Source organism: Oncorhynchus masou, chromosome 13 (genome assembly GCF_036934945.1).
Source record: "Oncorhynchus masou masou isolate Uvic2021 chromosome 13, UVic_Omas_1.1, whole genome shotgun sequence".
In the NCBI taxonomy this organism is placed as follows: Eukaryota; Metazoa; Chordata; class Actinopteri; order Salmoniformes; family Salmonidae; genus Oncorhynchus; species Oncorhynchus masou.
The window spans coordinates 55,601,494-55,657,727 of NC_088224.1; the positions used below are offsets into that span (position 1 = coordinate 55,601,494).

Sequence of the window (56,234 nt, forward strand, 5' to 3'; positions counted from 1 at the left end):
GAGGTGTGTTATCGATTACAACTCCCTTCCTATTATCGTATTAACCCCTCGTTTCATGTGTCTCTCCTCAGGCCGGTGGTAGCTGGTCCCCTACAGGACGGTGAGGTGCCGGAGGTCCCTCCTCCCTCTCTGGACATCGAGGGGTCCCCGGCGTATACGATACGGGCCATTCTGGACTCGAGATGCCGGGTGAGGGGCCTGCAGTACCTCGTGGACTGGGAGGGGTATGGTCCGGAGGAGAGGTGCTGGGTACCCACCAGTGATATTTTGGATCCGTCAATGTTGAGGGATTTCCATCGCCTCCATCCGGATTGCCCTGCGCCTCGTCCTCCGGGTCGATCTCGAGGCCGGTGTCGGCGCGCTGCGGGAGCCGCGCGTCAAGGGGGGGGTACTGTCACGACTCCAACCGAAGGACACTCCCCTTCCCGTTCGGGTGGCACTCGGCGGTCGTCGTCGCCGGCCTACTAGCTGCCATTTCTCTGTGCATTAAAATAGCACTCCCCTGAACTCTCTGCTTCCTGCGCCTGACTCCTCACCCACTACACTCAGACTGTTACACTCATAGAACACTTTTGGTACTGCAGTTTAGCTGAAGTTGAGCCCAAAAGTACAATTCCCATTGACGGCCCCATAGAGAAGTCAAATTAAAAATGTTTTTATAAAAAGGCTGGTTAGTCAAACAAAAACACTTTCAACTCACTATTTATATTTGAGGTTTGGTCAAACAGAATCGGTCATATGGACACCGAAACACATTGAGACATTATTTTACTGTTATGTGTTGTTGAATACTAGTTTCTGATTTGCTTGAAGGGCATTCTATGGCATGATATATCAGCATGATAGAATTCAATGGCTATAGTTCATTCTTACTGTATATGTTCAGTGTTTGAGCTGCTTTTGAAAGCAAAAGTCGAATTGAAAACATTATTGGCATTATTGAATTCAATGTTCATAATAGACAAGAACAATGTTTGTATACAAAGCCGATCTGGTAGTTCCAGGATTCGAGCATCGGAAAGCTGGACTCGAGAACACATAGGAAACCACATGCAGACCTCTGCCGGACTAGTTAGATTATCTAATGAATAAATCATATAAACCAGTTTTTCTAGCATTTATATACGATCATCAGCACTACTCTCTTGTTATCAAGCCTCCATTTTTCTAGGTTGTCAACTAGATAGCTAGTTTGCTTTGTTCATGGAGGAAATGCCAACTAGCTACAAAGCTACATTGCCTTGGTTGCAGCTGACCTGTATGCTAGCCAAAGCCATGTATTTGTATGTATTTTTATAGAAATACGTAGCCAGCCAGATAGCTCTAATTGCAATGTTGGATAGATTACCTAATCAGTTCCAATTATGAAAATAGCGACAATTAGCCAATCTCACAGTATTTTTTACTTATCCAAGCTTCACCCACCGGCACTGTGCAGCATGCATGTATGTAAAAACAGTAACTAGCTAATGTTAGCTAGCCCACCTGTAGGCCCCTACTACCTAGCTAACTTCCAATTATTGTTTAGTTATTTTCCAGCAATCTTGTTTGAACACCGAATTACCTCAAGCTTCCTGTGGGTGCAGTAGCTAGTTAGCTAGATATCCTTGCCTTCCCAATGCATTGGCTATTTGCCAGCATGCATGGATGAATGCAGATGTCAGTCATGTAGAGTTAGCAAGACAACACTCATTTTCAATTAATAATATGGCTTGGTAGCTACATCAGCACACAAAAATTTCCTTAACTAGTTGCTGAACTAGTAGCTAATGTTATACACAGAAAATATCAACTTCTGTTTAAAATACGATATTATTGCTTTACTGGGATATCATTCATCTATGAATGAATGAACGGGCACGGGCTCTCATTGCTTGTTGTTTATTGTGAACAAACAGTTTTTCAAATTGCAAGCTAACCTTACATAGCCAGCTAATAGAGGTAGTGGCTCACTGCCATCATCTGCTAGATAATTTTGAGATTACACCATTAAATAGCACTGCGACATTGACAAAGTTTCATGTTATTGGAAAGTTGATTTTGCCCTGCTCATTACCGTACTGTCAATTACATTATGTGATTACTGATGTGTAAATACAGAGCACAACCATGCAGAGAACCATGCACGGAATGCAACTTTCTCCACCCGGAACTAAATTTGCTTGCTATTGTGACATCATGGTGATCAAATCAAACCAAATATTATTTGTCACATGCGCAGAATACAACAGGTGTCAACATTACAGTGAAATACTTTCTTACAAGCCCTTAACCAACAGTTTTTAGAAAAATAAGTGTTAAGAAAGCATTTAATAAAATACTGAATATTTTTGTTAAATAAAAAATAATTAAAGAGCAACAATAAAATAGCAGTAGAGAGGCTATATACATGATCTCTCGTATAGCAAGCTAGGACTGGTGGTTTGGTTAACTAAACTAGCAAGTCGGTATGTTTGGTTACCAAGGCAACTACTGTAGTATCTACTAAACTTGCTAGCTACTTCAGTGGATGTTGAACACATTGCAATTGATGTTGAACACATTCCTTGTGGAAAATGTGTTCAATTATAGCCATGCTATAAAAGGGATAATCAACTATGCGTTCTCTGAAAAATATTGCAACTCCTTGGAAGGGGAGTTCCACTCTACTAGCATGTCGTGGAACACTCCTTCCACGTCCTTCATTATTTTCTATGGAACTCATAGCCCTTAATGTATGTAACAGAGGAGAACTTAACCTTTCTAACAATACCACGTTTATGTTTCAACTCCCAAAATGTATGGCGAGCAGACCCTACTAAAATGGGAGTATCAATGAACATTGTTTCTGGAAAATGAATGCTCAGTTTCTGTTGCACTCGGCATTGCGGTTGCACACTGCTATGTGCTAGCTGTCTAGTCTGGGTTTTGTAAATGTGCAATGAGCATAAAAATACCATTTATATAAGGAATTGGCAAGCATCTTCAAATCCAGGTAGGCCACTTGATTTCAACATCTAAACAAGTGGAAAGGCTACCATGCTGTTCCACTGTTCTACCTTGTTAGCTAACAAATAGATTCCAAGTTCAACTAAACTTGATATATAAAGGTTAGCTGGCAATTGACTAGCACGGGGGCTTGTGCTTGAGCAGTTGTTTACGAGATTCATTCCGACCTTTCTTGTTTGACATTTTGCTGCATTGTTAGGAGCTAATAATATAAACCTTTCTCTGCACCCGCTATAACATCTGCTAAACCGTGTATGTGACCAATAAACTTTGATTTGATGAGATCTGTGTTCATTTTCTAAAATGTCTGCTTCAAGAAGTAGGTCATTATTAGTGGGGATGTGTATTGTGCATGGTTCAGGTTGCAAAAAAAAGCAGGTTAAAACTATTTTGATAAAATCATTAAATTTGTTGGGATTCTTATGGTTGTGGAAGGCTTATATTTAGACTCTTTGAAATACAGTGTATTAGTGAGAATGGCTGCCGTTTTACGATACCGTAACCAATTGTGCATGTATTTTTTGGCGTTATTTGTAACTTATTTTGTGCATAATGTTTCTGCCACCGTGTCTTATGACCGAAAAGAGCTTCTGGATATCAGGACATAGACTACTTACCCCAAACTGGAGGAATACTTTTTCTTCAACCATTCGGACGGGAAGGATTTACTTTAGATGCCCGACAAGGCCCTCATCCCCATCATTTGCAGGAGAAAGAGACGGAGGTATCGAGGGCGAAGGTCCAGGTGCCTTGTAAGGATTCATCGCCGGGAGAGTAATCTACCTTTTTCATCGGTCCTATTAGCCAACGTGGTTCCTCCTTTAAAAGTTGTGTCACACTCCGGCACACCCTTCGTGCTACTGCATCTTTCTGTGGCACGTCATTGAATTCTCAGACATTTCTACAAGTTATTGCTAGTTTGAACACCAGAGGGCATCTTAGAGAAGCATTTGATAGTATTCCATATTGTGCAGAGGGTCCCTGGTTCAAGCCCAGGTAGGGGCGAGGAGAGGAAGCAAAACTGTTACACGGGCACCATTTTAATCAGGAGAAACTCCTCTTTGTAATCATATAAGTCTGAGCAGTGAGATTGTTTGTAATAGATTGCTAGACCAGAAATAGTCCGAAGTTGTTATTTTTTCCCTACTTTTTCATTACGCAGACAAAAGCACAGTTGACACCATCAAGGTGCGGATGTTTACTTTCTACACAACTTTCTACACAGATTGTAGTGGTGAAATAAAAAGTGATACCTTCTTAATAGAATTTTAAACGTCACTCCAGTCAAAACAGGCTCTGCGAACGTTCAATTCCATTCATTTGCTATGGGCTCGCGCTAGTGTTCCAGTTTAGCCATCGTTCTTGAGCCGTTTTGACTCGTTCTATTGTCCAGCCTATAGACAGCCAGAGCGAATTTACGAAAGCACCCGAATGTCCATTGAGAAAGCACAACGGCTATACCATTTAGCTAAGCTAAGAATGACAAGAACAATCAAGTCAATAAACGTTGGGTAGTTAGATAGCCTATAGTTAATATACTGGCAAGTTTGATGTATAACTACTAACGTTAGGTAGCTAGCTAACATACTGGTACATACTGCTGTAATGATATGCTATGTGGTTTGTAAGTACAGCGTAACTAACAAATTGTCGGCCAACAACGTGTAAGGTAGCTTATTTGAAAAGTCATTACTTCATTACATTGAGTAGCAAGCTACCCCTTGGTCGTTAAGGAAAATCTGGTCTGTGATAGGAGGGGGGGTTTTCACACCTAGCTCAGCTATTAGTCTATTCTTTAGTCAAGGTTGAATATTCTGTTGTTCAGCTATTAGCCCTCCTCCCAAACTTGCAACAAATTCCTGTTCCCATCTCATTCCATTCCCTCTGCCATGATTCATCATTCTGCTCCTGAGTGGCTCGCTTGTGGTCGTGCTGGCAGGATATGTCAGCATCTTCGGTTGTGCGTCAAGAATACTGCATACAGGAGCACGTTTGTATGAAGGTGTGGTTATTCACAGGCAAATTGTTATATGCTATGGAGGTACATTTGTGTCTTTTTGTCGAGAGCAAAACCTTTTTTTTCAATCAAAAATAACAAAATAACACTATGAAGATGGCATCTCAGGTAAGCAGCACTGGGCTATATTGACGTATCCTAAAAATGACATCTGCTGCTACAGATTGAACAATCTGTCATGAGAATGTTCAATTCCATTGATAATCACGAACAATCAATAGCTTTGACCAATCCTCGAGGTTTGTAAGACCATGGGTTTAATAATAAGAAGGTTAGTACAGTTTATTCAGAGAAAGTTCTGAAGTCCATTATACAAAGACATCCATTTTATAGCTGCGCACATACTTCCACGCAAACAGTAGGTATCCTACGCATATACATACACACAAACAGTAGGTGAGTTTTATCCTTTTCCATAGTTCTCACCACTGTGTATCACTACCCAGCCGACAGTTCCATTCCCCCGAGATTAGGGAAACCTTGAGAAGTACTCCCTGTCCTCATAAGTTTCTCAGAGTTCCAGCCAGGTCGGTTCAAACACAGTTTAATTGTTCTTTGGTATTTTCTTAGGCACACACACATTTCTCTCAGTCCAACCTAATTGGACTTTAATGCTTTAATTATTCCTTATACATGCTACATAAACTATATTCGCTAATGGTTACATTTCAGGGTAGAATTATTTAAACATTTCAGTTATTGTTTTCATATCTATAAAAAATAATCTGTTTTCTTTACTTTCAAAGAGCAAGCTGACCAAGGGGGCGGTTCTATATATATATATATATATATATACAGTTGAAGTCGGACGTTTACATTCACCTCAGCCAAATACATTTAAACTCAGTTTTTCACAATTCCTGACATTGAATCCTATTAAAAATTGCCTGTCAGTTAGGATCATCACTTTATTTTAAGAATGTGAAATGTCAGAATAATAATAGAGAGTGATTTATTTCAGCTTTTATTTTTATCATCACATTCCCAGTGAACTATGGCCTGTCGGAACAAGAGAGAGAGAGGCAGCCAGCGTTTCTCAGCCAGTCGAAATCATGAATCAGCTGGCATAATTTTTATGGATATATACAAAGAGATGTCAATTGAAAAATGGTCAAACGAAACGAAGTGCAGTTAGTTTGCAGTTTTTCCGCTTCAGTTTGAAGTTATTGTTGGTAGCTGTGTTGTTGGCTAGCTCCTCTGAACAGCAGTGTCCTAACGAGAGAGCACATTTTCTTGCAGAAGGATGAAATAATATGAATAAATTCATCAATATAACGTTTTTAATGAAAATATGACAATCATTATTTGAATATGTTGGTAACCTATTGTATAAAAGTGATAATGCCCTCGAAGCCGGGGTTGGGAGGATATATTGGCAGGGTTGCCTCAAATTCTTCTCGGACCTAACAACACCCGTGCCAGTATATCATCGGCTTAACACCGGCTCGGGCATTATCACTTAAATAACCCTCGTTCATGTAGTACTTATGGTAGGCTACCTTCCACCCCCTACATGCGAAGTATAGACCATATATTGCGTTACAATCAGGTTATAGAAAAGAAAAGAGCAGAAGCTCTGAACTATCCGTTCAGACTCCAGACCTACCTACCTACAGGCTATGGAAAATTTGCTCTTTTAGTTTCTGTCCAGTATGTTTCCTCAAGGAAAAATCCCCCACCTCCATGTCAAAGATAATAAAACAAAAACACTACAACATATACTACAGTATACTACAGTCATGTCTGAAAAAGCACTACAGTAAATACTACAGTGAATACTACAGTACAGTCCGCAAAAACACTACAGTGTATACAAGTAGTTAAAAATAGCAATACTACAGTATTTACACATTGGTATACTATAGTATTTTTTTCATGTGAGAGGGTGCTAGAGCAGGAGGAGAGAGAGAAGGTTGTGTGTGTGTGTGTGTGCATTTGCGTGCGTGCTCGTGTATGTGTGTGTGTGTCTGTGCATGCGTCCGCGTGTGTGTAAAGGGGCGGGACCAATCTTCAGCATTGGATGGCAGGCTCCGAGCAGCGTGAGAATCTTCTGACCTGCTTTGTTGTGGAAATTGAAATGGGTGTGGGGGTGGGGGGGCAGGCTGTTACACTGTAGCAGGGGGCTGCTGCATTGTCCCTGTCCCTTGGGAGCTTGGGTGAGAAGAGTTGGTGTGGGGGGCTGTTGGGGGTAAGAGAAGGTTAGCACTGCTCTGCCTACATTCACAGTGTTCAGTGCTGAGACCCGTATTGGATGCAAGAATTAGTTTTTTTTAAAAGAGGATTGCAGGATTGAAAGGGAACACACAAGGGAGAAGTATAAGAATAAGTGAGAATAAATGGAAAGTGGGTTATTGATAGAGAAGACAAGAAGACAGAGAATGGGGTAGTATGTTAACTGAATAACACATTCAGCATCAATAGAGCATTTATTTGGTGGAGGAAATGCATGTAGGGCAGAATATCAAATACTGACAATGAAAGGATGATGAAAATATGTAAAAGCTCCAAACTCTGAAAAACTTGAAAACTAGAAAAGACATAACTCATAAAAATAGGAGTAGACTGAGCGAGTGTGGGAACCCAACTGCAGGTGAAGAATCCTTCTGTGAGAGACAGCTGAAGAAAAGGAGGGAAGAGGAGGGAAGGAAAGACAGGATCAATATAAATCCGAGCTACTTTGTCTTTAATTACTCTGCAGATGCACAAAATTAGCTGCTCAATCAAGCTCAGGGAAGAATTCCCATTTTAATGAGCGAGACAGTAATTCAACATTGAAAATGTACCAAGAAAGTCAAGTGATTTTCCTCATTATTTTCTTACTTCTTCATCTCTCCAGTTTACTATCTGCTTTTACAAATATAGGCAGGTTGACTGTCTGATATTGAAATATTTCAACATTTAAGATGGATAACGTTTTAATATTCAAGGTTATTAGCATTGCTATGATTATACGCCACAATAATAATCATTTAAACTGACTTCAAGGGATAGTTAAGGATTTTGGCAATGAAGCCTTTTATCTATAGTGTACTTCCTCAGCGTCAGATGAACTTGTGGATACCATTTTTATATCTGTGTCCAGTATGAAGGAAGTCAGAAGTAGTTTCACAAAGCCAATGCTAACTAGCTTAGCTCAAAGACTTGAAGTGTTCGGGATCAAATAAAATAAAATGTTATTGGTCACATACACGTATTTAGCAGACGTTATTGCGGGTGTAGCAAAATGCTTGCGTGTGTAGCCGGATCAGCATGCATGTCAAAATCCCGAACTATCCCTTTAACTATTCAAACTGAAATAAACAAAGAACAAACGACTGCTACTATTTCAAATGGAAAAAGTAGATGGAATCGACAGTGTCAAAGTTTAAATGGAAGAGGAACTCTGAAATGATATGGACATTAACTCTCCCACTCTGCCTAAGGGGTCAAAGATGCCCATTCTCCCTGACTGTTTCTCTATGCTTCCCTGTGAGATTGTTTGGCACAGAATGTCAGCTTTTGAGCATTCACACGCCAGCCTGGGTTTTTGGCTATGAAGACTCAGCTCCTTGTTCTCCCCTTTCATGACCTTCGCCCCTGGAGTGAAAAAAAGTGGGGATTGTGGGGTAGGTGCTGTTGCTGAAAAGCAGCTGTGAGAGGTCAGGGGTCATCGCCCCCAAGGACTGCAGTGTTGCCGTGGCTCCCGGCTTTGTGCTGCCGACTCAATTTGCCGACGGACCATGAAATTCAGAAGGAGTGCAGATGTGAGAGAGGAGTAGAGAGGGGGATAGAGAGAGCTGCTAGTGAGGGGAATAGAGGAATAGACCGGGGATAAAGAGAGTTGCTAGAAAAGGAAATAGAGAAAGGTGATGTGGGACTATTGGGAGCAGAGAGGGGGTGAAGCAGGCTACTAAATTCTATATTGCTTAAGTTCCCATCTAGAGTGAGCATGAATTAATGACCCATTTAATAAGCCAGAGCATTGAAGCTGATCAAACACACAGAATGATCTTGAATAATTAATGCTGTGTATTATTTCAGTAATCTTGTAGTGCTGAAGAAACCTACTGTTGCTTGGTAACATTTGATCATTTCTAAAAGCACAACCAACCGACAGCATTACCACAAAACCCCAGACACTAGAGAAGTGTGGACAAAGGAAAGCATGATAAAAGAACATAGAAGAAAGAGAGAAGTAAAAAAACAGAACATCAAGAACTCTTTGTCTTTTACATCAAATGTAGATTCATAATGCAAAGCCACATTTGATGCTTTGCATTATGAAAACGCAACTATAACACCCATCATTCAACGAATCCCCCCCACGGGACATACTCTGTAACTAGCACACTTAAGTCACAAGCCACAATCTTGCCACTTTTCTCACGGTCTTCTCAGATCACGATCCACTTTGCACCTAGTGATGGGTCCAGATGTCCATAAACTATAGTTGTCCTGACACGTTAGGGCTAGAGAAAGACGTTGTGGGCTTTTGTGTGGACAGAGCCAGTGGGACTGGCAGGGAGAATAGGCTGGGGAGGAGGCGATTAATGGGGGTTGGTAGAGGAGTAAAGGGTAAAAAAAAAAAAATGAAATGCCAAATCATTGGAAGATACCACACAAATGAATATCAAACTAAGGCCACAAGTCGGTTGCTAGGGAGGAGGAGTAAATATAACCTAATGCCCATGCACACACAAATACCACAAACACCAATTGTTCCCAAGTGAGTCCTGTAGCATAGCTAGGGCCGGAGGGGCAGTGAAGAGGCTGCTGGGAAACAGACGTGCTCTGGGGCGAGTTTCTGATCACAACAAACAAAGAGGGGGTCCCAGGACCCAGCATTGGAAAACCCACTGCGTTGAATACATCATTGTATGGAGCTCCTCGGTGTGACAAGGCTCTAAGAGGACACAGCTAAATGGCCGCCTTTCAGTATTCAACATGCCCCATTGGGAGAGAATGCTTGTTGTAGGGGTTGTTGTTTTTACAAATGTATGTAGTCATTTTTTTCCCCCAGGACAGCCCATGCTACTGTGGAAGGGCCCTGCGGCCAATTAAGCAACAGATAATTAACTTCATTGAAAATGATTGGTGAATAGCGGCCTTCTTGTCGCTCTATTCTGCTCTTGTGCAGGCTCACCAGTCCTGTGGAAGGAGAAAAAGTGGAAAGAGTAGGGGAGACAGAGAAGAGAAAACAGACAAGGGTACTCTTAAAACATTCGCCTCTCAAGCTTTTTCTCTTCAGAAACAGCCTTGATAGAAGGGGATAGAGCAGAGGAGGGAACCTTTTTTCCTTTTCTAATTCCATTTTCATGTGATAGGCATCTGAATAAAAAAAAATTGTATTTATTTAACTTATTATGATGACGGCCTACTCCAGCTAAACCCTCCCCTAACCCAGACAGCGCTGGGCCAATTGTGCACCACCCTATGGGACTCCCGATCACGGCCGGTTGTGACACTGCCTGGGATCGAACATGGATCTGTAGTGATGCCTCGAGCACTGCGATGCAATGCCTTAGACCGCTGCGCCACTCAGGGTTAAATGCAAGTGGTTCAGCTCACTCTGCAGGGTTTTTTTGTATGTCAAAGGGTTAATCGGTTAGGAAAGAACCAAATATCTATAAAAGTGGTTTTAGAAAGAGTTAAACAATAAACCTCCTTTCGATTTAAACTGTCATTCACTATTATACGGGAAGAACATTCAAGGTTTTTCTTATACTGCTAGTCAAACCGTGTGTTAGATTAAACACAATTGTCACATGGTGAAAAATACAGATACTGTACTTGCTATTGCACAATACAGATACTGCATTTCTGTCACGGCCGTTGAAAGAAGAGGACCAAGGCGCAGCGTGGTGAGCGTACATTTTTTTTATTTTTTAGAAAAGACACCGAACAAAACAATAAACACTACAAAACAAACCGTGAAGCTAAAAGCTATGTGCCATAAACAAAGTCAACTTCCAGCAAAGACAGGTGTGGGAAAAGGGCTACCTAAGTATGGTTCTAAATCAGAGACAACAATAGACAGCTGTCCCTGATTGAGAACCCTACCCGGCCAAAACATAGAAATACAAATAATAGAACATAGAATACCCACCCCAACTCACACCCTGACCAAACCAAAATAGAGACATAAATAGGATCTCTAAGGTCAGGGCGTGACAATTTCAGAGAGACAGAGTACATTTCATGTGCACATCATGTCAGTATGAACCATTTAAACTTCACACACATTACACACACTACGCCAAATATGACCGCCATGGGAGCAATCGTAGCCAACCGTTTGCCGACCTCAGACATCAAATATTTGAGCTCACTCATGTCAGTCAGCAGCTCTGGTGTTGATAGTTCCAGCCTGAAATAAGAAATGATGTACCCTCTTAGGCTTTGTCAGATGGGAAAGGTCCACAGTTTAGTTAACTCCAAGGCCATGTGGCTGAAGCCCACTCACATTTCATAGGTCCTAGGCTATGTTATCATCCAACAACTCATACAGTCTCGCTTACAGCATAACATGTTCCATAATATATTCCAGCACCAGAAACACAAAGATATTATTCTCTGTACCACAGAGAAAAGCTTGTTCATATCTCATCTAATTGCAAATGAAATCCCCATTTTTAAAACCCCCGTTTTATAGAAGATTTTGATATTATCAATGCCCAGTGTTAACATAGATTATCCCTCCATGTCTAGTGACAGCTTTGGGCAATCTCGCCAATACTGGCAGCAGCTGTCCACTCCACTCCAGAGGTATGTGAGGAAGGGGGAGCTGAGTTTGGCGTGATACAGTTAACAGGCAGTTACACACAGACCGCACATAGAGGAACTTGGTGCAACACGACACTTATAAAAGCAGATCTCCTTACGCAACTGTGGGAAGGGAAGGTCTGAGTCGAACCCAGATCACGCGGGCTCGTACCATAACGTGATCAGGATGAGGGCTATGAACTTGGCTGGAGGCATGACGAGTGTCAGAACAAAACCATGCTTTGCTGCAGCTCCCGCTGTGAAAGAGACAGATTTATTCCTCTCTACAACAGGCGTCATTCAGTAGGCCAATGCGTTCCCAGCCACCTTCTACAGTAATCAGTCATCGAATTATCTGTTTAGATGTTCATCTCTTTTCTGCTGTCCTCGTGTTGATCCCATGTTCTTCATTCCTGTTATCTGTTTCATACATCTCAAACCTGTTTCTGTCATGGCAAGCATTGTTCTGTCATGGGTTTCCTCATCTTCTGTACAAATAGCGTAATACTATTTTAGAATGTTTGGTGAGTCTTTTTTTGTAGGTATCGTCAAAAGACAATTATTCTGTGTGTCCGATAAAAATAAATAAGTATGTTAACATCTTTACGTTCATTTGGAATCACCTCAAACAGCTTATGTGACTTGACTTTGATGTGTTCAACCCTCTCTAGCCTCTACAAACATAGAGGTTAACCCACTCCCAGAGATGTTGTTGTAGAGCTAACTGACAGTGGTTGGAGCCGTTAGCCCCGAGGTATCACCCGTTACGGCTGGGCTAACCACAACATCTTGCACAGTGGTTATCAATTTGAGCAAATGGAAGTGGGCATAGAGGGGTACCCGTTATCAGCGCCACAAGCCTTCACACTCTGTAACCCCTCTACTTTAACATGCCACCACATCCAGACAACACAATTCAGAATATCTACGTAAGTTCTCCATTTATGACAGGTTAATGGTAACATGTGGTAGCAGTATGGTGTGTGTGTGTGTGTGTGTGTGTGTGTGTGTGTGTGTGTGTGTGTGTGTGTGTGTGTGTGTGTGTGTGTGTGTGTGTGTGTGTGTGTGTGTGTGTGTGTGTGTGTGTGTGTGTGTGTGTGTGTGTGTGTGCGTGTGTGCGTGTGTGTGTGTGTGTGTGTGTGCGTGTGTGCGTGCGTGCACACATGGGACAAAGGGTGTCTAAACTTTTCTCTATTTGCATGTATATGTCTGTGTAAAATGCTACTCCTACCAGTATGTCGACTCTCAGCATGTGTCCACAAAGCTTGATCATAAGCCGTCGTTCACACAAACTGAGAAAGAATTTGCAAAAAGGATGTAAACACACAAAGCAAACAGAAGTGCTTGTGTTTTCTGTAAGAAAGCCATGTTTGTCTGCCTGTCTGTGTGTGTCTGGGCTGCCATGGGGGTGAACCGGAGCAACCAAACCAGACCAGTGCTCCAGCCCTGGGATTCCAACCCCCCGGTCTAGCCCCCAGTCTACCACCCAGCAATTATGTCACCAGGTGCTTGTGGCTGGGGACCTGCTGACAGGAGGCACATGTGACTGTACAGACCACCATCCCCTATACGACCCAAACCACTCGGCCTCACATCTACCCCACAGCCAGGCGCTCCATCATTTTACTAGCCTATTCATCTCAAGTGCTGAGCTCATTTAAAAGGGTTGTAGAACCCCCCTTCCCATCCGCACCACCCTACTTTAAAGTCCCTGCTCTGCAACTGGTGTTGAGTTACGAGGTGCCCCCCTTACCCCTCCGCTTTGGGACAGTAATGACAACATTAACAGTAAAAGGCCTGTGTTGACTTTTCACTGTACGGCCCCCTTCAGAGCCCTATGAGGCAGGACTAGTGAAGGCTATGAGGACATATGTTGACCTTGGCCTCAGCTAGCGCTCCAGGCGAGAAAGAGAGAGTTCCAAAGTCAAATATGTTCCCAACCCCACCTGGGTTATAAACCGCATTTTAAAGGGCAGCTATTTCGACTAAACGTCTGGCACGTGTCGAGAGCCTGCGTTTTACGAACCCCACACGTTTTATCCGGTGTTTTCTAACTTTTGGATGTAATGTTGACATTCTAAACATTCGGGAACGAGTACCAAGCAACGGGCCAGGCGGCCGGGGACTTTCAAAGAAAATACATATTGGGAGGTTATATTTTAAACCAAACATGAAGTCACCTCGGGCTGAAGCCAGAGAAAATAATATTAACAGTGCAGATACTGTCTGTTGTCGTAACGTACCTCCATAATGTGGTATGTCCAGCTGCACTCTGATTAGTTTCATATCGAATAACAACCAGGCTCCATATCCAGGAGTAAAATCCCCTCCGTGTATAACTTTTAAGCCATGCCCCCCTTTCATATGCGCTTCGGTCTTGGCTGAATTGTCCGTCTTGAAGGCGAAAGCAAAGTCTCCACGGTGGTCAAAAGTTCTATTTGGTATACAAAGGATGATTGCGCGTTCTCTAAACTTTCCGAATGTAATATTAGAAGGAATTCAGAATCACTCAGTTATTCAGTATTAATCGGTTTCTTCGTTCACATCTCTTCGACCGACTTTCTAGTTGAGGCGCTGTGTGGACGAGGGGGAGGCGTGAAAGATATAGCATGATGAAAACAGAGTCCGAACATTAGATTGGAAGAAAAACAATGCTCTGGAATGCTGGATTAGCCTAACCAGCCTAACTACATACATGATTCATGCTTAGCGCACAGGGAAAAGGGGGGTTGGGAATTCTCAGAAGCAACAGTGCATATATATTAATGTAATTCAGGGTGAATATGATGAATGTTCACTACTCCACCATTCTGACAGCCATGATTGGCTTGTTAGTGTTCTTACACTAACTGCCTGCAGTTACACTGACTAAAGACACACACCGTCTGTAGACTGTGTACACAGATAGGCTTTATCAGAGCCCAAACATCATCCAAAGGTAAAGAACAGCATCTCTTTCGGGTAGGGTTTCTTAAACTATGGGTCGGGACCCAAAGTGGGCCCTGGGCATGTTAGAGGTGGGTCGCGAGTTATGAGAATACATCTATTATCACACACTATCTCTTCTTAATTTATGTCAATGGAGGACGATCTGGGTCACGGAAGACGGTCAATTTCTTAATTTGGGTATCGAGCTGAAAAAAATGTAAGAGCCCCTGCTCTCGGGGACACAGTGAAACATTTCCATCTGCCATTTTAGATCAGCGCTGTTCCTGAGATGAGGCGTTTCCTCCAGTAGTACTAGCAGATTCATAACTGCCACTGCTGCGATACAGTCACTTCGAAACCACAGGGGATTGCTCTGCTCGCAAGATGGTTCTTATTCTGTTTTCTTTTATTTATTTAACTTGCGGTCATTGCTATGTCCCAAATAGTCAGACCCAAATGACGCTGGATTACTCGTGCTCCTGTTCATGAATGTGTAACAGCCAAATAGAATACTGAGAGATCAAGTAACCTTTATCAGCATCATAACAAATCCTCAATGGTGTTAAAAAGGCAAACTGAAATCTATCTCATTTGCGACATGTGGGCAGCCTGCAATGTGAAGTCTCTGAAGTCACAGTGTCCAACTCCCAAAAGCACATCACATGGCCATCTGACAAACTTGGCCTGTCAGTTTAACGGGAAAGGAAACGTGCTATGAACAGCTGAGGGCGATGAAAGCACAGACTGGCGCAGACAGAGAGACAGGCCCCTGTTAAAATAACAGCAACAGCTGCTCAGGAGGAGAAGAAGACTTCACTGATTCTCACAACCAGGGAACCAGACTCTGTGTGCACGCTCCAGACAGCACCAGTCGTCAATAACGGCTCGAGCACAGAGTGCCTCAACTAAAGTACACCAGTTGTGGAAAGCAATTGCATGGGAGTTTGAAATAAGGTTCCTGTGCAAATGGACATTTGCTAGTTTAGGGGCATGATTTTATTTGATTTGATTGCCAATCTTGTGGCTGATGCGTCGCTGTTTACAGAGCGTGTGTTTCCATTGCTAACTTTGATATTACAAATTTGTCCGCCAAACAATCCTGCATAGCCAACTGTTTGTCTCAATAATGCAGACATATGGGAAAGCAATTGCTTATTTAAAAAGGTTGTTTTTATTCAATGAAATATGCAATTCCACCACCATAACAAGCACATTGTAAACCAACCAGAGTCGTCTCAGTCCTCCGTGGTCAGCAGTGTTGCGTCACAGCAGGCAGCAGTTGGCAGCATATGGCTGGGAGGACCCACAAAGGCTGGAGCTGTTTCCTGGAATCTGGAAAAGGGTCTGGGGGGAAAGAGACGAGAGAGGATGAGGTGGTGGCACTTTTGGTGTCTATACACTTCTGCGAGAGCAGTATGTAGGGTGTGTGTGTGTGTGTGTGTGTGTGTGTGTGTGTGTGTGTGTGTGTGTGTGTGTGTGTGTGTGTGTGTGTGTGTGTGTGTGTGTGTGTGTGTGTGTGTGTGTGTGTGTGTGTGTGTGTGTGTGAGTGTGTGTGTGCGAGTGTGTCCAGCCACCTCTTCGGCTCTTGTCCAAACACATTCCACAGTGCCTTGTCACACTTTTACTGGAAATAGGGGAAGCTAGAGCTACTGTGCGGGGAGGGATTTCCCTTACCTAGAAAAGGCTGTCGTTTTTCCTGATGTGTGGGAAGGGGGTTTGGAAAACACTTTAGGAAGTGGAGTGTAAGAATCTGGGGAACCATGAAACGAGGCCTGGTGAATTTGAGAGAATGTCAAGCGAGGGATGAAAGAAGGGTAGGGTTGTATAACAAAATCCAGAGGAGGTCAGTGTATGTTTGCAGGTGAGCGTTTTTTTATCATGACTCTTGTTCTGGAGGCAGCTCTGCAGATTGGTCACTAGCTAGCAAAGCAACAAAGTCATAAAATCTGATTTTAAAATTAACCTCATCCACGCTGCTAACCATAATGCCTAGCCCTAATTTTAAAATAAGATCAGAAAGATCATATTTGTTTTCGTGAATTTTTACAATACAACCAATTTTGACTTTCTATTTAAGAGGAAATCCCTCAGTTCTGCCTCCAGGACAAGACTCGTGACAATAAACATCAACTTGCTGTATGTTTGTGGTGTGAAAAGTGTGACAGAGTTCTATGATTGAGTGTACAATTTAATACATTTATTGATGTCACGCCTTGGTCATTGTATTTTGTGTTTTCGTTATATATTTGTTCAGGCCAGGGTGTGACATGGGTTTATTGTGTTGTCGTATTGGGGTTTTTGTAGGCATTGGGATTGTGGTTGATTAGGGGTGTGTTTAGTTTAGGTTTGGCTGCCTGAGGCGGTTCTCAATCAGAGTCAGGTGATTCTTGTTGTCTCTGATGGGGAACCGTATATAGGTAGCCTGGGTTTCACTGTGTATTTCGTGGGTGATTGTTCCTGTCTCTGTGTTAGTGTTCATCAGACAGGCTGTATAGGTTTTTTCACGTTCCGTTTGTTGTTTTTGTATTTATAAGTTATTTCATGTATCGTCATTTGTTTCATTAAAAACATGAGTAACCAACACGCTGCATTCCGGTCCGACTCTCTTTCGACAAACGAAGAACGCCGTTACAGAATCACCCACCACACACGGACCGAGCAGCGTGTTAACAGGCAGGAGCCACAGGAGAGGTAACAGAAGCAGCTTCAGTGGGAGAGGCTGCACCACTTGGAGAATTGGACATGGGAGGAAGAACTGGACGGAAAAGGACCCTGGGCTCAGCCTGGTGAATATCGCCGCCCCAAGGAGGAACTAGAGGCGGCTAAAGTGGAGAGGCGCTGGTATGAGGAGGCAGCACGGCGACGTGGATGGAAGCACGGGAATCAGCCCCAAAAATTTCATGGGGGGGCTTACAGGGAGTATGGGTACGCCAGGTAGGAGACCTGCGCAAACTCCCTGTGCTTACCGGGGGGGCTAGAGAGACCGGGCAGGCACCGTGTTATGCAGTGGTGCGCACCGTGTCCCCAGTGCGGGTGCATAGCCCGGTGCGGTATATTTCAGCTCCGCGTATCGGCCGGGCTAGATTGAGCGTCGAGCCAAATGACATGAAGCCGGCTCTACGCATCTGGTCCCCAGTGCGTCTCCTTGGGCCGGCTTACATGGCACCAGCCTTGTTCTCGGTGTCTCCGGTTCGCCTACATAGCCCAGTGCGGGCTATTCCACCTCGCCGCACTGGCAGGGCGACCGAGAGTATTCAACCGGGTAAGGTTGGGCAGGCTCGGTGCTCAAGAGCTCCAGTGCGCCTGCACGGTCCGGTCTATCCAGTACCACCTCCACACCCCAGCCATCCGGTAGCAGCTCCCCGCACCAGGCTTCCTGTGCGTGTCTTCGGCCCAATACCACCAGTGCCAGCACCACGCATCAGGCCTACAGTGCGCCTCGCCTCTCCTGCGCTGTCGGAGCCTTTCTCCTCTCCTGCGCTACCGGAGTCTCCCGCCTGTTCAGCGCTTCTAGAGCCTTCCTCCTCTACAGCGCTGCCGGAGCCTCCTGCCTGTTCGGAGCAGCCTGAGCTGCCAGTCTGCATGGAGCAGCCAGAGCTGCCAGTCTGCATGGAGCAGCTAGAGCTGCCAGTCTGCATGGAGCTGCCAGTCTGCAAGGAGCTGCCAGTCTGCATGGAGCTGCCAGTCTGCAAGGAGCTGCCAGTCTGCAAGGAGCTGCCAGTCTGCAAGGAGCTGCCAGAGCTGTTAGTCTGCATAGAGCAGCCAGAGCTGTCAGTCTGCAAGAAGCCGCCAGAGCTGTCAATCTGCATGGAGCAGCCAGAGCCGCCAGTCAGCATGGAGCACCCAGAGCCGTCAGGCAGCATGAAGCAGCCAGAGCCGTCAGTCTGCCAGGATCCGCCAGTCAGCCAGACTCTTCCAGATCTGCCAGTCAGCCAGACTCTTCCAGATCTGCCAGTCAGCCAGACTCTTCCAGATCTGCCAGTCAACCAGACTCTTCCAGATCTGCCAGTCAACCAGACCCTTCCAGATCTGCCAGTCAGCCAGACTCTTCCAGATCTGCGAGTCAACCAGACTCTTCCAGATCCGCTATTCAACCAGACTCTTCCAGATCCGCGAGTCAACCAGACTCTTCCAGATCCGCCAGTCAGCCAGGATCTGCCAGAACTGCCAGCCAGCCAGGATCTGCCGGATTCAACTGCCTGGCTGGGCTTCCTCTCAGTGCTGGGCTTCCTCTCAGTGCTGGGCTTCCTCTCAGTGCTGGGCTTCCTCTGTCCCAAGCTGCCCCTCTGTCCCGAGCTGCCCCTCTGTCCCGAGCTGCCCCTCTGTCCCGAGCTGCCCCTCAGTCCAGTGGGGTTCTGGGTGAGGACTACTAGGACATTGTCGGCGGCGAGGGTGGATTATCCCAGGACGCGTAGGGGAGGAACTATGACATTAATGGAGTGGGGTCCACGTCCCGAGCCGGAACCGCCACCATGGACAGACACCCACCCGGACCCTACCTATGGTTTTGAGGTGCGTCCGGGAGTCCGCACCTTAGGGGGGGGTTTCTATCTTGCCTTGGTCATTGTATTTTGTGTTTTCGTTATATATTTGTTCAGGCCAGGGTGTGACATGGGTTTATTGTGTTGTCGTATTGGGGTTTTTGTAGGCATTGGGATTGTGGTTGATTAGGGGTGTGTTTAGTTTAGGTTTGGCTGCCTGAGGCGGTTCTCAATCAGAGTCAGGTGATTCTTGTTGTCTCTGATGGGGAACCGTATTTAGGTAGCCTGGGTTTCACTGTGTATTTCGTGGGTGATTGGTCCTGTCTCTGTGTTAGTGTTCATCAGACAGGCTGTATAGGTTTTTTCACGTACCGTTTGTTGTTTTTGTATTTATAAGTTATTTCATGTATTGTCATTTGTTTCATTAAAAACATGAGTAACCAACACGCTGCATTTCGGTCCGACTCTCTTTCGACAAACGAAGAACACCGTTACAATTGAGACAAAAAATAATAATTCTGAAAGGAATAGATAGAGCTGATTTATGGACATCAGTAAAACATGTTTCATGTTTCCAGAGAGCAGAATTCAAATTGACAACATACCACAAAGCGCAGGAATTTGAATAGACACGTGAAGCAACGGGGCAGCATGATGACTCGCTCACACCTACCATGGGCACATGATTGTCACCTCGTTTGCTGATCATCAAAGTTCGGTGCCATTGTCATTTTTAACACACCACTAAAACACTGATTCGAGGACGACCACAATCTGAAACTTCAAAAGAAAATATTTGTATGTTTAGTCATTAAAAAAAAACTTTAAGTAACTTATTTTTTTATCTGCAATGTACTGGTTACATTTACATATACATGTTGCTTAGTTCTAGGATATTGACTGCCAGGAAATACTTGTAGAGGAGTTCATTTTGCAGTGTAGGGATAACACTAATTCTTTCACAATTTAACTGCTATGCATTGCTGTGAAATAGCAAATAGGCCCATGCTCACATACAGTGCATGGAGATAGCCTTCTGCATTCCCTACTGGGACCACCATACAAACACTGGGTGACAACAATAGGTAGTACTTATACAAACAGAGCCATTCACGTCCATTCAACTCCACCTGCATATGGAAAGGCTCTAATTGACACACAATCCATGAGAAAGGCCAGTTAGGGAAGGCTCAGCAAGTGTGTGTTAGGCTAAATTGTCCGTGTGGCCCATCTATTGCCTAATAATTTGCATATGTGTGGTGTCATTCAAACACCTACTCCCCTAAACCCCTACTCCCTTACCGATATCTCCATATTGTTTTGGGTTTGTGCATGTTTACCTAATGCAGTGTCTTCCCCGGGGGGGGGGGGCTTGTCATTCTGAGTCTCATACACCTATTACATCCAATCATTTAATGGAGGCTTCCATCTTAAGGGATGCTTGGCGCACATAAAGATGATATTAATAAATGGTTATCAATGCCAGTAGAGGGAGTAACACATGACTTGTGTGCTGCAGGAAATACTCTCCTAACTCTCACATTCATCACTGGTTTGTTTGGGTCTTCTCAGAGACAACATGTTGGGGCAGATATTGGCTAAGCTGAAAATGTAGCATCCACACATGCAGTGGGTAGGCTTCTCTCTGACGTTAAAGTTAAGCAACGTTTTTTTATTCATACACTAACAACACATTTAACGTACCACCTAATGCTCTGTCTGACCTAACCTCAATGTTGCCATTGGTTTCCCTTTCAAATGTATCATACCAACCCTAGCGCATCCAGAAAACAAACAAACGCACGTATGTATGTACACAGAAAAGAAAAGTACCCAGACAGGGAAGTCAATGCAAGGTAAGTTCTGACTACATGCTGTAGTATATGCGTTCTGGACATCCCTGACATACGTTAAATAGGGAACCTGCAACAATGTGAGGGTGTTTTACAATGTTGCCGCTCTGTTGACGTTGTTTGCACAATCTAATCCTTCACCTGTGTGTGAATGTACAAATGTTGGCTGTGAAACTGTAGCACCGCGTTAAATGAGGGGCTTGTTTGTTCCTGAGCGGATGTCTGTGGGAACCTCACTTTGCCCTGTCCCCCAGAACAAACCAGACAGGGACAAGACTCTGAGGACTTTACACACGGGAAAGAGCCCTCATCCTACAGGTATATGTGTCTGTTCCTGTAGCTATTGACTGTGCTGAGAAGGTGAGCTATCCCTCGGCCTGCCTGCGTCTGGTCCCTGGCATGGTCCTCCTGGCCCTCCAGAGCTCCAGACGTGTTTACAGCCTGGTCATGTTTATCTGAGCCACAGAGCGTATTTCTGGCCTGGCATATGCAGGGCCACAACAAAGGGCCTCTTGTGAGGGGCGCACAATGAGGGCAGGCCCGGATCGTTTGGGGGGAGCGAAGGCTGTGGGGGTGGGGTTTGGAGCTCCAACATAGGCTCTGTGAAACTATCTTGCTCTTGGGCTGGAAAGGGGGAACTGGAAGCTCCAGTGAAACGGTGAAAGATAAGGGGGGGTAGCAGTTTGTGCATTACTAATAAATGTCCCTGTGGATGGCATCTCATACACAAGCTGCAAAAGGCTTCCCTTCGTAACAATAAGAAAGCTAGCTGGTAATGCTAGTGCAATTATGGCTTGGTATTATCATGTAACGACAATTTATAAGCTACTTTAACAATTTCTTCATGATCATCATATAGTGTGATGTTATTTAAACATGTTTTAAATTACAAAATCAAAACGTTAAGATTGTGTATTGAGAAGCAGCATCTCACAACAACACATGCCAAGACATGTCTCTCCCTCTCCTAAAAACATTTTATTTATAGTTCCAACAGTTTCCCTTTTGCAATGTGACAGTTCTCTGTCGCCCGCAACCGCTAAAAGTTGAACACCAATTCACAAAATCAGTTAACTGTATTGTCTGGATAAAAACTAACGGTCGGGCTTCATCCACTTGTTTTCCTTTCCTCTGGGGAGTGGGTCCTGGTGAGGACCAAAACCTCACTGCTACTGTTTATCTCGCTCAGCCTTGATATCCCTGGCAGTTATCATGGATTATCTAACGGCCACCACACAACGGAATCAGTTGCTAAGTCATTCCTTCCTGCAAGAAAAACAATACATCTACCAGTCATGATTATAGGCAGATAAGGGCTAACGCCAGACTGTTACAGCAACTGACCACAAACGCTGTGATGAAACCATTGAGCATCACCGTTTTTGAATCGTGCACACACTGTAATTTTCATGAAACACTCATTGTGGTCATAAAAGTCATAAATAATTTGTAGAGAAAACAACATTTAACTGGCTAAATGTTGCTGCGGCTTTGCATTAGAGTATGCCTATTGTATAGCAGCTTGGAGACGCATCAGTGGGCTGCTTTACTAAGACAAAAAAGGTCCTAGGAGTCAGACACCATAAAGAAGCTGAGACGTTCCCATTGAGGGTCAAAAGCAAAAACTCTAACAGCCATTGCACCCCCTCTTGTGTGATGGCTCTGCCATTGTGACCTGATTGTCTAATCATTAACAAAGCCCTTTCCCCCCATGTACCACTATAGATCCATGCACAGGAATCTGTGACAGAGGCCTGCTGGTATGGCTCACATAGAGCAGGGCCAATCAGAGGGAGAAGGCCCAGGTCGGCGTCTGCATAATCCCATTGTTACCCCAGTGAGCACCATCGCTCAAGCATAATTGGTGGAACCATACCATGCCTCCAGGAGGACATTGATTGTGCCCTGATAATTGTCTCTTTTCGGAGTTGGGTCATCCCTATCTCTTTTCTCTCTCTTTGTCGGGGTGGCTATGACTGTGGAGGCCCCTCCGCCTTTCTCTCCACCTCCACAGCCTCACAAAAACAGCACGAGAGAAACTAAAACATGTCAGGAGAGTGGTAGAATGCACAATGTCTAATTGACAGATACCAACATGAGATAAAGCTATAAAATAGCATTTAAAATTAGCCTCTATTACTATGAATCAGACTCCTGCATGAGACAGTCCCTAAAACAGCAATATACTGTCACCCGGCAGTATAGTGAGTTTTTCTCTCTCACTGTTGTCACTAAAGACAATTGACACTGTCTCTTGTCATTGTGTAGATAGACTTTAATCTGGTTTACTGACACTGTGACTTGACAAACAGCAACCTTTGTTTCAGTTGCTTGTCTTTTCATGCCCTAATTAAACAACCATCCTCCTTATCTACTTCAAAACAACAAGTGTCATCCTGGGATAGCAGACTGATGGCTGGGTCTACTGACTCTACTGTTGATGACAAGGCGTCACAGTGGTTTAAAGGGACAGTGCTTTCTGTCGACTGAAAGGTTCTAAGGAAATGTTTACGGAGTGTTTTTACCCATGTACTATGCATAATGATGTAGATTTTAGGGTTATTTTCAGTGCGCATCACCAAATGTCAGGTAGGGAGGGACAGAGTCAGAACGAGGCCTACATTCAGGCATCAGTAGACATACAGATGTAGGATCTTAATTTGAGCCAGTTCGCTAGAGCAGGAAAATAATCCTGCAGCAACTGGAAATTATGTGGATTTGAATTAATGATACGCTTTGTAGGGTTTGATATTTTTTTGTAAGGAAAAATCAAGTCTGAAATTTCAGTGGCCTTTTAAACCTCAAATACACCATGAGTTGTAAATGGGATACCTGCATTGCCGGAAAGTTCTCCAGCAACAGGGTGATCAAATTAAAATCCTACATCTGTGTTGAACAAAATGCCAAATGAATTAAGTTTCAGTTCAAAGTGTTGGGGTTTGTAAGCTTTTCCCATCCTTTGTAAACATTTGCCCTTCTTGAATTTGCCGACACTATCTATCAAATGTTTGAGTATGCTCTCCCACCCATTGTGAACCTAATAACCCTGTCTAGTTGGACTTTTCTACAATGTCTCTGGTAGAATGTGTTCTATTCGGTGCATAAGGTTTATAAAAAGAGCACATAAGCCTGTAATAAGCATGTAATCAGTCCACAGGGTTTGGTTAGTTATGGAGCATATTGCATTTCATACAACCACCTCTGTTATCTGCCAGACTGGCGAACCCCATCCTCCCCACTTTACTCAAAATACAATACAGTTTGACAGCAGGGCCTTTGAGTTAAGGGTGGGGCCCTTGTTGTGGCTTGTGCTTGTGTTATGGCAGCCATTTACAATTGAATACCTTAAATAACATCATAGTTGAAGGGCATTGTTGATTTCCTCTCTCCTCCAGACATGATTTCATATCCAAATCTGGGCCTTTGACATGCCAAACATGCCACAAAATACATCCCCATATTATATTAGATCAGAAATACCCAATGGGTCAAAGAGGTGAACGTTTGCTCACCCTTGCGTACAGCAGCAGTCATATCCAATAAAAACAAACAAATAAGTGCAATAATAATTTATATTGACGCTTTACTTTCCCATGACTTGCAACCACAAGAGAGAGGCATATAATGAATTCATAAATGGTATTTCCAGTCAATATATTTAGACAAATATCTAGACTAACATAACTAACACCACTAACAGACCACTAGTGTAAATCTGTGGCTGTTTGGATGTATGTTTAAACCATGAAGTATAGCCTATAGGAGGCCTATATGTTAAAGTGTTCTATATCAACTTCCACATATTTGTTTCAGCATGTGAATGGGGGGAGCCTAGTACTACAACTCAAGAGGCATCCCCTCCACGCAAGGCACGCCTTGTCACCAAAATGTGGGTGGAGCTAGGCTTCTCAACTATTTATTTGGGATTCCAACAGATGGCTGAGAAACTTCAGAAGCGCTTGATTAGAGCGTCTTCCTGCCTCAACACAGAACACACTCTACTGTGAAGTGGGATAACCTGACTGAGGCATCAGTACAATGCCATCCGACTTCCTAACGCCGTTTTTGGAGCTGGAGGATGAGTTCTGCAAGGTAAGAAGATGTTTTTAAATGTTTATTAATACATCAGGCTATATAGCACATGTCTGAAAGTTATACGTTTTATTTAAACTGGTAAATAATACACTTATCAAATATAGCATTTAGTAATTGTACCTTGGATTTTTATGTGTGCCTTTTTATCAACTTGTTGGCTACAAAGAAAAGGCTTCAAACTTTCTGATTGACGTGCGTAACGGTTTCCATCTGTCGTTCATTCCTTGTCGAACCAAGCGCACTTTAGCCAACTTTTGGAACTTGACATGGGCTATTGTGTTTGCTTGCTGTTTACTGTTGATTTGGTTCAGCATATATTTACATTATAATAACTTGACCATGGCTTGAATCCCCGGTATTGGAATGTGACTTTATTCTTCTCTTGTGTAATAGAATTTCCGTGGTCTGGACATGCCAGATGGCGCACCAGCCACCACGCAGATGCAGCGCGTCGTTGGATTTCAGCGCAGACACTCACTATGCCCGGTTACCCTACCCAACTCAAAGTTCAACAGCGGCAGTGTGGACCCAATCGGCGAGCCAGCCTGCTGGGCCCTTACTAACACTGCTAACCAGCAGTGGAGCCTGAAACACCAGCAACAGTTGCCCCGCTCTTCTCTCAACCACATCCCATTCCGTGTGGACCGTTCGGTCAGCATGATAGAGGGCCATGTTGGCAGCCTCGGGTACAGCGAGCAGCATCTCCCCACCACCCCTCCTCTGATGCCCCCACCAGGCCTAAGTATCAGCACCAGCTGCCTGACATCTGCAAAGTCACTGGCTCCCTCCCCTCCCATCTCCACCCGGTACAAAACCGAAATGTGCCGCACTTACGAGGAGAGTGGCACATGCAAATACGGAGCCAAGTGTCAGTTTGCCCACGGCACGGATGAGCAGCGTGACTTGAGCAGGCACCCGAAGTACAAAACCGAGCCTTGCCGCACGTTCCACACCATTGGCTTCTGCCCCTATGGCGCCCGCTGTCACTTCATCCATAATGCGGACGAGCAGCTCGGGCCCGATGGCGGAGCGCCACCTCAGCGACAGAAGATGAGAGAACGCCCACAGCTGCTGCGTCACAGCATTAGTTTCGCTGGCTTCTCCTCTCCCCAAGCGCTGACCGGATTCCAACCCGTTCCAGAGACCATGCTGTTCTCCAGGGCTTCCTCAGTATCATCCCCGCCCTCCACAGGTAGCCCAGAACTGCTGTCCCCATTGTTTCCAGAACCTGCTACACTAAAGCACAACTATCCGTTCTCATCTGACTTCGGAAACGATCAGATGAATAACAACCCTCACTTTTACGCCATCACTGACTCAAAGTTCCAAACTGTCTGTGCGCAAAAGTCAGCTGCACATAACTCTCACCGCAATGCCTTCTCATTCACCGGCCTGCCTGCCATGCAGCGGTGTGCTTCACCGGACTCTCTTTCTGACCAGGAAGGCTATACCAGCTCCAGTAGCCTGAGTGGCTGTGAGTCCCCTGGCCTTGAGGGCAGACGTCTCCCCATCTTTAGTCGCCTCTCTGTCTCAGATGACTAAACTTTAACTGGCATTCTCATCCAAACAGAGGAATTCTGCTCAGTGTTGTAAAGCTAGCCGACATATATATATTTTTAAATATCATAACGTCCATGTATACTGTTGTATACCCGTTTTAGCTACTATGGGTGCCTCAAATAGCTTTACAGTATCCGTGGTGTCTTTGCTGAGAGAGTTCTGTTGGGGAATTTATGTGTACCCATTTCGAAAAAAACATGTCAGTAATGATACTTTTGGGCTTGGCAGAAGGACAAACCTACTGTGCACAGGTGTGCTTTTTACAACTTCAACGGTTCTCCTTATAGCCTTGCCCTTTAGAGTGTAACCAAAGCTGAACATAGTATCTTGTCTTGTAGGCAGAGTAAATGTTGAAATGTATCCAAAAATGTAGCTAGGCCTACTGTAAACAAAATGTAGCCTTTAGTAAAGGCAGCTAATTGACAGTATTATCAGGTAGTCTAACTATAGGGCTTTTTTTTAAGATGTATTTATTTTGTATGTTTTACAGAGTATGTTTATAATTGTGTTGTGCATTTGTATATGATGCAGAAGAACATGCTTTACTCTTCGCTTTGTTTGAGCTATCATGTAGCTTTAGAACTTTGAATTGCTTGAGTGTGGACACTGCCAGAGCCATGTCCACCAGCATCGCGTTATGCCAGTGAAGGCAATAATGGTGTTACAAGTTACCTTGTTCAATCAGTAAATAGACGTATTGCCCTCACCGGTCATAGTTAGATGCTACAGGAGGTATTTTATGTGTTCTAACACAACAAGTGCATTTCAGCGTTTAGTTTGGGTTCAACGTTTCACCATTCAAGTTTTTTAAAAACAACTGAAACATTCATCCATTTTTGCTTACTCAGTGAGACAGGGTTCTCATACACACTTTTGTGACTGTTTCTATAATATTAAAACGTGATTTGTGGTGTTACGTGAGATCGTTTAAAAAAAAAACATGAGCTGGCGCACTCACAAAAACAAATGTGTTTGGGTGGAGGTGCTGACTAACGGCGAATAAACTATAAACTATCAAAATAAAGTCGCACACTCCGAGCAATCACACACTCCGAGCAATTTAATGGGTATTTACCAATGTTTCGGCATCACTGTGCCTTCCTCAGGGTACGTAAGGTAATAACATAAGAAAACAATGTTGCCACAATGTATGAGTAATATGGGTTACATCAATATCTTGGTCTCTTGCACACCAGCTGTTATTAGACAAAGTGACATGAATTACTATGTGTATTTTATCTTACAATGAACTTGTCTTTGTGGCCCATCTCCAGCTGCGCTTTTCTTTAGCCTTAATTAACTGTGTTGGAAAAACAAACAAGGCTTTGCATTTGTTAAATTAAAACTTATTTATTTTGTTTTTCAAAGCAAAAATGATAGTGTCGGTTTTATGTTATGTTGGTTTCTATATAATTTAAGTGTATTGTTTACATTCCATGGGATATGTATCCCGGTTTCTATCTTAATATATTTTTACCTGTTTGGTTCAAAATAAAACGTTTGGATATCACTGTCTCACTGACTTGTTATACTTAGAGGCACACTGCACCTTATACCATCACTGTCATGCAATAAAGTGATATTATTTCTCATCTTAGAAAAAGTGATGTTAACAGATAAATACTTTTATAATTATTTAGGCCTATGCTTTCTAAGGAGGAAAAATAGTAGGATAAAATGTTTGTGATGAAGATTGAACAAGAATGTATCTCTGCACAAAATGAGAACATGATACAAAAATGACATTTCATTTGGACACACACATACACAGAAGGGAACAGAAGTTGGGTTTTGTGTGTTTATTATTTGGCTTTGTTCTGGCATTCTGGTGCTAGCACCCTGCTGAATAATCCCAGACAATAGCGATCGGTCATTATATTGAAAAGTTGGGGTGGAGGGGGTTTCTGCAAGACAAGAAAAGGCATGGGGCTCTCCTCTGAGCGCTGCCCTTTTGTGAGACTGCTCTCTCTTTCTCTTATGAACATCTGTATGCTAATGCTAGCCCATGGAAATTTGCTGAAGCAGGGGAGGGGGAGATTTGCAAGTCCATTGAGAAGTCATAGGTCCAGGGAGCAGATTTATTGGGGACTACGAGAAGGGGGGTGTAGAGGCTTTCAGTTGATTGTCCCAACTGTTCACCAGGAGGAGGGGGAGGAGGAGGTGTAAGCAGAGATGGCTGTGTGTGTTCGTCTGAGAGTTATAAGCAAAGGTCATTCAGGCAAAACTTTGGAGACATCCAAGGGACTGACTGAAAAACCAATGCAAAATATCCCAACTGTAATCCATAAAATGATTCTTATGCACTGCTTTGAACAATACACTTTGTGATAATATGAATTATAAATATGTAGACCTAGACCAATCCATACATGTATTGGCATTCTTTGAAAACCCTTTGATCTACTTGCATATGGCTAACTGTGGAAGTGATGTAGATACCAATAGTTCTGATAGTATGATTACATTTTCAAAGTGATGATGTTTAGCATATACCAGGTTTATGTTGAAGTGCTACTTGTACTACAATCCCCTGGTTTATTGCATAGGTGATGCCCTCTAGTGGTGAAGATAATAAACATTTCACTTCTGGTGGAAAGTAAGATTTACACTGTATGCAATGTTTAGCGATTATTCATTGGTGACTTAAACTGACAAGTTTATTCAAGTCATAATTGTGACATATTAAGACTCTCTATTCATCTTTAGAGGGGGCCCCCTACACTAATTGTACAATTATGCAGGGGACCAAAATTCATTTGGGACGGGGGGATATTTTTTATTTGACCTTTATTTAACTAGGCAAGTCAGTTAAGAACAAATTCTTATTTTCAATGACGGCCTAGGAACAGTGGGTTAACTGCCTGTTCAGGGACAGAACGACAGATTTGTTCCTTGTCAGCTCAGGGGTTTGAACTTGCAACCTTCCGGTTACTAGACCAACGCTCTAACCACTAGGCTACGCTGGATGGAGTATTAAATAAAAGCTGACATTATGTACTGTCGCCAAAACATTCTCACATCTAAAATGCTTATTAACTTAAGGGGGCTGAATAATTTTGCACACCCAATTTTTCAGTTTTTGAATTGTTAAAAAAGTTTGAAATATCCAATAAATGTCGTTCCACTTCATGATTGTGTCCCACTTGTTGTTGATTCTTCACAAAAAATACAGTTTTATATATTTTTGTTTGAAGCCTGAAATGTGGCAAAAGGTCGCAAAGTTCAAGGGGGCCGAATACTTTCGCAAGGCACTGTACATGATATGGACTTGCTCTGTGTGAAATAATTGAGGTTGTCATGATTTTATAATGACTATCCCTTCCTCTGTCCCCCATACATACAGCATCTGTAAGGTCTCTCAGTCAAGCACTGAATTTCAAACACAGATTCATCTACAAAGATCCGGGAGCTTTTCAAATGTGATATTGGCAAGATCAGAGATGTACTGCATGTAACAAATTCATCCCCTATTATAAGGTTTGAAGGTAAGACCCAGGTGCAGACAATGTCGAAGTAACAAAAGTGTATTAAATCGAACACAGGCAGACAAAGGTACAGGATGGTCTCGGTATCCGGGGTAAGAGCCGTGGGGCTATAACGGCGAGACAGTGCATCCGGCTTGACATTCTTGGATCCCGGCCAATATGAGAGGGAGAAGTTGAACCGTGTGAAGAGCAGGGCCCATTTAGCTTGCCTAGAGTTGAGGCGTTTGGAGGTGCGGAGATACTCAAGATTTTTGTGGTTGGTCCATACGATGAACGTGTGTTCCGCCCCTTCCAGCCAGTGCATCCATTCCTCCAATGCCATCTTCACTGCGAGAAGCTCACAATTCCTAGACTGTAGTTTTTCTCCATGGCGTTGAGGCGATGGGAGAAAAAGGCGAAGGGATGTACAGCTGAAGTCTGAAGTTTACATACACCTTTGCCAAATACATTTAAACTCCGTTTTTCACAATTCCTGACATTTAATCCTTGTAAACACTCACTGTCTTAGGTCAGTTAGGATCACCACTTTATTTTAAGAATGTGAAATGGTGTAACTGAGTCAGGGTTGTAAGGCCTCTTTGCTCGCACATGCTTTTTCAGTTCTGCCCACAAATGATGTTCTATAGGAATGAGGTCAGGGCTTTGTGATGGCTACTCCAATACCTTGACTTTGTTGTCCTTAAGCCATTTTGCCACAACTTTGGAAGTATGCTTGGGGTCATTGTACATTTGAAAGACCCATTTGCTACCAAGCTTTATCTTCCTGACAGATGTCTTGAGTTGTTGCTTCAATATATCCCCATAATTTACCTTCCCTATGATGCAATCTATTTTGTGAAGTACACCAGTCCCTCCTGCAGCAAAGCAGGAGGGACACCCCCACAACATGATGCTGCCACCCCTGTGCTTCACAGTTGGGAAGATGTTCTTCGGCTTGCAAGCCTCCCCCATTTTCCTCCAAACATAACAATGGTCATTATGGCCAAACAGTTCCAATTTAGTTTCATCAGACTAGAGTACCAAAAAGTACGATCTTTGACCCCATGTGCAGTTGCAAACCGTAGTCTGGCCTTTTTTATGGCGGTTTTGGATCCCTGGCTTCTTCCTTGCTGAGCGACCTTTCAGGTTTTGTCGATATACCGTTGGACTTGTTTTACTGTGGATATAGATACTTTTGTACCCGTTTCCTCCAGCATCTTCACAAGGCCATTTGCTGTTGTTCTGGGATTGATTTGCACTTTTCGCACCAATGTACGTTCATCTCTAGGAGACAGACGGCATCTCCTTCCTGAGAGATATGACGGCTGCGTGGTCCGATGGTGTTTATACTTGCGTACTATTGTTTGTACAGATGAACGTGGTACCTTCAGGCATTTGGAAATTCTCCCAAGGATGAACCAGACTTGTGAAGGTCTACAATTTTCTTTCTGAGGTCTTGGCTGATTTCTTTTGATTTTCCCATGATGTCAAGCAAAGAGGCACTGAGTTTGAAGGTAGGCCTTGAAATACATCCACAGGTACACCTCCAATTGATTCAAATGATGTCAATTAGCCTATCAGAAGCTTCTAAAGCCATGACATCATTTTCTGGAATTTTCCAAGCTGTTTAAAGGCACAGTCAAGTTAGTGTATGTAAACTTCTGACCCACTGGAATTGTGATACAGTGAAATAAACATTTGTTGGAAAAATTACTTATGTCATGTTCAAAGTAGATGTCCTAACCGACTTGCCAATACTATAGTTTGTTAACAAGACATTTGTGGAGCGGTTGAAAACGGGTTTTAATGACTTTACATACACTTAAGTGTATGTAAACTTCCGACTTCAACTGTTGCTTCAGGTCCAGGGCAGAACACTGAGACAGGACCTCCCCCACTCCTACATCAGACGCATCACCCTCCACCACAAACTGAAGGGAAGGGTCAGGATAAACCAGGATGGGAGCAATGGTGAAGCAGTGTTTGAGGTCCCGGAATGCCCTGTCAGTAGCAGAGGAGCATGTGAACGAAACCTTTGGAGAGTTGAGTGCTGACAGGGGGGAATCCAGGGTGCTGTAACCCCAGATGCAGCGGTGATAGAAGTTGGCAAACATCAGGAAACGCTGCAGCTGCTCCCTGGATGGTGGCTGGGGCATATCCACAGGTTCTCACCTTCCCCGGATCCATCTGGACACTCCCAGAGGAGATGATATACCCCAGAAAGGGGATGATGGAGTGATAGACCTCACACTTCTCTGCCTTAACAAACAGCTGTTTCTCCAGGAGGCGTTGAAGAACCTGTCAGACGTGGAGCTCATGTTCTATGGAGGAGCGGGAACAGAAGAAGGATGTCATCAATGTAGACGAAGACGAACCGGTTCAACATGTTGCAGAGAACATCATTTACCAGAGCCTGGAACACAGCAGGGGTGTTGGTGAGACCAAATGGCATGACAAAATACTCGTAGTTGCAGCTGGCCGTATTGAAGGCAGTCTTCCACTCATCCCCCTCCCGTATCCGCACCAGGTGGTAGGTGTTCCATAGATCCAGCTTGGAAAACACGGTGGCCCCCTGGAGAGGCTTGAAAGTCGAGGAGATGAGTGGTAGTTGGTAGCGGTTCTTCACTGTTATTCCATTGAGTCCCCGGTAGTTGATGCACGGGCGCAAGGGTCTTGTCCTTCTTCTCCACAAAGAAGAACCCTGCGCCGTTGGGAGAGGATGAAGGACATATTAATCCTGCAGCTAGGGAGTCCCCAATGTAGGTGTCCATAGCCTTGGTCTCCGGTCTCAATAGTGAGTACAGTTGTCCCCAGGGCGGAGTGGTGCTAGAGAGGAGGTCAATCCAGCAGTCATATGGCCGGTGCGGCAGAAGCGAAGTGGCCCGGGCCTTGTTGAACACCTCCCGAAGGTCCTGGATCTCCTCTGGGATGGTGGAAAGGACCGGGGCACCTTCCGAGCCCCCAGGAAGACGTCCCGGGGCAGGTTGCACTGACTTCAGACACTGGGCATGGCAGAACGGAAGTCTCGCTCCTGCCAGTGAGCCTGGTCTTTTTAAAGGACAAGAGGACACAAAATTACCAATAGTTCGGCAATACAGACAACTCTTCATGTTGATCCTGTATTGCCGTTTCGCTGGCAACAGCCCAGCTCTACCTAGTTGCATAGGCTCAGGAAGTGACTCTCAGCGACTCTCAGGAAATGTCGGGAAGACTCGGGTTCTCTCGGTAAGGGGATTGTCGGGGACATCCAGGATGACTCAAAAGCAAAGTGGAATCCCTGGATATGCTAGCGAAGTCAAATTTCCTCTCCCTCTGTCGTTCCCATAGTCGTCTATCGATTTGGCAAGTCAAAGCAATGAGGGATTTGAGATCCGTAGGTAACTTCCAAGCTGAAAGCTCGTCCTTTACCTCTTCAAAGACACCGTGCAGGAACATATCGAACAGTGCTTCCTAGTTCCAAGCACTCTCCGCTGCCAAAGTGTGGAAATCCACCACATAGGCTGCCACACAGCTGGAGTCCTGCCGAAGCTGGATTAGCTTCTGGGCAGCTTCTCTCGCAGAGAACGCGGTGTAAAAAACATTCTTCACCTCTCCCGAGAAGGTGGCGTGACCAATGAGACGGTGCTGCTAGCAGCTGGGTTACTGGCCCGGGTCTGCTGGGTCAGTCATGGCCAGTTCGTATTATCAGGTTTGAAGGTAAGACCCGGGTGCAGACAATGTCGAAGTAACAAAAGTTTATTAAATCGAACACAGGCAGGCAAAGGTACAGGATGGCAGGCAGGCTCAGGTTCAGGTCAGGCAGAGGTTGGTAATCCAGAGTAGTGGGGCAATGGTACAGGACGGTAGATAGGCTCAGGGTCAGGGCAGGCAGAGGTTGGTAATCCAGAATAGTGGGGCAAAGGTACAGGACAGCAGGCAGGCTCAGGGCAGGCAGAAAGGTCAAAACCCGAAAAACTAGGAAACAGGCACTATAGACAGGACAGGAGCAAGGGGAAAATGCTGGTAGGTCTGAATTAACAAAACAAACTGGCAACAGACAAACAGAGAACACAGGTATAAATACACAGGGGATAATGGGGAAGATGGGTGACACCTGGAGGGGGGGTGGAGACAATCACAAAGACAAGTGAAACAGATCAAGGTGTGACACCCTATACAGTAAACATGTGTCCAAAATGAAGTTGCTTGGTGGCGTGATAAAACTCCTTTACTTAAATTGTGTTAAATGGCATTAGCAACAATTGGATGTGCGTTCCACCAACTACTGTGCAGGTGGATAAGAAAGATACCAAAAACAAAATAATTAGGGGTAAAACATAATCATACAATCTATCAAAAATAAATGCTCTAGGGTCCTCCCGGGTGGCACAGTGGTTAAGGGCGCTGTCCTGCAGCGCCAGCTGTGCCACCAGTAACTCTGGGTTTGTGCCCAGGCTCTGTCGTAACCAGCCGCGACCGAGAGGTCCGTGGGGCGACGCACAATTGGCCTAGCGTTGTCCGGGTTAGGGAGGGTTTGGCCGGTAGGGATATCCTTGTCTCATCGCGCAACAGCGACTCCTGTGGTGGGCCGGGTGTAGTGCACGCTAACCAAGGTTGCCAGGTGCACGGTGTTTCCTCCGACACATTGGTGTGGCTGGCTTCTGGGTTGGATGTGCGCTGTGTTAAGAATCAGTGCGGCTTGGTTGGGTTGTGTATCGGAGGACGCATAACTTCGTCACTCCCAAACCCGTACAGGAGTTGTAGCGATGAGACAAGATAGTAGCTACTAAACAATTGGATACCATGAAATTGGGGAAAAAACAGGGGAAAATAAATAATAATAATAATAAATGCTCTTCTGTTAAAATCAAACATTCTAATCAGGCTCAGAAAGATTTTGTGAGGGTGGGAAATCTTCTTGCTGACAAGTGCTTCTTCCGTGAAGCATTGGGTGCCCCAAAAACTTCTCAGCTGCAGTTATAATTATGTCCAGCTTAATGGATTTCTAAGACACTTGTGCAGTACAATTAGTAACTGTGGCTATAAATGCTACAAAATCCACTTTCTTCACAATGAGTGTATCCAGATCACTTGATTGACTTAAAACATTTGCAACTGGTTGCGGTGCACCCATCACCATACTGTATCTTCTTCAGCACTGTGGCCTCTTGCCCCTTCGACTCTCTTCACTGCCTCCACATAGGATATCTGCTGTACAGCCCTCATCCTTGACACCTCGGCCCCTTTCACCCTACCAAGGCACTCAAAAAAGTCTGGAGTATTATCCTTACTGCGCATGGAACATTTTTCGTTCACAGATTCTTCAATAACATACGACATGTGGGCATATCTTTTGCAAATCCCACACTGTAGTGGTGTGGACAGAAATGCTTTTCACCGCATACCTCACATATACAAGCTTCACATGTGCAGGTAGAGTCTCCTCAAACAACAATAGTATCAATAGGCTTTTCTCCTTCTATCTATGTACCATATCGGTCAGGCGACGTGTAATGACGACTCCTGGGATCTTCTGAATAAGGTACTCGACATCTAGATCTAACAACACTTTATGTATAAGACATGTTTCTTCTGATGTGGGCAATTTTGCCAGATCCAATGCACATTTCTTCTGTTCTTCATCAACACAATTAACCAAAACAAGGCCTCTTCTAGTCACCTTGATTTAATCCATCTTTCCCACTGCTTTCTTCACCATCTTCAATAGTACACATGGATTTTCCAAATGAGCCTCCTTGTCCAGAAAACACAGTCCAACAAGAAATGCATTATTGGACAGATCCTTGTCTTCCACTACAACTTTTGCTCATTTCGTTCCATTCGTTGATTTAACCCTTTTCCATTTTCTGTTCCTTTCAGACTCAAGCCTCGTTTCCATGGATAATGCCAATATAGTTGCGTCAATAAATCCTGATCGCCTATACCTAAGTAATTATCAAGGCTTCCTGGGAGAGCTAACCCCCTGACCCGGCTGGTGCTGCCACCTGGGGATGAGGTGTGGAAGTGTAGTATGTTGTCCATCTATACTGAACAAAAATATATATGTGCCTCACACTAAACTATCCCCTATATCATAATAATATTTATGTTTTCCCTTTCTGTAATACACATGATTTCCAGTGTTCTATTTGTGACACTCATTTATGTACGGTTTGATGATACTGAATGCTATGGCTTATACTCATATAATTTGATATTGTTTGACGCCAGAGCTACTGAAGGTGTAAGGACCGAGAACACACGGATTATTATTGTATTGATGGCATTATCAACACTGTGGCAGCTGGCAAAAACACTGTCTTTTGTTGTGACTTTGCACAAGCCTCTCGGATGGATGTTTACAGAGCATTTCGTAATGCCTTAAAAGGGCCAGTCAACAAGAGGCCCGTTAGATATTTTCTATGCTTCTGGTTCCAGAGATGTCTCCCTGAATTATTGTATTAAACTGCATTTGTCTTTGATTGGTTTTTATCAACTACTGCTCCTCTTTTTGTTCACCTGGAAATTATGTTGCAGTGATATAGCAGGAATTTCATCTAGTGCTTTACAATGTAGCATAGCCTTTGCCACCTTATATTAGCTTGAATTTATGAAACATGGGGTCAGAGAGGAGGTAGAGAGGGGGCATAATATTTTCTTGGTGGCATGTCATATCACAACCGACTGACTATACAGAGGTGTCTGGGGTGAAGGTTCTCCATTGGGGATGTGTATTGGGGGGAAGTATCCGAGGTCCATCAACCAGGACTAGATATTGTACCCATCCATCCTTGTGCAAAGGGTCACTCCTCTCCAAAGGTTACGACCGTACGCAGGCACATCGTAAGTCTGATTTTTTTTGGTCCATGTATGACTGTGTGTATGTATCTACTCTAAACCTGAAGCAACACCACCACAGTGGCTCACTCTTTGTTGTTCTTATTTTTATTTCATAATTACTTTATTTTCTATATGTCCTACTTACAATCTATACTGACTGACTACATTTTATCTCAAACTATTAGATGTTCAGTCTAAACGAAACAACTTTAAACGTGCGGGGCTTTGACTCGCTAGTAAATATAATACAATGTTTGGAGCTACTTAGACATGCATTTCTTTAGCTCACCATTCAAGACATACTTAATGACATCAGATATTAATCTATTTCAAAATGAACATGATAAGGTTATACGCTATTCATGTGCTGCTAACAAACCTAAAGGTGTTTTGATTGCGATCAAGTGAAAGCTTCATGTGAAGATTGGGGTGTCTGGTGTCTGGCAGAGATAATGATGAAAGGTGATTAAACGGATGACAGGCAGAGGAATTTAGCCATCATGAAAGCCGAATACAAAAGTGTTACAAGTTCTGAGGAAGTATTTTTCCACTTGAGAACAAGGCAAGAAATGCAGAGACCTGGTAGACTGTTGGCACGGAGACTAAAGCAGTCGGAACACTGGGCAGCAATTAATATATGATGAAAAATAAGGATGGTGCACTCTTTACCCTCCCTTCTCAAATCAATGAAGCCTTAACTACTTTTAACTATTTTATTTTGTTTTTTATTTCACTTTATTTAACCAGGTAGGCCAGATGAGAACAAGTTCTCATTTACAACTGCGACCTGGCCAAGATAAAGCAAAGCAGTGTGACAAAAATAGCAACACAGAGTTACACATAAACAAATGTACAGTCAATAACACAACAGAAGCAATCCATGTACAGCGTGTGCAAATGTAGAAGAGTAGGGAGGTAATGGCAATTAATAGGCCATAAAGGCGAAAATAATTATAATGTAGCATTACTCTATCTTGTACACATCTGAGTTCTTTCATGAACTCTCTCTATGTCATATGATGCTGTCCTTCCTTAACGCTTTGGATCTTCTATCGCTTCTGTCAATGAAGCAATCCATCGAGATGCCTCCATTTCCTTGCAGGAACATAAAGATGCTCTTGACTCAAATGCTGAAATATACAGTGCCTTCAGAAAGTATTCCCACCCCTTGACTTTTTCTAAATGTTGTTGTGTTACAGCCTGAATTAAACATTTATTACATTTCGATTTTGTGTTACTGGCCTACACACAAAACCCCAAAATGTGGAATTAAATTTTTTTGAATATTTTTTCAAATTAATAAAAAATATAAAAGCTGAAATATCTTCTGTCAATAGATATTCAACAAGTATTCAACCCCTTTTTTATAAAAGCCTAAATAAGTTCCGGAGTCAAAATGTGCTTAACAAGTTTCATAATAAGTGGCATGGACTCTGCGTGCAATAACAGTGTTTAACCATTGGTTTGTTTTAAGGGTAAAAAATGACCCGCCACTATGTGTAACAGCAGAGAAAACCCCTTAAATTATATTTTTCAACTTGAAATTTGACGACTTTACCAAGAGTGACCCCAACATTAGAAAAATGTTCTCCTTTGTTCATATTTCCATGAAAGCTGTACACCACCAGGGTACAAAGATTGTCTTAGCGTCATTTTTGACCTGGCAGTTATAAAATCATTTACACACCACAAAAATCACAACACACACACACAATGAGAAATTGAGATTATGTGTGCTACTGATTGAACTCCTAAAAAGGAAGATCCCCATTGTTCGCACAGTTAAAAAGAACAAGCCTGAGCTCCACCCCGCACTTCTCGTAACAAGGGGGAGAGAGGCCTTCTCATCAAAGTTTGCCTTCACCCCCACCACCACTCTAGTTTCTTACCTCCCAAAGAGAAACAAGAATGTGGTCCTCCTGAGCACACTGCACAAAACAGCTGAGATCAGTGATCGTGAGGACAGGAAGCCAGCCATCATCCTGGACTGTAACCACAACAAAGAAAGCATGGACAACCTGGACAAGGTGATTGGAACTTACAGCTGCAGGATGCCTCTGTGATATGGAACAAGATCAACCCTACCTGGATGCCTGATAAGCGTTGTGAAAATAATTATGTTAACACCTATGCAGTAACTTTAGCAATACTAATAATAATAATAAACCCCTACTTTAGTAAAGAAAACAATTATGACAGGTGTGTTGTAACAAAAACGAGTGGTGTCCACTGATTAAATCCAGTCTTTCTGCATTGTGAAGAGGGAAAACCAAGAAATTCACAGAGTTTGTGATGAATGACAGGTTGTTTCTTCATGCTAAATAGATTTGGGGTTTAAAATTCATTTAAGCTGCTTTATTTTAGGGGTTTAGTGAAGGCGGGCCATTTTTGACCCTTAGGACAAGGGGAGTATACAGAATGTTAGGAGTACACAAGGGTTAACATGATTTTTGGCTACCTCATCTCTGGACTCCACACATACAACTATCTGTAAATTCCCTCAGTCGAGCAGTGAATTTTAAACACAGATTCAACCACAAAGACCAGGGAGGTTTTCCAATGCTTCACAAAGAATGACACCTATTGGTATATGAGTACAAATAAATAAAGCTAACATTGAATATCCATTTGAGCTTGGTGAAGTTATCCATAATTTTTTTCAACCCAGCTTTTATTATTCCAAGTGTGCCAACTCCCAGTATCTCCCATATTCTAATTAACATCACTTCGTTTGGCCAAAGCAACAAACAAAACGTCATATAACTTCTCGCATTCCCGGATGTAATCATTCCAACTTCCAACTTATCACTAACATTTGTAAATTAACATTTAGGGGGGACACCAATCCTGTCGAGGTTTTAACATTTGTTCACTCTCTATTTTTCCATTACGCTAATAGCTCTGACCCAACAAATCTTCTGAGGTCGGTCAGGCAGACAGCGAGGCTTATACTAACTCCCGCTGCCCCAAACTAAATTCTATACTAGAAGCAAGGGGAAATGATGTGCTAGTTGAGATAGTGTGTGTCGCAGTGATGATGTACTGTAGATTAAACTTTTAGCAGGTATAGTGGGCCAATGGAGGGCCAATACAGCATGGTTTGGAACACTTCTCATCCAATCAGCATCCAGGATCTAAACAACCAATTTTATAATACAAGTTGCATCGAGGAGACACATACAGAACAGAAGCACACAGCACCGAACACACAGTACCGAAGGAAGTCACAACATCAGCTGCTACAGAATCACCCAGTGTCACAGATACAGTGGGACAAAAAAGTATTTAGTCAGCCACCAATTGTGCAAGTTCTCCCACTTAAAAAGATGAGAGGCCTGTAATTTTCATCATAGGTACACATCAACTATGACAGACAAAATGAGAAAAACAAATCCAGAAAATCACATTGTAGGATTTTTAATGAATTTATTTGCATTGGAAAGTAAGTATTTGGTCACCTACAAACAAGCAAGATTTCTGGCTCTCACAGACCTGTAACTTCTTCTTTAAGAGCCTCCTCTGTCCTCCACTCGTTACCTGTATTAATGGCACCTGTTTGAACTTGTTATCAGTTTCAAAGACACCTGTCCACAACCTCAAACAGTCACACTCCAAACTCCACTATGGCCAAGACCAAAGAGCTGTCAAAGGACAAGATCTGGGCAGTAACTTAGGCAGATGTTAACGCACACACTCATGAAATATATAATTACATTAATTCCCCAATGAGTGGCATTGTGGCACTAAGTGATGGTTGTATGGGGACTTTGTTTATGGCTCTATCATTTCTTAAGTGTCAAGGTAACTAAACCGAAAAGGAGGGAGGAGGTGAGGGCCCTCGGAGTGTGGTGTCAGGACAATAACCTCACACTCAACGTCAACAAAACTAAGGAGATGATTGTGGACTTCAGGAAACAGCAGAGGGAACACCCCCCTATCCACATCGATGGAACAGTAGTGGAGAGGGTAGTAAGTTTTAAGTTCCTCGGCATACACATCACAGACAAACTGAATTGGTCCACTCACACAGACAGCATCGTGAAGAAGGCGCAGCAGCACCTCTACAACCTCAGGAGGCTGAAGAAATTCGGCTTGTCACCAAGAGCACTCACAAACTTCTACAGATGCACAATCGAGAGCATCCTGGCGGGCTGTATCACCACCTGGTACGGCAACTGCTCCGCCCACAACCGTAAGGCTCTCCAGAGGGTAGTGAGGTCTGCACAACGTATCACCGGAGGCAAACTACCTGCCCTCCAGGACACCTACACCACCCGATGTTACAGGAAGGCCATAAAGATCATCAAGGACAACACCCACCCGAGCCACTGCCTGTTCACCCCGCTATCATCCAAAAGGCGAGGTCAGTACAGGTGCATCAAAGCTGGGACCGAGAGACTAAAAAACAGCTTCTATCTCAAGGCCATCAGACTGTTGAACAGCAACCACTAACATTGAGTGGCTGCTGCCAACACACTGACTCAACTCCAGCCACTTCAATAATGGGAATTGATGGGAAAGGATGTAAAATATATCACTAGCCACTTTAAACAATGCTACCTAATATAATGTTTACATACCCTACATTATTCATCTCATATATATAAGTATATACTGTACTCTATCATCTACTGCACTCTATCATCTACTGCATCCTTATGTAATACATGTATCACTAGCCACTTTAACTATGCCACTTTGTTTACATACTCATCTCATATGTATATACTGTACTCGATACCATCTACTGTATCTTGCCTATGCTGCTCTGCACCATCACTCATTCATATCTTTATGTACATATTCTTTATCCCCTTACACTGTGTATAAGAAATTAGTTTTGGAATTGTTAGTTAGATTACTTGTTGGTTATTACTGCATTGTCGGAACTGGAAGCACAAGCATTTCGCTACACTCGCATTAACATCTGCTAACCATGTGTATGTGACAAATAAAAATTTGATTTGATTTGAATGAAAGCGTAAACAAAATATATACAAAATATAGTTCTCACACCAAAATCATCTAAATGGACTGTATTCTATATACATCCAATGTCCTGGCAAAATGACTCCATCATGGCATTGATAATTCTCAGAATATAACTCTTCAGATATTTTAATATCTGGCAAATTAGTACTTTTTTAATGAATTATTATTTACCTTACATCAGTCTCATTTCAAACAATGTAGAATTATTGGTTATCTGCAGGAACCCAGCCTAAGCTATGAATCATCCATACACCAATTGGCTTAATAATTTATCTACTAACTAAATAATCACAGAAATGCATAAACAAACAAACAAACAGTAGATATTGGTTACTAACAATGATAGGGAAGATTCCCTAGTGGCTAAACCAATATGACGGCTTGGTGAACAAGGGGAATGGGGTGTGGACTGAGAAAGCGGGAAAGATAAAATGGATTCATTACAATCTATAATTATATACATTGAAATGCTAATCCTTCGCACATGAGCGGCCACTCATTCGAGAATAATTGCAAGTACATATTTACGGTGTATGTCATTGTTGTCTTCTCTGTTGGAATCCGGTCCGTCTGCTGGAGAGATCATCCTAGTCTCTCTCTCTCTTTCTTTCTGTTTCCCTGAAGATCAGTCTGTCGTGTTTAGAATGGATACCTCAGAGTCCCATTCAGCAATATTCTCATAGCATAGGTGTTTCGGTGGTTGTCGGTATTCACATCCCAGGTTTACATAATTTCTAGCTGCAGACTTCTAATTTGTATCTAAGATTTGCTCTTATTCTGTAGGGATCGATAGTCTCAGAGTTTAACAATTTCCAGTGGTATAGTTTTCTAGTTTTGGTACTATACGTGGCATAGTTTTCTAGTTTTGAGTACTTTTTAGTACTCAAACCTGTGCCACCTCAGCTTACACAGAGGTATGCGTGGTCTTAACTATTCACAATCACAGCTCACGCTGTGGGTTTGCTTAGTCTGAAGAGGATTTTCTTAGGAGGGGCTTTTATTCGTAACAGTAGAAGAGGGTGGTTCCATGAAGCCTGATCATGTCTGTGCGCACGGAGGTGGGCCAATGACTTAGTTAAACTTTAAAGGGAGTACAATTCTCTCACATGAAAGGTTTCACATTAAATATTTTCACAAATAGTTTTATCTTTACTCATTTTATACAAGAATTAGATGCAAACCCCATAATTGAGAAATGTACACATTCAGAGATATAGTTACTATGTGTGTTTCCTGTCCTTCGTGAGGTCACAAAATGAAACATACTCAACATAACTGTCCCTTAAGTGTCCATGGACCATTCCCACACTCTCAAAGGTGGACATACTGTTTAAAACTCCTATTTTGGGGATTTAGGAGTTTGGCCAAGTGAAATCCCTTGTTCTCTCTCTGTATTCTCTCTTTCTGCATGCCAGGGGGAGAGTCTCCACCAGGAATCTATGACCTGAGATAACAGAACCTGGGTGTAGCAGTTTGTGAGATGGGGAAGCCATGATCTACACCCAGAAAGGGCCATGTCATGACAGTGCAGATGGTGTAAGTTAAAGGTAAATATTAAGTATTTAATGGGAAGAAATACAGTTACTAAAATGACTTGTGACTAAAACCTACACTAAAATAGTTTTAGTTTACTGATATGAACTAAGAAAGATGAAATTACTAAAATATGACAAAAACTAAAATGTATTTTTGTCAAAATACAGCCAAAATGCACACTGCTTGACATGAAGGGCTTTATTTTAACAAACCCAATGCAATTGTAAATCTTAGCACTGGTGGTAGTGCTATACTGTAGTTTCGGGGGTATGCCAGAAATATTTTTGTTATTTGAACAACCAAAATTATGGAAGCAGTAACTAACTGGTGGTGGTGTGAAAGATCTGGGTTTCTATTGATGTCACTTGGTAAATCCACTTCAATCAGTGTGGATGAAGTTGAAGGAGACAGGATAAGAATAATTTTTTAGCCTTGAGACATGGATGTGGGTGGGTGAACGGGCAAGACAAATGAGTTAAGTGCCTTTGAACGGGATATGGTAGTAGGTGCCAGGTGCATCGGTTTGTGTCAAATCAAATCAAATTGTATTTGTCACATGCACTGAATACAACAGGTTAGACCTTACCGTGAAATGCTTACTTACAAGCCCTTAACCAACAATGCAGTTCAAGAAATAGAGTTAATAAAATATTTACTAAATAAACTACACAAAAAAATCTAATCAATCAAAAAGTAACACAATAAATGTACATAACCATAACGAGGCTATATACAGTGGGGTACAGGTTAATTGAGTACCGAGTCCATGTGCAGGGGTACAGGTTAATTGAGGTCATTTGTGAAGTGACTGCATAGATAATAAACAGAGGAGCAGCAGTACAAATAGTCTGGGTGGCCATTTGATTAGTTTAGTTGTTCAGCAGTCTTATGGCTTGGTGGTAGCTTTTAAGGAGCCTTTTGGTCCTAGACTTGGAGCTGACCTCTGTAGTGCCTTAGGGTCAGATGCTGAGCAGTCGCCATACCAGGCGCTGATGCAACAGGTCAGGATGCTATCGATGGTGCAGCTGTAGAAACTTTTGAAGATCTGGGGACCCATGCCAAATATTTTCAGTCTCCTGAGGGGGAAAGGTGTTGTCGTTCCCTCTTCACAACTGTCTTGGTGTGTCTGGACCATGAAAGTTCGTTGGTGATGTGGACACCAAGGAATATGAAACTCTCAATCCGCTCCATTTCAGCCCTGTCGATGTTAATGTGGGACTGTTCGGCCAACCTTTTCCTATAGTCCACGATCAGCTCACATTGAAGTAGAGGTTGTTGAAGGAGAGGCCTGTCAGGAAGTCCAGGATCCGGTTGCAGAGGGAGGTGTTTTGTCCCAGGATCCTAGGCTTAGTGATGAGCTTTGAGTGCACTATGGTGTTAAACACTGAGCTGTAGTCAATGAATTCTCATGTAGGTTTTCCTTTTGTTCAGGTGGTAAAGGGCAGTGTGGAGTGCAATTGAGATTGCATCATCTGTGGATCTGTGCGGGGTGGTATGCAAATTTAAGTGTGTCTAGGGTTTCTGGCATGATGGTGTAAATGTGAGCCATGACCAGCCTTTCAAAGTACTTCATGGCGACCAACGTGAGTGCTACGAGGTTGTAATCATTTAGTCAGGTTACCTTCGCTATCTTGGGCACAGGGACTATGGTGGTCTGTTTGAAACATGTAGGTATTAGACTCGGCCGGGAAGAGGTTGAAAATGTCAGTGAAGACAGTTTCCAGTTGGTCCACGCATGCTTTGAGTACACGTCCTGGTAATCCATCTGGCCCCGCAGCTTTGAGAATGTTGAGTTCCAAATATCTCTAGCAGTCGCCCCAGCATGTGTTTTTTTATGCACGTGATGTTAGAATGTTCTCTCCATTCCAGAATGTGATTGTTACGCAACAGTACATTTAATTCGCACTGCCCTCAAAACAAGGCACGCAGCCTGTTTTTATTTATAGGCTGTTTCAATTTCAAATTATTTTTTGGCTAGTTTTATTTTATAAGAACAGTTTGAATTGAGGTGTGTTCCACCTCATTCGTTCACATAAAATTTAGTCCTTTTTACTTTTGCGGATAATTTTTTTTTTTTAAACATTTCTGACCCGGACAAAATACCCCAAGCACTTCCCAATTGTTTGTGCAGTTCAAGTCTGCAGACATTTGCGCATTTTCCGTATGTTGCCCGCATCACAGTCATTGTTGTTTTCCTTACTCAAAATACCTTTGGAAATGTGTGCGTTTCTATCAAAGTGCCTTATTACGTTATAATACTTTCTGTATGTCGTTTCTACTATAGCTTACTGTATGGAGCATAATATATTTGTGTGTATACTCCTTATAACTGCAGACACGTGATGTAACGTTACTCATTTCATAACCTTTATGGTGTTATTCAATCGTGCTTATGTAGCTAGCTACATAATTCTTTTAGCTCTGTAAAACAATGCTAATTGCATCAGAGAAGTATTAGCTTGTTGAATTTGAAGCTTCCCTGTCCTTATGACTCCTAAGTGGCACAGCGGTCTACGGAACTGCATCTCAGTACTCGAGGCATACCTACAGACACCCTGGTTCAAATCCAGGCTATATCACAACCGGGCCATGATTGGAAGTCCCATAGGGCGGCGCACAATTGGCCTAGCATCTTCGTAGTTTGGCTGGTGTAGGCTGTCATTGTAAATAATAATTTATTGTTAAATGACTTGCCTAGTTAAATAAAATATGACCATGGTTTGTTTTCAGTTGGCCTATTAGCATAGCTCTGTTCTGCCCTGCCCCCTTGTGGAGCTCAAAAGTTACCATTTCTTACTGTTATAACTCAGATTTGTGATTTTGTCAATGCAATATACATTTTTTTAGCAGTGTTTATGTTACTTTGTAATATTGTTTTATTGCTATATCCTTATATTGAATTATTATTCATTAGAATACCTCTATTCTGTACTTTCAGAAACCACAAACAGTATTTGCTAATATCATAACTAGAACTGGACATCTTTTGAGCTGCAGATTGAGGCCAGCTTTTGTATGCTACCGTACACTCCTTAACAGTTTTACTGGATGAAAACACAGCAAGAAAACATAGGCAAATATGTAAGTCGTCAATTTTATTGCAGTAATGGTGGTGGTTGGTTGAACAAGTTTTAGGAAAAAAAAACTGAATATGCATAACCCGTATTTAATATTCATGCAGTGATTGAACAACAACTAGTATCATGGAAGGAAAGTCACCTGTCAGGTCTGTCAGTCAAGTCACTAATTGCTGCAGTTGTGCGCAATATTGCTTGAACATATGATACTCCCCAAAGCATGGTGAAATACATAGGGGTGTATCACAAGCTAAACACATGTATTTTGACAACTTCCTCTGCTTTCTTCTCCTGGTGCCAAACAGGCAAACTTTGCAGTGCCTCTGTGTGCGACTACCTTGAGCAGCAGTTTGAGGGACTTTGCAGAGAAAATGCCGTGCAGTGAGGCTTAGGGGATTGTCCGCAGCAGGACGACCCCCAGTGGATGGGCGCTGATGGGTGTGGTGCTCCTCCAGCAGTTCCCTCATAAGGTTCTCTCAGTACTTTTGGTAGGTAATTACTTTATCTATGCGGAAGTAGGGAGGATGAGGATGATGAGGCAGTGGGTATTTGGGTGAAATATTGTCACTATTATTGCATAATGGAACTCTGTGATTTGTATGTGAACTGTACTTACAATTACAAAAAAAATACCTTGTTCAGTAATCTCACCAGTTAGTTAGTCTGGTTTGATTTTTCTCTCTCCCTTCAGTTGGTCCACCTTCCCTGTGGCCGACATGGTTGCTGTATTGACAGTGGAGAGGACATGGACGTCTCGTTTGTCATGCCACTTTACTGCCAGCTGTTGACCGTTCTCCTTGAACTCCACCTCCCCTCTCTTTATCTTCCTGCATCCGAATGCCGGCATCTCCTTCCTGTTTAACCTGACTGTGCTACAGGCCCCTGTGCTGTTGGAGAGCAGATGCTGGAAGAGTGTGGGACTTCTGTACCAATTGTCCACATACAAAGTGTGTCCCTTGCTGATGTAACCAACTTTACATAGCCTCTCAGAAGAAAAGCGCACAGACACCCGCACTTCAGGTTGACTAGGTTTTTAGTAAGTAAAAGTTATCAAACAGTGATGACAGGCATTGACAGGACGGTCACAGCCACACGTTCACTGGTTAGGTAGCCCACAATATATTTTTTAGATAGGAGCAACAGTAGTGATACATACTCTCAATGTGAAGTGATATTAATCCATAAATACAGAGCACAAGTACAACCCTTTTAAAAGGTAGTAAGAAAATAAACATTCACTTAATATTTCAAATCACCTGCTGGCAATAGCTAGCGTGACATTGTAGTGCAGTGACCAACGGTGCTAGTTAAGTTAGCTAGCCATGTTAACGATGAGCTAAGCCAGCAAAAACTTTGTTAACTTGTTGAAATAGGTCTTCAATACATTAACGGCAAATGAAATATATTCATAGTCATATTCGGTATTGACTTCAGGATATATGAACCAGTTTTCCAAAAACGCATATGTTATACGCTACAGTGTTTATATACAGAGGAAGGAGACACGAACCTGCTCTCAGAATCTATCAGACTGAGGAGCAGGCAGACCAACTTCCCAAATAGGGTAGAATCACTCAAAACCCACTAGTTGTTCTTTCAAAGAAAATAATACAAAAATGGTAAGTCCGAAGACATCTCGTATTATCAACCTTACTACAATGGCAGAAAATATTTTTATGAGTTCAGTACCACAAAATGAAAGGAAACTTCATTGATATCACCCCTTTTCCTGTATTGCATGGTTTCACCTACTACTCGAGCGCGAACTGCGGCGTTCTATGAAATCAACATTTGCGTGCGAAGGCGATGAAAACTTTACATTTTCACTTTGTTACGCTCACCCCTGCTGTTTTCCATCAACCCATACAGACCTTAAAGACACATTACTAGGGCCGGCACTTTAAACCTGTTGAAGAAATACCTGAAGGGTAAACCTTAGCCATGGGCTATCCATAGAACTGTACAAAGTAATAACGTGTCTTTTGCACATCACCTTAACCCTTTGTCCCTTAACCTAAACTGCGACTTGAAAGCAACACTGAATACACAGCCTACATAATACTCTGTATCACTGATATCAAATACTTTCAACAGGACATTTAGGAGTGTTGCTATGGGCTCGGACATGTCAGGTTCTCTGACAAGCATTTTCATGGCTTCAACAAGTCTCTTTACTGGTCTAACAACCATTTCGTACCTTGTACGTGTCCCACTACCCTCTAAATTATTCTTAGAGCTTTGTGAATTGACTGTATCGTGGGACTTGTCCATAACAATGTATTTTAGGGGAGATAGTCTGCTGCTTCGGATCTGCTCACTTGGGCCGACTTCACGGACCCTGATACTATTCTGTGTGGCCGATTTGCTTGTTTGAATTTGATCACATGGGGCAAAGTCACTGACCCTTATACTGCTTTTGGAGGACTTTTCTATTTCATCAGCCAAGGGTTGCAAGATATCATCATCAGAGTGGCAAGGGTCTCCTTTCTGGGTCTCTGTCAGAATTGCGCTGAAATTCGGAATGCTCCATGTGACCAGAGTCACTAGTTCTAGATTCCTGCTCGCTTCTCCCATTGACTCCGTTTCTCCATTACACTCTTGTCCTATCAACGAGGACCCGGAAGCGTCCATAGCCTCGTCCGAAGACCTCTCGCATTACCAACCTTACTACAATGGCAGCAAATATTTTTATGAATTCAGTACCACAAAATGAAAGGAAACTTCATTTATATCACCCATTTTCCTGAAGTGAATGGTTTTTCCGACTACTCTACCGCGAACTGCAGCGTTATTTGATATCTACTGTCGTTTTTTTTTTCACCTTTATTTAACCAGGTAGGCTAGTTGAGAACAAGTTCTCATTTACAACTGCGACCTGGCCAAGATAAAGCATAGCAGTGTGAACAGACAATAACATAGTAGAAAAAAAGGGGAGTCTATATACAATGTGTGCAAAAGGCATGAGGAGGTAGGCGAATAATTACAATATTGCAGATTAACACTGGAGTGATAAATGATCATGTACAGGTAGAGATATTGGTGTGCAAAAGAGCAGAAAAGTAAATAAATAAAAACTGTGGGGATGAGGTAGGTGAAAATGGGTGGGCTATTTACCAATAGATTATGTACAGCAGCAGCGATCGGTTAGCTGCTCAGATAGCTGATGTTTGAAGTTGGGTGAGGGAGATAAAGGTCTCCAACTTCAGCGATTTTTGCAATTCGTTCCAGTCACAGGCAGCAGAGTACTGGAACGAAAGGCGGCCGAATGAGGTGTTGGCTTTAGGGATGATCAGTGAGATACACCTGCTGGAGCGCGTGCTACGGATGGGTGTTGCCATCGTGACCAGTGAACTGAGATAAGGCGGAGCTTTACCTAGCATGGCCTTGTAGACGACCTGGAGCCAGTGGGTCTTGCGACGAATATGTAGCGAGGGCCAGCCGACTAGAGCATACAAGTCGCAGTGGTGGGTAGTATAAGGTGCTTTAGTGACAAAACGGATGGCACTGTGATAAACTGCATCCAGTTTGCTGAGAAGAGTGTTGGAAGCAATTTTGTAGATGACATCGCCGAAGTCGAGGATCGGTAGGATAGTTAGTTTTACTAGGGTAAGCTTGGCAGCGTGAGTGAAGGAGGCTTTGTTACGGAATAGAAAGCCGACTCTTGAATGACACAAATATTAATTTTCGCAAAGTCTGCTGCCTCAGTTTGTATGATGGCAATTTGCATATACTCCAGAATGTTATGAAGAGTGATCAGATGAATTGCAAAGTCCCTCTTTGCCATGCAAATGAACTGAATCCCCCCAAAAAACATTTCCACTGCATTTCAGCCCTGCCACAAAGAACCAGCTGACATCATGTTAGTGATTCTCTCGTTAACACAGGTGTGAGTGTTGATGAGGACAAGGCTGGAGATCACTCTGTCATGCTGATTGAGTTCGAATAACAGACTGGAAGCTTCAAAAGGAGGGTAGTGCTTGGAATCATTGTTCTTCCTCTGTCAACCATGGTTACCTACAAGGAAACACATGCCGTCATCATTGCTTTGCACGAAAAGGGCTTCACAGGCAAGGATATTGCTGCCAGTACGATTGCACCTAAATCAACCATTTATCGGATCATCAAGAAAATCAAGGAGAGAGGTTCAATTGTTGTGAGGAAGGCTTCAGGGCGCCCAAGAAAGTCCAGAAACCGCCAGTACCGTCTCCTAACGTTGATTCAGCTGCGGGATCAGGGCACCACCAGTACCGAGTTTGCTCAGGAATGGTAGCAGGCAGGTGTGAGTGCATCTGCACGCACAGTGAGGCGAAGACTGAGGATGGCCTGGTGTCAAGAAAGGCAGCAAAGAAGCACCTTCTCTCCAGGAAAAATGTCAGGGACAGACTGATATTCTGCAAAAGGTACAGGGATTGGACTGTTGAGGACTGGGGTAAACAAAATGAGGTGAGTAAGGGTTCACTCATTTTATTGAGAACTTCAGGAGGTGAATGGTCGGATGTGAACGATTGTAGACACACCCCCTTCAACATGCATACTATAAACAGACCAAACTCATCTGGTCTTCTCTTTGGTTTCTGTGGGAAGAAAAGCATGGCAGCGCACAGAAACGACCCATCGTCAGATTATCTTCGATTTCTAGAGTGTTTTACTCAATTATTTTGATCAATGGTGAGCTCACCCGTGAAGTGATTAATTATAAATTGTAATTGCTATAAGCTAATTAATATTGTTGTTTGTCAGCCGAGAGTTATAAAAAGGACCGCGTGTGTTATGTCAATCTTTCCTCAATTAGCACTAGGACAGATATAGCCTATATTTTTCCAGTTTGGATGATTGTTATTCTGTAGATACTTCTGTGAATGTCTGAACATTGCATCCAAAAATAAACTGCTCACTTTGAACATAACTTTAAGGACTGTGTTTGTGCAAAATGTTTCTGAATAACGTGTAGCCAGCTCAAATGCTGGTTGTTGCGTTATTCGAAACTGTACGTTCTAGATAAGTGTTCTAAATGAGCATTCTAATCACACCTGTTAGATCGTATGTTACAGGGACCACTGTAGAGTGATCACACCCGTGTGTTGGTACGTGTGAAAAGGTTAAAGGTCTGTGCACATCGGCTATGGAGAGCGTGATCACAGTCATCTGGAACAGCTGGTGCTCTCATGCATGATTCAGTGTTGCTTGCATCAAAGCGAGCATAGAAGTAATTTAGCTCGTCTGGTAGGCTCGTGTCACTGGGCAACTCACGGCTAGGTTTTCCTTTGTAGTCCTGCCACATCCAATGATTGTCAAAGCCGGTGTAGTAGGATTCAATATTAGTCCTGTATTGATGCTTTGCCTGTTTGATGGTTCGTCTGAAGGTATAGCGGGATTTCTTATTAGCGTCCGGATTAGTGTCCCTCTCCTTGAAAGACGTTGTCGATGAACTTATTGATGAAGCCGGTGACTGAGGTGGTATACTCTTCAATTCCATTGGATGAATCCCAGAACATATTCCAGTCTGTGCTAGCAAACAGTCCTGTAGCGTAGCATCCACGTCACCTGACCACTTCTGTATGGATTGCTGTCGACACCTTGTAGAGTCCATGCCCCAACTAATTGAGGCTGTTCTGAGGGCAAAAGGGGGGTGTAACTCAATGTTAGCTGTTCCTAATGTTTGGTTTACTCGGTGTAAATGTTGCATTGGGACATTATGGCTGCTTACACAAGACTAGTCACTCCTGAATAATGAGTGTTCATGTGCTTGTTTGAAACTCTTCTAACATGCATTTTATGAACATCATTTCCCCACATTACATTTTCGTGATAAATTTCAAAGCCAGTGGTGTATCATACAATGTTATGTTATTATTATTATGTTTCAAGATAGACAAGGTAAAGCTGAGCCTCCTCTGAATCCCCTTCAAATCAACTGTCAACTAAACCAGGCCTGGAAGATTGACAGTGAAGACTCCCTAGTGGCCATTGGCGGCCACTATGGTCTAAGCATACTTTGAGCACCGAAGTGGCCAACCGGAGAAGGCAGTCTTTCAGTGACTCTTCTGCTGCGATGGACAAAAATACAACTCATCAGCTGTTAACAGCATCAACTCTGACCACTATAAAACAGCTGACATTATGTGCGAAGTCCCCAACCAAATAGCCCTTTACATTCAAGACTTTCATACCAGTCTTGAACCGGAGGGCCCGGAACGAGTTCTTCCCCTATGAGTTCACTGTCTGCTTCTCGCCATTGTTTGACTTTGATAACGTCCTGCAGATGGTGCAGACCCTGGAGATGTGTCGACTGTTGGGCGTGCAGCGGGTGGCAATCTAAAGGAACAGCTGCAGCAGAGCTGCTCAGAGAGTCCTGGGCCACAATGTGGAGAGAGACTTCGTCAAGGTCATCGACTGGCCTGTGACCTCATACCTCAACCTGTCCGAGGGGTGGCAATGGTCCCATTCCCCAGGAGACATGCACTACTATGGGCAGATCCCTGCACTGAATGACTGCATCTATCTCTACATGTACTAGAGCCGCTAAGTGGCTTTACAGGACATTGATAAGCTCATCATGCCACTCAGCATGGACAGCTGGGGTGAACTCCTGCCACAGCTTGAGATGGCATATGGCCCAGATGTGGGTTTTCAGCTTGAAAACAATGTTCCTCTCCACAGTAAAACAGAGTGACCAATCCACTTGGACAGACTGGTAAGGGGTCCCAGGGGTCAATATTATGGAGCATGTATATCAGGATCCCAACAACTTTAAGATCATTGTGAACTCCTGAGCTGTGTTTTGCATCACTGTACACACCCTTTTATAATCAAAGATGGGCAGTGTTTGTGTAGACCGCAGCGTTGGTCGGGTCGACCATCAGAAAGCCTGTAAAAACAGACCTGTCACAGGAGCAGCTCATACTGGACCAACGCCTCTTCAACTATGTCGACAGTTTGGTACCTGCTGCATCTGAAGTCCTAAAAAAAAATATTGCAGAATTAGCTTGAGAGTTTTGCAGCTAATATAGCAGGGGGAGCATAACACACCACCGATAGAGATGGAGGTAGTTGAGAGGGGTTCTCTCTTACTGGAACACGAGGGACGTCATTGCATGGTGCTTAGCATCATCATCCACTAGTGTTTTGTCCAAATGACAGACAGACTGTGGACAGTTTGTCATGGAACCTGTGGCACTGGTAAAATGTGGAGATATGATTCAATTCATAATTTTAACATATTGGAAATATACACTGACTGTATAAAACATTAGTAAAATTCCATGACAGAGTGACCAGGTGAATGCTATTGTCCCTTATTGATGTCACCTGCTAAAACCACTTCAATCAGTGTATATGAAGTGGTGGAGACAGGTTAAAGAAGGATTTTTAACCCTTGAGACATGGATTGGGTAAGTGTGCCATTCAGAGGTTGAATGGGAAAGACAGCATATTTAAATGCCTTTGAATGGGGTATAGTAGATGCTAGGCGCACCGATTTGAGTGTGGGCTGTTGAGTGTAGGTTTTTCAAGCACACCAGTTTCCCGTGTGTATCAAAAATGGTCTACCTCCCAAAGGACATCCAGCCAACTTTACACAAATGTGGGAAGCACTGGAGTGAATAAGTGCGAGCATCCACGCACCAACGAATTGAGGCTGTTCTGACGGCAAAACAAGGTGCCTCTGAATATTACGAAGGTGTTCCTAATGTTTTGTAGGCTCAGTGTATATAATTCATTTTGAAGTACAAATATGGATGTATCAAAGTCCGATTTCCTCCAAATATGTTGTTTGCACACTGCTTTCTGACCCTGGACATCAAAATAAGAGTATTTGCAGGAAAATGGAGAGATGGTACAGCCATGTGTGGTCTACAGCTTTCTTCAGAGAGACCCTCACAACCATGACAAATAATAATATGATATCCCTAGGTTTGACTCTGCTAACTAACCAGAAATACAGCGGGTGGTCCGCCCAGTTCTAACTAGGGTATTTAGACAAAGTATTCCTACGGGTAGTGTATGCCCATGGGCAATTTGTCTTGGTACCCCGTTTTCCCACCATCAAACAAACAGTCAATCACCATAATAAAACAATACTCACAGGATTGAGGACATGTATGAACAAAAACCAAACGAGAGCTCAATCCAACAGAGCGAGAGAGATCGAACTCCAGAGAAAACAACTGATTGGGTTTTTAAACCAAGGGAAAGGATGTGATAGGGTAAGAGAAAAGGTGCAGGTGTCTTCTGATTGGTGACTGATTGGGGAATGATTGCCACCTGTGAGGGGAGAAGGAGAGAAAAGAAAAACACACAGGATACCTGTATCTGTAACACTGCACTAATATGGCCAGATTCCTGTGCTCAACGACTGTGTACAGTAGCATGCACCAGACCAAGTATCTCCTCCTCCATGACCCATGATCATCGTCCCTGTGGACAACAACACCTGAGGGGAGCTCCTGAACACTCTGGAGGTGATATACGGAAACAAGGTCAACTTTTACTTTGAAAACAATGTTTTCCCCATCCAGGAGACTCATGAAAGCAGCATGTACAACCTGTCAGTGGGCCACCATCCCCAACGTTAACTTCCTCCATCATGTCCTGTAAGAGCCCATCCTCAAGTCCCACTACACAACAGGGAATCTAATCACCAACCCAATTACTTTTTGAGATCTCAGTGCATGGCGTGGAGAGGCAGAATGTCCGGACTTTAGAAGTGACCTCCCATCTCGGCAGGCTTCCATCCTCCGGTGGAAGAACGCCAAGCTGAAGATCAGTGACTTGGTCAAGGATGAGGGACTGTCTAAACTCTACATCTAATAATTGTTTCTCTTCAGTTGAGTTCTTCATTTCGGTGTTTTAAGCAGAAACACCTTCATTGCATGATATTTTGAGTGATAAATAGTCCAAACCTCATTGTGGAACGTGACTGGTAGCAACCAGACATTTCTTATGATACGCCATTCACCACAGAAAAATGTACCATCATAGGATGTGCTTCTTATCAGGAAAGAAACATAATGCTATTGTGAATAGGAAAATGCTTTGATCTAGTCATGAAGCTCCACAGGGCAGTTGTACTGGTGTCACATTTGTCAGAGGCATGAGATGTTGAATGGAAAATATTCAGACACCTGCTGTGACTTACCTTACTCAATATTTTTGATGTGATGTTTTGTCTATCTTGTTGGTAATAAACAAGTTAGACAAAACTTGTACATTATGAGAAACTCCTTTCTGGTACTTACCTCAAATAATTTAGCACAAATGTAAATGCTAACGACTTGGTACCAAATGGTACATAGTAACACTTGTGTCAATGAATCTCAAATAAAACCAACGTGTAATTATTATGCAGTTCTTAGAAACAACTTGTTAAAATGGTGATTAGCTATCTAACTATGGTAAATACTGGGCTGTAAAATAAAGGGTTATCAAAGGTTATCACCTTTGTTTAACACAGCATTGAATGCAATGGATCACGGCGTATAAGGTTTTTGTCTCCAAAGCCCCATATACTACCCACCATTGCGACCTGTACGCTCTAGTTGGCTGGCCCTCGCTTCATACTCGTCGCCAAACCCACTGGCTTCATGTCATCTATAAGACCCTGCTAAGTAAAGTCCTCCCTTATCTCAGCTCGCTGGTCACCATAGCATCACCCACCTGTAGCACGCGCTCCAGCAGGTATATCT

The 56,234-nt window shown here is 43.2% G+C and overlaps 1 protein-coding gene and 2 long non-coding RNA genes across 3 annotated transcripts; 1 reads left to right on the forward strand and 2 right to left on the reverse strand.

Moving 5' to 3' along the window:
- Positions 1 to 10,797: 10,797 nt before the first annotated feature.
- LOC135551492 (uncharacterized) lies at positions 10,798 to 14,317 on the reverse strand. Its single transcript, XR_010457319.1, has 3 exons — positions 13,990 to 14,317; positions 12,978 to 13,038; positions 10,798 to 11,351 (listed from the first exon to the last, which is right to left on the reverse strand). It is a non-coding gene; the product is annotated as an uncharacterized LOC135551492 (long non-coding RNA).
- Positions 14,318 to 24,958: 10,641 nt separating this feature from the next.
- On the forward strand, positions 24,959 to 28,178 carry LOC135552609 (mRNA decay activator protein ZFP36L1-like). Its single transcript, XM_064984325.1, has 2 exons — positions 24,959 to 25,100; positions 25,497 to 28,178. Exons 1-2 carry the CDS (start codon positions 25,047 to 25,049, stop codon positions 26,643 to 26,645), a joined length of 1,203 nt encoding a protein of 400 aa, XP_064840397.1. The 5' UTR covers positions 24,959 to 25,046; the 3' UTR covers positions 26,646 to 28,178.
- Positions 28,179 to 46,552: 18,374 nt separating this feature from the next.
- LOC135551493 (uncharacterized) lies at positions 46,553 to 48,065 on the reverse strand. The gene is made up of 2 exons (XR_010457320.1): positions 47,185 to 48,065; positions 46,553 to 47,056 (listed from the first exon to the last, which is right to left on the reverse strand). It is a non-coding gene; the product is annotated as an uncharacterized LOC135551493 (long non-coding RNA).
- Between the last annotated feature and the right edge of the window lie 8,169 nt (positions 48,066 to 56,234).

What these genes read in the sequence shown, in the direction of transcription:
- LOC135552609 (XM_064984325.1), top strand. Translation starts at nt 25,047, where the DNA reads ATGCCATCCGACTTCCTAACGCCGTTTTTGGAGCTGGAGGATGAGTTC. An exon ending in TGGAGGATGAGTTCTGCAAG is followed by an intron (nt 25,101 to 25,496) that starts GTAAGAAGATGT and finishes CTTGTGTAATAG; the next exon opens with AATTTCCGTGGTCTGGACAT.